This window comes from Thermobia domestica, chromosome 13 (genome assembly GCF_964235325.1).
Source record: "Thermobia domestica chromosome 13, izTheDome1.hap1.1, whole genome shotgun sequence".
NCBI lineage: Eukaryota > Metazoa > Arthropoda > Insecta > Zygentoma > Lepismatidae > Thermobia > Thermobia domestica.
Genome location: NC_137466.1, coordinates 140,631,623 through 140,703,711, shown reverse-complemented (window position 1 = coordinate 140,703,711; position 72,089 = coordinate 140,631,623). Strand labels below are relative to the sequence as shown.

The 72,089-nt window shown below is 35.6% G+C and overlaps 2 protein-coding genes across 2 annotated transcripts; both read left to right on the top strand.

Annotated features, from left to right (window-relative positions):
* The first annotated feature begins 16,417 nt into the window (after positions 1-16,417).
* On the top strand, positions 16,418-22,287 carry LOC145669303 (cytochrome P450 9e2-like). The gene is made up of 3 exons (XM_081737615.1): positions 16,418-16,783; positions 18,408-18,659; positions 21,243-22,287. The coding sequence occupies exons 1-3, from the start codon at positions 16,657-16,659 to the stop codon at positions 21,425-21,427; spliced, it is 564 nt and encodes a 187-aa protein (XP_081593741.1). The 5' UTR covers positions 16,418-16,656; the 3' UTR covers positions 21,428-22,287.
* A 4,784-nt stretch (positions 22,288-27,071) lies between these two features.
* Positions 27,072-63,600, top strand: LOC145668596 (cytochrome P450 6j1-like). Its single transcript, XM_081736618.1, has 5 exons — positions 27,072-27,143; positions 44,383-45,281; positions 48,835-49,056; positions 61,399-61,650; positions 63,219-63,600. Exons 2-5 carry the CDS (start codon positions 44,411-44,413, stop codon positions 63,401-63,403), a joined length of 1,530 nt encoding a protein of 509 aa, XP_081592744.1. The 5' UTR covers positions 27,072-27,143; positions 44,383-44,410; the 3' UTR covers positions 63,404-63,600.
* Positions 63,601-72,089: the final 8,489 nt, after the last annotated feature.

The window sequence follows — 72,089 nt, the reverse complement described above, 5'->3', positions numbered from 1 at the left end:
CAAAGGTGCACGTGCACCCCCTTCGTTGTAAATATACACTACCTAAATAGAGAATCTAGCAGTGAAAATACCAACACTTTCCGAAACTTTCTGCCATCATGTTTCCGTTTATAGCTTAAAAGAAAGCAGAGCTTTGCAAAAACAATAGTCGATTTTCAAAAGGTTGAAGGAAAATGATTCACCAAGCAAAGCAATACAGCATTTGTCAAGTAGTGAAGAAAACAGAAACCAGAAGGAGACATAACACTTGCAACCCCCTTTAAAATACTTTTCTCAGTTCTGTACATCAGTATGAAAGAACATTGTCACATGTCACTTTGAAGAGTTTCAGTGTGATTGGTTATTTTGGTAGTTACTGGTGCACCTCCTTCAGACAATCCTGGAAAAATGAAATGAAATCGTTAAGTTTTACGTCCCATGGTTATGTCGGTTAGGCTAAAGAAGACGGGGATTATGAGAAATGGATGAATTGGTGGAATGAAGAAAGGGGGAGGAAACGGGAGAACCCCTAGAAAACCCACGAGTACGATGTTTGTCCACCACAAAGTCCACACGGCACAAGCTGGGATCGAACCAGGGACTCCAAGCACCGGAGATGAACGCGTTACCACTGAGCCACCGCGGCCATGAAAAACCTGTCTTTCTTAGTTCTCTGCGAACAGTTTTTACACTGGTATCCCTCCCTAACTGTGTCTCCAGTGTATAGTGATTTTCGAAGCACTTAGACGGGGATTCCTCTTTACTATCATAGCTATGAACTGTTCTCTAGTGAGAAACCGGTCCCGGGTTAGATTCCTGGTGGGGCACTCAGTCGAAAAAGTGTAAAAGCTTTTTCAGGCCACTCATCCTGAATGAGTTTTTCCACATTTACGTATATCAGGCAAATGCCGGTGCCAAAAAAAAAAAAAAAAAAAAGGCATTTACGTAACTTAGATCCCAGGCCGCTTCCTTCCTTCTCCAATCCTTTTTCCCTCCTTTTCCCTCGATAGTATGCTCTCTGAGGGACGTCATCCCTTGACGGGCTAAATGACCATAGATGCCGAAATCCCAGAAACCTAGTGAGAAACTTTCTTTGGCGTCCTTTCCTGGGACGCATTTCGAACATACTGTCCCCCTTGCTGAAACGTTTGACTATATCGTACACTGTACTTTTCTTCTTTCGTAGCATTTTCTCAATTTGACGGCAGCTCTTGCCCTTTGCATGATGATAGACAATCAGCTAGTGGTGATCGAACGTGCTGTTCTTGCCTTTCCGTTCCTTTGAGCAGGCTGGAATTATTTTTTTCGATAACACTTGGATGTTGTTTTCGACAGTATTGGTAATCTTATACGCCTTCTCTTGCATTGTAAAGTACTATTATTGTAATTGTGTTTTCATCAATCGCTGTCCGAATAGATCTGTAATATCAAATTGTCCTTTCTTCTACCTTTTATTACTGTGCTAAAATGGAAGGACTTGTGCTTTTCGGTTGCCTAACGTATAGATCTTTATATTCCACGCTCCAAATCACTAATTGCATGAACACTAATGTATGGAATTTCTATGTATCTAAATAATTTTGAAAGTCACTGGATATAGGCTATATGTCATCAGTGGTGGCTCGTATTTTGAATTTTAAGTGGTGCACAATATATGATCTCGCCTTTTTCATTATTATTATTAATATTATTATAAATAAAAATAGTAGTAGAGCAGAGGCTATAGGTGATAATGGCGATTTATGACCCAAAGATTTACTAATGAGAAAAGGACAAAGTATTTCTCTTTGATAACATCATCATTGTCATATCATCTAGAGCAAGTCGAATTTTTTGGATTACCTCTCGTGCAGGTACCTGATACGGGGGTCCCAATAGGGATGCCTTAATTAAAATGTGCCTTTTTAAAAGAAAAACATGCACTATTCTAAAGATATTGACGTACAAACCATGAACCTTTATATTTCATTGCGTAGCAATATATTAAGAAAAAGAACTTCTATCTTTAAAACCATCAACTGTACTTCAATGAAACTTGGAAGAAATATATTTTGAAACGTGTAATAATGTTTGGAAACGTTTGTTGTATGTACCTCACACTGGGGCGTCCTTGCTAAGTGCACCCAGATTGCTAAGGAATAAATTTATATTTTTCAAAAATGTGATTTTCAAAGGATTAATACTGTCACTGACATTATTTTTAAATTGAAGGATACAAGACAAAACCTAAGTTGAGATTATTTTTTAGGATTTAAAGACCATAAAGAGCATCTAGTTTCATGCAAAAAAAAAAAAAAAGTATTTGGCTGATCAGCGAAATAAACGAAAACTTAGTGTATGTTATGGTAAAGTTTAATTTATCAACATTCATTTTTAATAATACATTTGAACTTTTTCGTGGCTAAATGGTTAGTATCACTACTTTTGGTGCAGGGGACCTTTATTCGATTCTCGGAGAGAGTTCATGTAGAAAACGTCGACAACAGTAATAAATAGATAAAATATTACGGACAACTGCAATAAACTTTCTCATTCCAATTTCTTAAACTAAATCACGTTATGCTGCAGTTATAACTGCAACATTTACTAATGAAATACGAAAAAAAGTTTCGGCGTATTCGAAGAAAACTTTTCCCCGAAAGTAAAGTTCTCCTTGTGAATATTTTTATAAAAAATAATTTACTCGACATTATAGGTTGTTAATAAAATATTTATTTATGAAATATGAAGAAAATCACTTGAGTCTTTTTGAAAAAAAGATGTTCGAAAAGGAACTCGTTCCCAAGAGTAAACTATGCCTTCTTAATTTCTTTATGAGAAATTACCTATCGTGTATTGAAAGGTTATTAATGGAACAATTATTTAAGAATATAATTAACTGAGTCATTTTTTGGGAAAATCACCCGAAAAAGAATCACCCTCAAGATTAAACTACCCTTTCTGGATCCTTACAGTAGAAATAAATACTGGCAGATTAACAGGCCATTAATTAAATTATTTACGAAATAAATAAATAAAATTATCTTAGTTGCTTCTGAGAAAATAGTCTAAAAAGAAACCCACTCCAAAGAGTAAAATGCCTCTTGTGGAATTTTTCAGAAGAAATACGTTATGAAACATTATGAGGTTATTAATTAAATATTTATTTATGAAATATGAATGAAATGTCACTAGTAAACTCAAGTTCATTTTGTGTATTTTTCAGAATAAATTATTAATGCCTACTCCTTGTGTATTTTTGTAGGGTAAATTATATATAAAACATTGTCATGTTATTAATAAAATATTTATGTCTGAAACACGAAGAAAATCGCTTTAGTCGTTTTTAAGAAAATCGTCTGGGAAAAGCTTACTATCCAAAAGCAAAGTACCCTTTGTGTCTTCTTTCACAATAAATGATTAATTTCATATTGTCAGGTTATTAATGAGACATGTATTTATGGAATATGAACAAAATCAGGAGAGTCGGTTTTGAGGAAATTGTTCTTAAAAATCATCCCTAAAAGGCAATTTTTGTCTGGATTTTTCCCACATAAATTACTTATACTATATATAGTATAGGAATGTTATTGAAATAATAATGTATGAAATATAAACAAAATCGTCAGATTCGTTTTCGAGAAAATCGCAATTTTCAATTTTCACGCTTAGTAAACTACCCTTAATTTTGAGGGAGGAAGAAAATTTGAAAAACGACCCTAGAGAATATTATAAAACTCCTGTATTTTCAATAATTTTATCGTTAAGATATTTTAAGTGTATTTCTTTAATATAATTTATATTTAATTTTGTTATTTTTCTACAAAATCCTTGGTGAGTAGAATATTGTGATCTTTATTTTTTGTTTGTGAGGTTGTTGGTTTTACGGAATAATGGAGTGTAATAATGGGAAGGGCACAATTTCCATTTTAAGAATGATAATTTTTTACCCTTTAAAGAGAATGCCACTGGCTTTGAAAATTAAAATTTGGTGCGAATACTTTGAACGGTACACTGTAAAAAATGAGGTGTTGTAACCAGGCCCGTGCTGGCCCACCGGGACACCGGGACGTGTCCCGGTGCGCCCTCCGAAATATCACAGTATAAATAAAGGTACAAGTTTTTAGTAATAAATTCTTACAGTTTTATTGGTAAAGGAACGGTGAAAGGTGCAGTGCGCCCTTTACATTAGGCGCCCTTCCGAGACCACATCGAAGATGAACGATTTTATTTACTCATCTGTATAGCACAGTTCTGTACAATAAATACACATAGTTACTGGTTGCGAAGAACCCGTGAAAGGTACCGTGCGCCCTTTACATAAGGCGCCCTACGAAACATCACATTATAGATAAGTGGTTTTAGTTATCCTGTATACGAGCTTTGTGTAATAAATTCAAATACTAACTGGTTGTACAGAACCTGTGAAGAATACAAGCGCCCATTAACATAAGATGCCCTGCGATCACATTATTGTTTTCTATTTTATTTTTCTGTATTTCAGTTTTGTATTATGAATTCATACAGTTGCTATTGGCAGAGAACAGGTAAAGAGTATAATCACAAAAATATTATAAAGTTATATATCTATGAAACGAAACAATGTGATACAGAAAGAATAGTTCGGATAGTGAAACATATGATGCATTTATGTAATACTACACTGACACTAGTATCCAATTTACGATTTTTACGGCATCGAAGCTTTCACAGTCTTAATATGCATCCATATATCCGAGCATATTGATTGTTCCTGTGTGTTTTAAAGCAGTGTTCGGATAATCAGTACCTTTTGTATTTCTGAAATATAGCTGTATTAATTTCCATAAAATGTGGTCTTCCTCTCACCAGGGCACGGCGCGTCCTCAGGTTGTGGATCGAGGAGAAGGCCTCTGAGATATAGAGGTTAGCTGTGAATATACTGAGTAAGCAGTCGCGGAAAGACAAGGGGTCATAATCCAGCTTGAGAATTTGGTATGAGGCTAACAACCTCACCCTGTAAAAAAAAGGATTGTTCAGATAAGTTCGCAGAATCCTCTGATCAGAACTGATAACTTGGCACGAACTCAGCAAAGTAAAATCGACATGAGATCTGGAACAAGAAATATAAGAAGTTCCTATAGGACAGGCGCGTTAAAATTTGTAAAAAATGAGTTTAGAAATAGAGGTTGGACCTATTGGGATATCAGGAAGTTGGATGAGAAGGAAATGGAGGAGTCAAGTCGGGAAATTTTACGTGCTTTTACGGGGAACAAATTAAAAATTACCAACTAGAAACAGGGCTTTCCGTTTACAATAGGCAATTACATAGGTTGAATTTGTTAATGATAGATTTTCTTTTACTTCTCTTAAGGGTCGGTGGTGTAATATTATTGTTTTAAATGCACATGCCCCAATAGAAAATAAGGATGGCGATTTTAAAAAAATACAGTTTTTACGAAAGAATAGAACGGGTATTTGATCATCTTTTGCAATATCATATGAAAATTCTGTTAGGCGGTTTCAATACGAAGGTAGGACGAGAGGGTATTTTCAAACCGATTATAGGAAATAAATGCTTGCATAAGGAAGATTGTGATAACGGCGTTAGATTCGTGAACTGTGTAATATCCAGAAACCTTATCGTGAAGATTCAAAATTCCAACATCGCGAAATTCATAAATATACTTGGACTTCATTAGATGGAAAAACACATATTCAAACTGATCATGTTTTAGTAGACAGAAAAGAACAGTCTAGCACAACTAATGTTCGGTCGTTCAGAGGAGTTGATTGTGATAGTAAGAGGGAGACTATCATTGAATAAAGGAAATATTCAATATCTGAAAACGGAGCGGTTTATTTTATTTTTTTTTAAAAATAGAGGAGAGTCAGGTGAGAGGGGAGCCAGATTGAAGTGTCGAATAGATTCTCGGTTTTAGAAGGTTCGGAGTGCACTAGTGTTCAAGATACTTGGTTGAAATGAGAGATAACATTAAAATTTCAGCAAAAGAAATATTGGGTCACGCAGAAATACGTAGGAACATGGTTCAACCAGGAATGTACTAAAGTAGCAGAGAAGAGAAAACAGAAGAAACAGCGTTGGCTACAAAATCCGAACGAAATAACTACATAAAATTTCATTGTAATCTGGCAGAAAACTTCTAAAACTTTTAGAACAAAGAAACGCGACTTTTGAAGTTATAATTAATTAACTTGAAGATAATAGTGAAAACAAAAACATTCGGGACATGTATAAATGCATCAACGAACTTAAGAAAGGCTATCAACTTCGTGCTTATATATTAAAGAAACCTAAAGGAGCAGTTCGCACTGATACAGATAGCATCTTAAATAGATGCTATCTGTATCAGTGCGAACCAAAAACTAATGGGTGTGGAGAAAGTGAAATGCATGCAGCATAACCGTATATTCCAGAACCTAACCTAGAAATCGCTATTTAAAAAAATTAAACACACATCTCCGGGTGTAGACGAAATTCTGGTTGACTTAATTTTAGCTGGAGGGGAAAAATTGTAGAGCAAGATATACAAACTCATTCTCATTACTTGGAACAAGGAAGAAATACCACAAGAGTGAAGAGAATCAATTATTGTTCCAGTTCAGAAGGAAAGCAGCAAAAAAGATTTAATAATTATCGAGGCATTTCTCTTCTGTCAACATCCAATAAAGCCTCTTAAACATTGTATTAGCAGGATTGACTCCATACGCAGATGAAATTTTGGAGATTATCAGCCCGGATTTAAGTAAAATCGATCAACTATCGAACATATATTTACCATTCGACTAATACTTGAAAAGAAATGAGAGAATACAACATCCTGACACATCAATTATTGACTTTAGAGTCTGGTAGGAGGGAAACATTGTACAACATGCTTACAGAATTTGCAATACCGAAAAAGGTAGATTAATTAAGATGTGTTTAAATGAATCCCAAAGTAAGGTTCAAGTAGGGAAATTCTTGTTCACGAGCTTTCACGTTGAGAATGACCTGAAACAAGGAGATGCGTTGTCGACATTATTATTTAACTTTGTTCTGGAGAACACTATAAGGAAAATCAAAGATAGCAATCAGGTTCTAGAGCTGAATTGTATTGCCAGGCTATGGCGTATGCAAATGATGTAAATTTAATAGGGAATGATAGAATAATAGAAAGAAATGCAGAAATCTTAATTAACGCTTGTTAGGATATAGGCTTGAAAGTTAATGCAGAGAAAACTAAATTAACGGAAGTTTGGCGGGATCGTAATTCTTCATTTTATGAATGCGTTAAAATACCAACTTATATTTTCTTGCAACAAAGTGGATACTTTCAAATATATAGGATCATTATTAACAGACCAAAACCATAATCACTAAAAAATTTGATGTCAACTGAAAGCGGAGATTTCGTGCTATTATTCAGTTAAAAATCTTTTGTTGTCGCTAATTCTGTTGAGGAGTTTGTAGCTCAAAATATAAAACGATAATCATGCCTGTTGTGCTGTATAGTTGCGAAACATGGTCACTGACTCTGAGGGAAAATCGCAGACTGAAAGTATTTGTAAACAAGATTCTTAAACCAATATTCGAACTCCAAAAGGAACGGGAATGGGGAAAGGCGGAAACTTCATAACGAGGAACTGCATAATTTTATACCGTTTACCAAACATTGTTAGAGTCATCAAGTTTAGGAGGCTCAAATGGTCAGGTTATTTAGTCAGAATGGAAGAAATTAGAAACGCTTTCGAAGTTGTAACTGGAAATCCAAATAGGAAAATGACCGTTAGGAAGACCGAGGCGCAGATGGGAGGACAATATTAAAATGATTCTCGCAGAGACTGAAATATAAAGTAGAAACTGGGTTCAGTTGGCTAAGGACAGAAATCAATGGAGAGCTTTCGTAAACGCGGCAATGAACCTCCTGCGTTCATTGGCGTGCTATATTAAGTTGTTGATACATTTAGCTTATTTTTATTTGACAGAAATATTATTACAGGAACTAAAATTTTTTTCTGTAGTAAAGAAGATTTCGACTCAAGGTTAGCTATTTACTAAAACAAATTTGGTGGTGATTTTGATATTAAATGGCACCCATACTTTCTTTCAAAGTCTTTCTCTCTCTCTCTCTCTCTCTCTCTCTCTCTCTCTATATATATATATATATATATATATATATATATATATATATATATATATATATATATATATATATATATATATATATATATATATTCCTGTTTGTATGGCGCCCTTTTAGTAGAGTTGTCCACCGCCCTCATTAGTATCCCAGCACGGCCCTGGTTGTAACAATACAAAATGACTATCACATTAGCGTGTTACTTGTGTGTTAATTCAGCACCAAGCACATCGCCTCCCAAGCATATCAGCAATAATTCGGTACTACCTGAGAGAGTTGAGTTGAGTTGAGTTTTAGTTTAACGTCCCTTTCAGCAGCGAGGCTATATGAGACGTGGACCTACTGATTAACGTGGAATCCGAACCTTTTGAGCTCCCGCCGGGAATCGAACCCGGGTCTCCCACGCCATAAGCGCGTACGCTAACCGCTTAGCCACGGAGGAGCTCACTACCTGAGAGAATTTGCATTGGTATTTATCGTTTAATATGAGCAAAGCTTTGCGAAATATATTTCGTACTTATGCCAAGTAACGAATAAGTTCTATGTATTCTGTAATCGGTCACAGTAATATTTTTGTAAACCTGTGAATCGTCTGACAACAGTTACATAGGCAAAAGTTCTGCCATCTTCTGTTCATATGTGCTAACAAGGAAGGGTCACGCAGTGGCTCCGCTGAGATTCGAACGAGACAATTGTGTTTGCATTTGAAATGTTATAACTAGATGAATCCCAAAGCTATACGTGCCACCGGGAGGAATATCGTGAGTTACAACATATTTTGTAATTTAAGAACTACAAAAAAATTACATGGCAGAATAATTTGAACCGAGTCATTTGTTCGGAAACGGTTGGGTAAGTGGAAAACTCGGCCAACACGTATCCCATCATTTTCAACGACAAACTTTTTGGGGTAAAAAAAACTTTGTCCCAGGGTCCCCCGCAGGGTCCCAGACGGGGTCCAACTCAAAATTTTTAAGTGGTAAGGGGGGTTAAGTGGCATATCATTTGAAAGCTGTTGTAAAATGAAAGAAAATGCAGCAGATTTCGACTCTCTACAACAACCCTGTGCAAAATGGCGACGGGTCAAAGTGTAAACAAAAACTTAATTGAAAAGTCCATGGTCACCCCTATAAATCGGAAATGGTGAGACAAATGTGAAAACAGAAAAGTATGTGTGGTATTATTTTCAAAGTATAACGATTTAAGTGAAAACGTCTTGTCCCAGTGTCCCCACATGGTCCCAGGTGGGGTCCAACTAAAAAATTTTAAATGGCAAGAGAGGTAGGACATCGTTTGAAAGCTCTTGTTAAGTGAAAGAAGATGGAACACGTCTCGACTTTCTACGACAACCCTGTCCAAAATTGCGGTGGGTCAAAATGTAAACAAATTGGAAAACAATCCAAGATGGCCGCTTAAAACCTATATCGAAAGGATAAGCATACCAAACTGCTGAAGCTAGGAAAACAAATTTGGCATTAATGTTGATTAGTAAGTGACTAAAATATGCAAAATGTTCAAAAACGCGACATCTTGAGTTCAAAATGCCGCACTATGTATCGAACGCATATCCGGCTCACACCACTGATGTTGGAGAAGTGAATGTTTATGGTTAATAGTACACAAAATATCAAAGAGTATAATCTGTAATCCAATATGGCTGCCAGCGTGAAAAATGAGTTTGTATATAAACATGTTATTTCTTGGAATACTGTGACCAAGCCAACAAAGTTTGACGCAGTTCGATGTACTGAAATGACTTACATATGTTTGGTACTACTTGCCAATCTTGCAAATGTTTCTTTTTTTTATATTTGGTATTGTTTGAAGTGTTGAGATCAAACCAACGAATGACATACAAATGTAACCATCACGAATACGTTACAATAGAGCCCCCAACTCACTGGTGCAGCAAGTTCTTTCTGTATGAACTACGTATGATAAAATTAGAAAAATACCCGAAGGTATTCAACTTTTTTTATTATTATTATTATTTTTTACTATGAGTAGGAAGTCATAGTTGTGTGTTCATCGCATATTCGTTATATTCAAGTAAATAATGCCGAGAGAACCGTGCATTAAGAAGAAACCATATATGTGTTGTTACCGAATGAAATAATAGTTGAAGTGATTCGAAATTCAATTGTTCTTTAGTCTTCTTAGTATTTCTAAATACATAATAGAGAAAAATAGAGATTTAGATTTGTACTGTTATGAATGGCATAGGTTTTAAGCGGCCATCTTGGATTCAAGGTGGCCATAGTTTTTCAATTAAGCGTTTATTTACATTTTGACCCACCACAATTTTGGACAGGGTTGTCGTAGAAAGTCAAGACTTGCTCCATCTACTTTCATTTAACAAGATCTTGCAAACGATGAGCTTCTTAACCTCTCTTGCCATTTGAAACTTTTTAGTTGGACCCCACCTGGGACCCTGTGGGTACCCTGGGACAAGACGTTTTCACTTAAATTGTTGTACTTTGAACATAATGCCAGACTCCCATCCTATTTTCAAGTCTCACCATTTCCGATTTATAGGGGTGACCATGGACTTTTCAATTAAGTTTTTGTTTACATTTTGACCCTCCGTCATTTTGCACAGGGTTGTTGTAGAGAGTCGAGACTTGCTGCATTTTCTTTCATTTTACAACAGCTTTCAAATGATGTGCCACTTAACCCCCCTTGCCGTTTGAAAATTTTGAGTAGGACCCCGTCTGGGACCCTGCGGGGGACCCTGGGACAAAGTTTTTTTTACCCGAAAAAGGTTGTCGTTGAAAATGATGGGATACGTGTTGGCCGAGTTTTCCACTTACCCAACCGTTTCCGAACAAATGACTCGGTTCAAATTATTCTGCCATGTAATTTTTTTGTAGTTCTTACATTACAAAATATGCTGTAACTCACGATATTCCTCCCGGTGGCACGTATAACTTTGGGATTCATCTAGTTATAACATTTCAAATGCAAACACAATTGTCTCGTTCGGATCTCAGCGGAGCCACTGCGTGACCCTTCCTTGTAAGACACAAGAATAACATATAAAGAAAATATATGGAAGCACTGCTATCTGTGTAACTGTTGTCAAATGACAATATTATTGTGATCGATTACAGAAAACATAGAATGTTATTAGTTACTTGCCATAAATGCGAAATATATTTCGCAAAGCTTTGCTCATACCAAACAATAAATAAATAAAAAAAAAAAAACAATGTTACTTAAATACTCACAGCCAGTAACGAGGTATTTCTAATATGCCCTGAACGCGATGTGCTTGGTGTTCAATTGACACACAAGTAACACGCTAAAGTGGTAGTCATATTGTATTGTTTCAACACCTCATTTTTTGCTGTGTATATTCTAGACAAGTGAACACATTTAAATCGGGACGAACGGACGGATGAACAGACGCACAGAAGTCGAAAAATCACTTTTAGGTATGTAGGCGTCACGAAACATATAAATCCGTTGAAATCTCGAATTCGATTTTTTTTCACGATCAGCATGCTTTTTTCTCTCCTACCGCCACTTGAAAGCGAATATGGTAATTTTCTATTAACACTTTACGGAAAATACTTTCCTTCGAAATAGTATACTTGAATAAAAATTTAATAAAAAAGAACAGTTTAATACAGAATATTTAGTAAAAATCATTATAACAACTTGAATAAAATAGTTTATCATTTACAAGCATTTCGTAAATTAAAGCCCGAAAGCGATTAAAAAATGAAAGCAAATTTAATACAGCAGATATCCTTTCTAGTTGTCCAGTGGCTAGGACACGCGCTTTCTGATTAGAGTCCCGGTAGGAGACAATTGAACACACTATGGTGCTTCGGATTCCGGGTTCCGGCTTAAAATGTAACTTTACACCTCATTTAGCCTCGGTACGGGAAAGGGACGCTAAACTCTAACCATTAAAATATAACAGATAGAAACAAAGCTCTTTTATGAATCACTGACTGAGGTGATTACGCGACATTTCTTTGATCTTGCGAGTTCGAACTCGCGATTGATGTGAATTCTAAGGTTTTGAAGCCGGTACGGTTTCAAGCATTTCCCATCGTTTTATCTGTTACGTGGCGCAGAACGAGTATTTTGGCTAATGAAAAATTTCCGAGATGCGTAAGTCTCAGATGAATCTTAGGGGTATGGATAACAATATTGCCGCTTCAATGATTTGACAATGAGGGTTTCCCTAGAACAATAAAAGTAGGCTCAGGATTAGAAAATCACATTTTCTTTGAAACTAAAATGAAATAATGCAATATATAGGGCCTATATGTGTAAATACTAATGTAAATTTTCAATCTATGTTAAATAATTAATTATAATGTGATACTGAATAGTATGATACGCAGTGTTTGAAGTGGGGCATGAAAAGCATAGAAGTGGTTCTTATCGGTTTCTTTTAAAGTACAATTATACACAATTCAAAACAAAAAAAGAAGAAGAAGAAGACCAACTTGAATTGAAAATGCCCATTTTGTAAAGTTTTAACTATTAACTTGATATGATGGAGTTTCCTTCCGTGATGTTTGGTAGGAAACTCACCTAAGCAACACGTGACTTCGTGAATTTGTGAACCAGTTAGGGATCATTATACCACTGTGTTTCGGCGCCTCCTTACAATCGATAAGGCGAAGAAATTGGGGTCATGAGTGCAACACAAGTTGACAGTGGGCAACAAGAATTACCATCCGGAAAAAGTGCACCGTTTTCTGAATGTAAGGAATAACCAAGAAAGTTTTCAGTTTGGGATTACCACTTCAGATGAAAAAATGAATCAACTATGACAATCATAAAAGACAATGATAATAATTGGACCATCATCAATATCCTGAATGGTATCCTACAGCAGTATTCCCAATCTTTTTTTTTTTTTTACTACATCTTTGCTGAGCATTCACAACAACGTGACAAGGGTACAGTACCGTGCCGTGGAGGGGAGCGAACAGGGCGCCGAACTAAGGGGGCGTAAAATTCGGGACAGGAAAAAGCAAAAACAGAGGAAAACTTACTTGCAATGTGTGTATGGGGGTGCCGTCGTATTCTGTCGCCCCGGGCACTGATTTTCCACGGCACGACACTGCACACGTATCTGATTTTTATTAATAAAACTAAGTATAAGACATGAAGTAGTGACTATATATAGTACTGAGAAGAACCGCAGGGTTGCATGTTTGAATCATTCACAGACATGTTAGAATACTTAGAATCACATGAAATAGTCTATAAACGAAACAGTTAATACTATGATTTTTTTTTATTTGCAGGTAACAGATGAAGTAATCACGGAGCAAAATGTATGTTTTGACAATATTATTCATCATCTTAGTATGTGTCTACAAACTTCTGACATGGCACAACGACTATTTTAAGAAACGTGGAATCCCATTTGTTCAACCCCTGCCTATTGTGGGCAATACCTTGGATGTCTTATTACAACGAATGAGTCCTGCAGAATTTCTTGCAAGCATGTATAATAAACTAAAAGGAAACAGTTTTGGAGGAATATTTTTGGGACCAAAGCCTGTCATCCTTGCTTGTGATCCTGATTTTGTTAAGCAAGTGATGTCCAACATGGATCATTTTATCGATAGAGCGTTTCAGCCAGATGAGGTTGCAGATCCACTTGCAGCAAAATTATTATTTTTCTTAAGAGGAGATGAATGTAAGTATGCAGCGTCTAAAATTAGGCCTTATTTTGGGATTAAATATGTGAAAAGAATGTTTCTGGACGTACACGGAAAAGCCCACACCTTAACGGAAGCATTAGAAAGTTACGCAATACGCTCAGAACCTGTTAATCTTAGATTTTGTGGATAAATTTTGCATAGATAACACGATATATGTATGTTCGGGTATTGATTTTAATAGTTTTATTAATCCTAACACCGAATTTGTGAAAACAGCTAGAACAATGGTGGAACCGTCTTTACAAAGACTGCTTCGGTTTGGTTTGGTCGCTGTAATGCCATATGTGACTCGGATTTTAAGATTGTCAATCATTGAGAAGAGTGTTCTTGACTTTGTCCGCAAAACTTCAACAGAGCTCTATCGTGAACGAAAGAAAAGTGGCGTTGTTCGAAATGACTTTGTCGACTTCGTACTTCACTTAAAAGAAAGTGAACCAGGAATCACAGACAAAAGTATATACGATCCCAAAACAGGTGAGATATTTTAAGAGAGGTGTACGCAAAGAAATGATTCAAGTGTATCTGTGACTATTTAAACCAAGGATGTTATAAAATAGAGGATCTGCCATACGTATCTTCATTATATGAACTCAATGAAGATAGAAAACAACCGAGTATTGTCTGTTCCGGTACTCGGTCGTCTCATTAGCTACTCTCGTTTCCGCCATGATTGTTGGCTCAAAACATTGGGATCTTAGTTTCACGGAGCGGACGGAGTAGGTGTGGCGAAACTGTGACGTATGGCTTCACGATTTTGTTGTATGAGCAGAGCCTCTATTTTATTACATCCTTGATTTAAACATCTTTTCCTCTAACAATATTGGTTTAACTACTAACAAAGTTACCGTAAAAGATGGAACTTGTTCTTAGCAAGCTGAATCGATTTTAAATAAGATATCTCTTACCGTTTTTGCTCTATAAAAATAAGTATTGAAACCGAATATAGTAGTAAATAATCACGAACATAGTAACCTAGAAAGTGACAAGTTAGGCAGTTTATCTTTTGATAATATCATTAATGACTTTGCCTTGGCAAAGGCAAGAAGGAAAATATTTTAATGTAGATAATGTTTGTTCATTGTTTGTATACCCAGTATATAACGAATCATGATAACATTATACCGTTAAATGAATATTAGGCATATGTATTAATATAATTAATCCCATAAAATATTTTTTGTTCTTGACATTACTGCTCTTGACAAATTTTGAAAAACACGACTTATTATTAAAGATACTGTTTCACACCAACTAAGTCAATGTAACAGGATACAAAGGTCTGCTGTCTCAATTAACAGTGTGGACTACAACGGTGATGTTCGTAAGTTATATGAATGGATTCTATTAACTGCAATTGATTTGTGTGCAGGTTATAACATAATCTCATATTTATAATACTATACACCTAGGTATAGTTATTAGTAGTTTGTATAATATATTGACACTTCTTATTATTTCATGTTATGGCAAGCTTCCAGAGACTAGATTATAAGTTCGTATCTTGTGTTTTTTAAAAAAAAATCAATGTGTTGTAAATGTTGTAGGATTATAAAATATTATAAATTGATGAATATGTAAGTTAATAAAATACGTATTTTATGTTGAAATGTATTTAGATACAGCATTTATTAAATTCATAAATTATCATATAACGTATATTGAAACACCAACAAACGATGATATTTTGTCGCTGAAAAAGAAGACTAGACATATAAAGGGCTTTATTACCTTCAATATCTTAGGGTTCTATTATCTTCAACATCTTAGAGCCCCATCAAATAATTTCCAGTACTTTATAAATTATATGTTATACACAAATTGTTAAATTATTTCTTATACACACAAAGTGTTAACATATATAATGAGAATTGTATTTATTTATTTTATTTTCCACAGGTTATGTCAGCGTTTCCCAACCGGTGTGCCGCGGCACACTGGTGTGCCGCGAATGGGCCGATGGTGTGCCGCGAAGAAATAGAAACAAAATTATTAATTCTATAGCAACCAAATTGCAAGACATAGGAAAAAATGTATATTTTTGTATTTCACATTACTATGAATTTCTACCATGGAAAAAATACTGTAATTGTAATATATTATTCTACATCTATTACTGTGTAGCTGACAGTATTTCGGCTCGTACACATTTCCACGGTTAGCTGCTATGTTACGCTTCAATTAAGAGTCATACTAACACCGAGAAATAGAAGCACTTGTATGGTACGCGTCAAATGAACGTTCGTAGAACATTCATTCGCACGTGAATGACAGAACAACACTGTTCAATAGCTGTGTTTTGACTTCGACGCATCGCAAGCTGTGTGATTGCAATAATATGCACCGGTTTTGGTTAAAACAGCAAAGTTAAAAGTACAAGACATTTGTTTGTTCGTTCGTTATTTAGTGATCTTCGTTCTTAGTGAAAGGTTGGATACAGTTTTCGAAAAAGAAAGCGTATTTTTAACAATCTGAGTCCTATATTTCATTGCAAATGATTTCTATTTTAAAATTAGAATAAAAAAATAAGCATAATGTATTAGCATAGGGGAAAACCAGTGATCGAGCTTTCATCTCTGTGAGAAGGAGATCAGTAATCACAGAAAAAAAATACCGTGGTATTTTATATTTGCAAATAATAATAATAATAATAATAATAATAATAATAATAATAATAATAATAATAATAATAATAATAATAATAATAATAATATCTATGAGTGTGCCGCGAGAATTCAACTTACACCCGTAGTGTGCCGCAAGTTGAAAAAGGTTGGGAAACGCTGGGTTATGTGAATGATGATTATCTTGCACTCATTGTTTTCTTTCTGATCGCAAGCACAGAAACTAACGCAAGAGGTGCCGCTTTCGCTCTCTATGAAATGCCGATGAATCCAGAGATCCAGAGCAAATTAAAACAAGAAATTGATGAAGTTTTAGATAAAAACGATGATAAATTGACGTACGATACGATACAGCAAATGGAGTACCTGGATAAAGTGATGGCAGGTAACTAAACGTTTTAAAATGGATTCTCCGAACATTGTATTTATTTATTTATTTGTTTTTACATCTTACTCTACTTTCAGAGACGGACCTAGAAGGTAAAAACTGGGGAGGCCAGCCAGAGTTAAGATTATGATAGGTATATCATGAGTTTACTATAAACTTTATATATATATATATATATATATATATATATATATATATATATATATATATATATATATATATATATGTGTGTGTGTGTGTGTGTGTGTGTGTGTGTAATAGCTTAAATTGTTTTTGTCACTCAAAAGACTCGGCTAGAGCCGCCACTGTCTACTTGCGTTTCTGATATAATTATTTGACAAATTTCACAAAACGAATCTCACGTAATTCATAAGTAGTGCTTGCGTGACTGCTACATTTAGGAGTATGAGTGCCACTGCTAAATATATGTACGGAACTGTTAGTAATATGTGTGTGTCACCGTTACGAAGAGGAAAACAACAATAGATACAATTTACTACTTAAGGCTGTTTTCTAACATAAATAGTACATCAATAAACAATGGACGCTTTACTTGTGTCTTCGAAAACCTGTTCATGCTGTGCACTTCACACTTGGCGGGATTCGGTATTGTAGCTGCCATTTCCAACGCGTGCTCCTTGCACAAGACTCAGTGCAGCACTGAGAAACCACTGCCAATTCTCGTCGCACGAATTAACACATTTACAACCAATGTAATATGCAAAGTATCGATTATTATTGACGACGAATGGCATATTTCATAAGTCATCAAAAAGATCGATTTTTCCGAGAAATACGCATCAGAATTTACCCTTAAGCGCGTTATTTTGTTCAGCTTAATAACATCTTTGAATCGATATGTATCTCATCCTTGGACAATACTGTTCTTATCAGAAATGAAAGTTTAAGTCTTAATCATAATTTTGGGCTATATATCATTCAATCATACTATATGCTGTCGTCTTGCTGGTGTCATATTGAAAAGAGGCTTGATGATGGTACACACCAGTGTCAGTTCCGTTTTAATAGGTGGCATCGTTATTTATACAGTATCAATTTTTAGGCTTTGAAACTATGTATAAGCCTTACCTGATTTTGTCGAAAACTAAACATGAGGATTTACACTTATCTATATCATTTTGCTCAGCTCAAATCGACTGGAGAATTTTGGATTCGTTAAGCACTAATAATATTGTAGTATTTCGACATTTTTTTTAACTATTCACTTCCTGTATCTTAAACAGTTTTATGTCATTTCGAAAACGTATTTAAAATGGAATCTTTCTCTCCTGCTTTCCTTAATGGACATTCCTGGTTATTCGTCGTATTCAATCTAAATTGTGTGGTCATACTGCTTCTAAACCCAATACGAGATTAGCACTAAAAATAAACTCAGTGGGACCTAGCAGCAATGAATCTAATATGCTGAATATACATCGTCCAAGAATCGTCTGGCTGGTCAGAACGTCTGCATACTTTATTGTTGTAAAGTTTTATTTTGGTTAGTAGAGCTTAGAATAATGGAAAATTTTGTGATAAGTTTCTTTTGTTATTAATGAATCTGTGTTGTAAAACATTTAAATGCAACATAATTGATGAACATATTACCCATTATTTTCAGAGAGTCTTCGAATGCATCCAGCATTTCCAGTAACAAATCGATATTGTGTAAAAGCCTATAATGTTCCTGGAACAAAGTTTGTAATAGAGAAAGGAACCCATGTGTATTTTCCTCTGTTGGGATTACATTATGATCCTCAATACTTCCCTGAACCATACCAATTTGATCCTGAGAGATTTACGGAAGAGAACAAGAAGAGAATACCAAGTTTTTCTTATATACCCTTTGGTGGAGGACCCAGAATGTGTATAGGTAAGAGCGTTGCAATTTATGACTAATTTTGTAATGCTACATATACTACATACAGTCAATCGTGGGTCTTCGTGTGACTCAAGTTTTTAATTATTCACTTTACTTATGTAGTATTTGGTATTAACCTAGGGGTAGCCGTATTGAAATTAAATTAAATGTTTAAATCGAGGAAATTTCAAACAAGAATCGTGACGAACACGTGTTTTTGTGTTAATTCACAAAATACAAATAATATTTAAAGTACTTATGGATGTAGGCGACCAACCTCTAGCCAAAACATTAATGTAGAACATTGCAAAATTACCTGTATTACCATCATACTGTACTATCTATACAACGAATACAATATACATATTTAGTAATGGTTTTCCTGAATATATTTATGTCTTCTAAATAATGGAGTGTTGTCTAAATTATACTGATCATTGCTTCTAGTTATTTCAGTCAATTCAATTTAGTTGACAACGAGGTCTTAATGTCATTGCGAACTAGAAACATAATCCAGGTGTATTATTATGTCCTAATATCTTATTTTGATGCTAATTGAGATATTTTTGATTTTAAATAAATCTAATGATTAAGAATTATTCTTCTTAAAGTGTTTTATATAAAGTTCAATCCATGAAGACTTCAATGATAATAATAGAAATGAGGAAAGTGTATAATTCTATTTTTTAAAATTTATATATGGATACAATCAGTTCTAAATTAATGTTTAATCCAAATACGTTTTAAGAATTGGGAATATATATATATATATATATATATATATATATATATATATATATATATATATATATATATATATATATATATATATATAGTTATCAAAACATTGGAAACATCTGTAGTTTGCAACATAAGATCTTTGATGGTAACACTGAGGATGCAGCGCCTGACGTTTATTATATTAGGTGATTATTTGTAGTACGTTAGAGGGTGAGTAACGATCCTGTATGTCAAAACGAGTAAATGGTAGTAATATAAAAAGGGAAACCTTTCAGAAAAAACCAATTATGGGTGCACGATCATTTGCACAAGTACATTTAGTATGGTCATTGTATTCAGTGTGTCGCAGGGAACAGTGTCCAAGGTGATGGCGACTTACAAGAACTCGTGGCATATCATTATTGGCGAAGAGCAGTGGTGGTCGGAACAGAACACTCACACCGAGCATTGAAGAGGATTCAAGAATCAGAGAGCGAGTGTGGCAAAAATGACCGTGGAAATCAATCACCACCTGGAACGTCCTGTAGACACCCGATGATTGAAAACTATTAATGTCGTTCGACGAATCCTTCTTTTAGTTTGTTTCCAATAACAGAGTTAAGGCTTGTATGTGGAAGTACAAAGAAGTTGTTCCGAACTGTCCCTTTCGCACCACGAAACATGGCTGCAACAGTGTGGTGCTATGGGCCGCTATTTTCTGATATTCCATAGGTCCTCTGACGTATTACTGCCATTATATGGACATTGCAGATTACCACATACATAACTCGAATGGGGACAAGTTGATTTCTTCAAACAACACAATTTTCCAATCCGATAATTCGTATGTCGGATATGATGGGGCATGGTTTCTTGAACATTGGGATGAAGTACAAGATGTTTCTGGAGCGCTCAATCTCTAAATCTCAACATTATTGAATACCTATGGTAAGTTCCTGAGGGTAGAATCCAGAGCAGATATCCTCTTCCATTCTCGTTGATGGAACTGAGTACTGCGCTGCACGAGGAACGGTTATAGACCTCAATTCCACGACATATAAGAGTTAATCTTCAAAATTTACATACTCATTGTGTCTTTGTTCATTTATCTATAATGATTTTATTCTTTGAAGATTAACTCATTATAGATGTGTAACGAAGTTGTTCCATGCATTTCTAAATGATTGATCGATTGAAATAAAATTATTGCTCATTGCTAGTACCGAACGGAATTATTGCTTAAACTGGGATCCAAACAACTACTGGTGTTTGTGCCCACTATAAATACTCACACCGAAAAACGAATCTGGGACTACATATACAGAGGATATACGCGGCTACAAACAACACCATGTGAGGGCATCTATTTATTCTAACCCCTATGCATATAAAGCGCAGGTATTTGACTGATGCTCGCAGAATAGCCGCTCGTAAAGTCATATGTACCTCCTTTTCAAGTAGACATTTTACTATAGTTCCCTTGTACAAATTGTGCAAATGTGGGGTTAATCCGATTATTCATTCTTGGGGCTGCATTTGTAAAGTTCAGCAATGCATTTTAGTATGTGTCAATTTGAATAATGGAATGAATACAAAGTAATAGGAAATAGTTTCATTTGTAGATATTAAATCGTCCGGATTTGAAGAATATATAACACATAAAGGGGCTTTAAAGTTAATCCAAAGTCGAAAACAACAGGCATTGAAAAAAATTAACACAACTATTTAAAAAAATTACTGCAATTTCATTTTCTACACGAATAACTATATTCGCTTGTATTTTTATTTTCTTTAATTTCAACAAAGTGTATCTTCAGTTGTATTGTCCTGATAACTAAGCTAATTTATTTTATGTAATTTTACTTTTCTTTTCAGCTACTAAATATGCGCTGATGGTTCTTAAAGTAATAATGATTCATATGTTGAACCATTATGAGCTGTATGCATGTGAGCAGACACCAGTCAATCCAAAACTTCATCCATACGTGATATTCCTCCATCCACGACAAGATTTGGTGATAAAGTTGAGAAAACGAGAACAGTGTCGCAACATCAGTTAGCAAAAATAAACAGTGAATTATAAAGTAATGGAATAAATGAAGCAATGAGTGAGGTACTCTTTGTGTGTGTCAGGGATATGAACTTACAGAGAAATATGTAAAATACGAACAATAAGTTCATTTTTGTAACAATGTAATAAGCGTTTGAAATTACGAAACATGACATATGTATATACGAACGTATGTTTTATGTATTTAAATTAAAAAATAATACGACACAATTTTCAGCTAAATTTTTACCGTTCTTCATTAAAACTTTATTCACGTTATGAACAGCGGTTAATTAATAACAAAAATAAGTGAAGGCGTTTTGAGTTCAGTCAGTTATAAACTTAAGGTTGATATTCACATGCATTAGCACAATATAGCTACAACGAGCTATATTATAAACTAGAGAAACTGGCTGTGAGATGGATATGGATATGGAAAAGAGGTGGGAATATGGAATAATGGCAGTGGCGGATCTAGCCTACTACGTTCCCCCGTCCCAGTTTTTTGAGTGACAAGAATAATTTAAGCTATTATTTGTACATTTTTAAAAGTTTATAGTAAACTCATGATATACATATCATAGTCTTTGTTCTAGCTGCCCCCTCAGGTTTTACCTTTTAGATCCGCCATTGAATAGTGGTATTTGTTCTGTTTTATGTTGTATTATTACAGTGTTATTCGAAATTATTTCTATGAAAACAGCACACGACACCATAACATGGAGAATTCCTTTTTATAACTGTGAAAGTAGAGCAGTGAGAATAAAAATCAATTGTGGACTTATCAAACATTTTTGCAGCCATGTTAACATTGTTGAATTTTAATTAATATACTTTATGTTAAATGTGCAACTATTGTCTAACTGCAATGCCGTGTGCTCATTTTAAAGCGATTATGAAATTTTTCACGTTCATGTCGAAACTTGGCTGCGTTAGGCACGAAAATAAAAATAGCTAAAAGAGGGATTTATTGACCACTTTGTTTTCCAGGAATCCCATAAATCCTTGTCACAGGTTCTGAAGAACTCAAAATTCCAACGAAGAAGACACTACGTCACACTACTATCAATCACCCAATAACGAAATGAAGCGAGTCCTTTGGAGCAATAACATTTATTTATTTATTTTATAGGTGAAATGTTGATGCAATGTGTTCAGTGGGATATGTGGGCTTAAGTAGAGTATTCGGGTTGTAAGGAATACGCTAAAGCTATGTTTCATATTAATAGTTGTAACGAAATTGTGATGCTTACTAAGTTCATTTCATTCATACGTGTCTTTTTGGGTGTTGAAACCTTCACAAAAAAATATAGCGAAACGAAATACTACTATTCCATATCCCTTACGTATTTTAAATAAGCATACTCTTTTATCTTCCTTCAATTTTTTGAAATTGTTTATTTGAGACGCCTAGTATCAAAATCCGCCACATCCATTTCGCATAGTTTCGAGTAATCTCGTAAAATGTGCAGTGAAGCTCCATATACACGTGTACAAAGTCCCATATTTGAACTAGTTTTTTAGTATGAAATAAACTTTTAATCAAAATTCTGTTTCCATGGAATTCCTTTAGATCAAACATATAACAAGCGATATATAATTCAATTTCGTTTAAAAAAATGGATTTGGCAGCTTTTAATACAAGGTGCCTTATTTCCCAAGAATTTGTAAAACTTCAGTTTCTTATGCAAAGTATATAAAAAAAAACTATTAAATGTTTTTGAAACATAGTCGCTTACTTTGAGGAAAGAACGCAGACTACGCGTATTTGAAAATAAAATCATAAAGTAATATTCGAACTCAAGAGGGACGGGAATAGGGAATGGCGGAAGCTTTATAATGCATGATTTATATTGTTTATAATTATGTTGGGGTCTTTAAGTGTAGTATGCTCAGGTGAGCAAATCAAATAGTTAGAATGGAGAAAAGTAGGAATGTTTTTCGAAATTTCAACTGGAAATCCAATGGGGAAAGTACTATTAGGAAGATACGGATGAAGATAGAGGAACAAAATGAAGATTGATCTGACAGAAATAAGAATATAAAGTATAAACTGGATTCAGTTGGATAAGGACAGAAATCAATTGTGAATATTTGTAAATGCGACATTGAACCGTTCGGGTTCTATTCGCCATAACGTTAGTTAGGTACAGACCATCAAAAAGTAGATATTTCACATAAAAAGTTACACAGTTATTTGTGAAAACAAATAGTATTCCATAACCCCTTCCTCCATACCAAGGTTCTCCAAACTACGGAGAGCCAAAGGGTTCCAAACAGTGATGGACCAGGTTTGATTGTGCTCGTGGACCAGTGTTGGTCACTACTAACGAGGAAACCAATTCAAATGTGACGCGAAATTCTGGACGAGTTTATGCGCAAACGAAGTGTTTTTGTGTGCAATTAAACCCACTAGAGCAGAGTTTCTGAACCTATTGTACGCATATCACTGGTGGTACTCGAACCGCTGTTGGTGGTACGTACGACTTATGGCGCTAATGCTTTGGTGGTACGCCAGCGTAAAAGGTTGAAAACCCCTGCACTAGAGAGAAAAACCCTCGATCTCAGCAATCCGGAGACATAGAGGAATAAGGAGACGGCTGGTGTTCCAATATTTTGTGAATTTTTGAAAATGTAGGTATAGCACAAGTAAAAGAAACTTAAAAATGAAGAATTCTTTCATTCACTAAACTTTAGTTATACATTGCCTTAGACATGAAGGCTACAAAACCGAAGAGTCCATACAAATTCTAGAGGAAGAATGTTTTGGAGAGGGAAGGCAAAAATAACGGAGTTCCATTGTTGCTTGAAATAGGCGCATAAAGTGTCTATGTATAGGTTTCTGGGTACGCTGAATCGAATAAAAGCATCATCAGGTCAAAGAAGATGAGAAATGTAAAAATGATGGCCGTCCGATCTTTCGAAACATTTATAATTTGTACAATTATTAACCGATCGGAACGAAAAGTGGGCCAAAGTGATTGTGCAAAAATTGAGCGATCGGATCGCCCTTGATGATATAGAAATACTGTTGGATTTCTATTTCATAATTAATTTACATTCCTTAATATATAATCAATTGCAATCTCCTGTCTTCCGCAATATGATTCTGTACACATGGCGAAAGTCAGGCTACAATATTAACGCAACTAGTGATTCCTTTCTTAGCATCAATGAAGTGTGCTTTTCTGAGGTCAGCCCGTGACAGCATTAACTGCCAGAGTGGAGACTGTGTGAACGAACAATGTCTCATATGTGCTTCTTGCCGTAAAGCATTGTGTGCCTGACATTTCTTGAACAGAGAGTGCTTCCATTGATCTAGCTTCATATCGTTTCACAATGTATGTTCTTACATACAACGGCATGAGGAACTACTTTACTTTGTGACGTCCATGTTGTTTACATGCACCATTTTTATGTAATATACAGTATATCAGGCGTATAGGGTTTCATTTTTTAAGTTTGTTTATTAATTTATACTTTGCGTTTTAATATATATCACACAACTACACACTGCCGTGTTTACGTTAGCAATAATATATGTTTATGTTTCATATTATTTGATTCGTTTTTCTATTGCGCTTTGGCACAGAATATGCCTTGATATTTTTGTTCACAAAATAACGTCTCTGTTCCTTTGGTAATATATTTAATACATTTTCACATTACATTTTCTCATTTTCTAAGAACTAAAGACATGATATATTAGCAAGTAATATGATACAATTTTGTTCTTCGCATCAATGGTGTTTGTTCTTTCTCATAGCCCCTTCCTTTTCCGGCCCCGGATAAAAGCTACACCAATCACCTGAACATTCAACACCACTTTTATTAGCTCTGGTGCATCTTTCTTACCTTTTAAAAGCAATTTTCAAACATTTTCACTCTAAACAAAGCCGACAATTCACAAAATATCAGAGCACTAGCTTTCCCCTTACCCCTCTATATCTCCGCAACGGTTGAAATCGAGGGTTTTCCTCTCTAATGAAATTCAATATTTACAAAAACACTTCGATTGCGCATAAACTCATCCAAAATTTCGTGTCACACGTGAATCGGTTTCCTTGTAAGTAAATTATGTAAAATAAAAATACTAGTACCGTTTTAGAGTAACTGACAAACATAATGAAATTAAATATTTTAATTGTAATAAAAGATATTAGACTTATTGTAAAAACTTACAATAAGTGACATAGGCCTACACGGATAATCCATATAATGAAATTAAACATTATAATGATGATTAATGATTTATATAGCTGTAACTTTTCACTGACAATTGTTTGCAGTCGTGAATCAAGTTTACTAGTGGATATTATCATCAGTAACTTCCAATGCTCATAAGTTATCTTGAATCTGTAAATATATTTTTTTTGTATATTTAATTTTAGAGATTTTTTCCACATAGATAAGTAGTTCCGAAAGTGGAAATAATACCACGAGCAAATTTGCGCAACTGATCAAACTGCATTAAAATGTAGGCATTAAAATACTTGTTTTTAATGATGTCGTTTACAAATGCACCAAGATCTGAAAAATAAACAAGAAAGCAAGAAAAATCTTTGTTTAAAAAATATAGAAGAAAAACAAATGGTATACTAAAAAGTAAAAAAGTGATGTTTGGAAGATTTTTTTAGAAAACTCTATGCGTAACTTAAAAGAAAATCATGAATAGTGATTTCATAAACAATCAATTTAAATGAAAATTGAAATTTTAAAAAAGAAAAAGATGGATAAAATGTTTAAAATAGGGATAGTCTATTCTGGAATTTTTACTTTCCTAAATTCGAAATTGGAAATTTTCTAAATTCCATAATTTTTCTGAATCCTGAAATTTTCGATTCCGGAAAATTTTGGCCATTCCTAGTTTAAAAACTAATTTTGTTAAGACAGAAAAAGATACTTTTTTTAGTCTGATTTGTTTTATTTTCTTTGTCAATTTTTTCCAAAGAAAGCACTTGTTAAAAAATATTTTAAACTTTATTCTTTTGTCCTTCCTATATTTTGCACCTGTACGGGTTTGTGGGGGCCGCAGTAGCTCAGTGGTAGAGTATTCACCTCTGGCGCATGGGGTCCCTGGTTCGATCCCAGCTCGTGCCAAGTGAACTTTGTGGTGGACAAACAGTGTGTAAGTAGGTTCTCTCATTTTCTCCCACTTTCTTCATTCCACTATTTCATTCATTTCTCACCATCATCGTCTCCTTTAGCCTAGCCGGCATAACCGTGTGACGTAAAGCTCAAAGATTTCATTTATTATTTTTAAAGATCATTTTGTAGGCGTTGTTTATTTGCATGTTATCATACCGAACATGATACACGTGAGCGCTATACGCAAAATGGAACCCTTACTTCGGTTTAAACTTTGCTAATTTTCTATCGGAAGAAAGGTAGGAAGATATAAATATAATCACATATATATGTAGCATCTTAAAGGTTGATGATCTACCTATTACATAATGGCTCTGGGCAAAGCTTTACTACAGCACTTCCACGTGTAGAAAGCATTCTCGTACAACGAACTCACCAAAATACGAATAACAGAAGAAGAGAAAAAATTGACCTTGAAGTGCGTTGGACACAAAAATACACAACTCTATAAATTAATTGAAGGAAATACTATTAAAGCAGAGTTTAGTAAAGTGATACAGCTCTGTGAATAAAGTTGTGGTTAACTTTTCTGTAGGACAGTGAATTGATTTAGAATCTCTTCTTATCTCTTCTTTGCGGTAAGTTCAATGGATAAGTTCCATAAGTTTAGTTTGTGATTCCGTTTCTTTTCTTCTTTTGCGTACCAATATCTAACATGATAAATATAAGACTGTGACATACTGTAAGCTAATGTGAAGTTACGATACCCAATGATGCTTGAAGCGAAGAATACATTTCAGAAACACGGGTCTGCAAAACACGTGCTTAAACAATTATCATTCACGGCGCAACATTACGTAGAACAGAACAATATGATGAATTGTTAAGTATTAAGTCAAGTTTACCGTGTTCTTTTTCCAAAGAGGGAGTGCGTGCGCTCAGTAGTAGAACGCTTACCTCTGATGCATGAGGTCCCTGGTTCGACCCCGCCAAAAGGTAAGTTTGTGGTGGACAACATCGTGTCCGTGGGTTTTCTCGGATTACTTCTGTTTCCTCCCATATTCTCATTCCACCAACTCTTCCATCATCATTCATTTGCCTTAATTATCGTCTTCTTTAACTTAAAAAAGGGCATAATTGTGAGACGTTAAACTGAAAGATTTCAATTCATTTTAAATTTTCAAACCAGAAATGGCAGAAATCAACCACTTTCGGTTTAAACGTATATCGCTAAAATAAAAACGGTAATTGATGTTGAAAAGTAATTCTACATCCTATTTATGCTTCTCAAAAATATGTTCCATCTCCACTGTAATCTCTTTACTAAATCTGAAAGTCGTAGAATTCTTTTAACACACCGCTCTCATACGCCACACTGGTCCAATTTGAATTCACATGTAGGCCTATTGGTATTAATTAGTGGTTCCCAACCTTTGCTGAGTGATGACACACTTTACTGAACATAATATGACACATTCTTACTTGATTTTTATTATAATGATATAAATTATAGTAATGTGATACTATAAGTTTCTATGTAGTAGTGACTGTGATTGATTGGTTGAGGTTTAATAAGTCAGCATCGGGACTAATATTTGCCATTGCTGCTACCGCTGAAGGACTTGACAGCTACAGTCTACCTCAAAAATTAATTTTAACTACTTATTAAACCAGCGTTTCCCAACCGGTGTGCCGTGAATGGGCCGCTGGTGTGCCGAGAGGAATCAAAACAAAATTATTAATTTTATAGTAATCAAATTGTAAAACGTAGGGAAAAATGTATATTTGTATTTCACATTACTATGAACCTCTACTATGAATTTTTAGTTTCATATCGGGTTACTGTTCTGTATTTCTAATGTTGAAAAAAAAGATTTGTTATAATTGTTATGACTATTATTGCTTCTTTATTGTTGCAGTCTATTTCGTAACTTGGAAATTTAAAATATCATTCAATCCTTTCGACAAATTACCCACATTTGTGTTTTAAAAGTAAAAGAGATTTGTTTGTTTGTTCGTTATTTAGTAATCTTCCTTCTTAGTAAAAGGTTGGATACAGTTTTTAAAAAGAAAATGTATTTTTATAAATCTGAGTCCTATATTTCACTGCAATTGTTTTCTATTTTTAAATTAGAATGAAAAATAAGCATAATGATTTACCAAGGGGTCAAAAACAGTGATAGAACTTTTTTCTCTGTGAGAAGATCAATAATCACAGAAAAAGTACCACTGTGTTTTATATTTACAAATAATATATATAAGTGTGCCGCGAAAATCGAAGTAACACCCGTAGTGTGCCGCAAGTTGAAAAAGCTTGGGAAACGCTTTATTAAACGCTTCATGATTTTTAAATTCTAAAATTTTGTGACACATCCTATGAGACTGCGTGACACATTAGTGTTACGCGGCAAATCGGTTGGGAATCACTGTTGTAAACTACTACATCCAACTAAAGTCGGAGTAGAGCATGTAGGAAGGTTTTTGCGTTTGAACAATCGAGTCAGACGGATTAATTCGTCCTAACTATCAGAGATAGCAGATAAACGCTCGTTCTACTGAGGAGGTACGCGTTTCAATGTTAATTCCTTTCGTATAAGGTCTGTTTTCTAAATGTTCTGTCAGTAAGTCACAGGAATTTAAAAATAAGAGGCATGTGCAAGTAAATACTTTCTATTAGCGAACGTTAATTGACAAAATATTATGCCATAGAAACTAAAATCCTTCATGTGGTGTACATGTGACATTGGTTGTTGTTATGATTAAATTTAGAAAAGATTTTTTTTTAATCTCAAATCTAACATACCGTTTGAAAGTGAGTGAGATTGGTAACAAAGCACAACTACTGCCTGGCATTAGTTACATAAGTAGGCCATTAATTTTTAAAAAATCAGATATAGAAAAAGGGGGGAAAATAGTAATAGAGTAAGTCTTAACTGAATTTTAGCGGACTGAAATTCTTCCACATTATCTTTAATTTCATCTAGTTCTTCAAAACTATTACAGTAACTTGTTTGAGCAATAATATTTCGTATGGCATCTCCTAAGCCATTCTCAGTTGAATCCAAGTGATCCCCAGTCGTCTCACGAATAAATAAATAAATAAATAAATAAATAAAGTTATTAAATGAATAAATAAAGTTAATAAAGTAACTTATTATTAAAATAAATAAATCAACTTTACATAATAATATTAATAATAATAATAAGAAGAAGAAGAAGTAAAAGATGAAAAATATCCAGCATTACAAACATGGGGCACCACGGAACTCCAAAATAAAAATAAAAGTTCAAGTATTCAGTTAAATATTGGGAATCTACGTCACCACAATATAGTCAATGGTTCTTAAGCACTTCTACCGACGTACCACCACGTTTGACATACGGAATATTGATGTACGTAGAAAAAGTTATTTTGAAAAGCCATCATACTTCGTCCTAGGAATATTACAATAAATATATCATATTGGACCATAATCAAATTATCTGGTACATGGGGTCTCTGGTTCGATCCCCAGGCAATTAAGATTTTGGTGGACAACATTCTCAGGATACTCCCTCGTTTCCTCCCACACTCTCATTCCACCGATCCTTTCATCTTCATTCTCTTGCCTTAATCATTCGTCTCCTTTAAACTTTACTGTGGGACCTTAAACTGAAATATTTCATTTTCAAAATCAAATTATTATTATTATTATTATTATTATTATTATTATTATTATTATTATTATTATTATTATTATTATTATTATTATTATTATTATTATCACAGTGGTCGCGATGGCTCAGTGCTAGATCGTTTCCCTTGCGTGGAATCCGTGGGAAGAGCTATGGGGAGCATCGCCCGCCAACTTTTTGACAAAAAAAAAAAAAAAAAAAAATGGAACTTCACACTCGCCTAGAAAGTATTCCATAGGTCCGAGACCGACCAAATACTCTGGCCCCCAGTAGATAATTCCTAACACCACCCATGGTGGAATCCCCGGTTTGATCCCACATCGTGCTAAATGGGCTTCGTGGTGAACAAACACGTGTGCGTGGGGCAAGTGACTTTAAACAGGAATCTACGTTAACAGGAATTTTAACAATTGAGAGAAAATTTTAAAAATCTTAGATATTATAAATTCTTTTGGCTTACCATACATTTTATTTTACAATATTGTTTTATGCTTTTCAAAATCCTTTTAATTATTTTATGATAACTTACCCTAATCATAGGCCTATGAAACAACGGCGCAAATCTATCTTTAACATTGGAGGGACGGGACGAGTAAGTTCGTTCCCATACTTTTTTTTTAAGCGATGTTCAAAATATTTATGAAGTTGTAAAACAATGCTGAGGAGGATCAATTGAGCAGAGTTGTCTTCAACATTGGGAGGCGGACAAATTTGAGCTTTATTCTGGGGGAGGAGGCTCACATTACAGTAGATGAATCTGATTTCTGAGGTGAACCTATTGCATATTATATAACAGGCGAAGTAGATGAAGTGGCACTGGGACAGAAATAATCTTTCTCCTCCGAAAACACATTTCAAATCTGATTATTGGGGGGAACAGTACCCCCAGTTCCAAGATTGAGGGGGACATGTCCCTCGCAACGCCCCGGGATTTGCGCCAGTGATATTAAACATTACTGAATGCAATGCTAATTATATATAATTTCTATACCCCTACCCTGCATTACACACCACACTGTAGATGTCACCAAAACTTGGATATGTGTGATATTCTAACGTCCTTAGTTCGCAAAATCTATATATATAAAAGAGAACGCACAAAATCCTTTGTCCGCTCATCACGCTAATACGGCTGAACCGATTTCTTTCATTTTTGGGGGGTTGTTAGGATTTGGACCCTAGATGGTTTTTATCATATCACTTTAATTTTCAATTACCAGTGTCTTGAGATAATTGACCAATCAGGTGTCAATACGTACAAAAAATCCTTTGTCCGCTCATCACGCTAATACGGCTGAACCGATTTCTTTCATTTTTGGGGGGTTGTTAGGATGTGGACCCTAGATGGTTTTTATCATATCACTTTAATTTTCAATTACCAGTGTCTTGAGATAATTGACCATTCAGGTGTCCATACGTACAAATCCTTTGTTATTAGTTCATCATAGGTATAAAAATAAACGTATTTATATGCAACCCGCATGACCCTGTGACTCGGCGGGTTAACATAACTGACAGGCGCTATAAATCACTTGAAAGCGAAAAAGTAAAAATTATCTAAGTAACAAAGTTTATTGCGTTCCGGGATGACCGCAGCGAAGCGGGGCGGGTTGGGGTGACCGCAGCGAAGCGGGGCGGGTTAACATAAATGACAGGCGATATAATGTTAACATTAGTGCAATCTTCTATGGTTTTTATCATATCACTTGAAAGCGAAAAAGTAAAAATTATCTAAGTAACAAAGTTTATTGCGTTCCGGGGTGACCGCAGCGAAGCGGGGTGAACGCTGCTAGTTGAATAATAAATGTAATATTGTAAGTTTTTATTTAACATTAAATTTGAAATATGTAATAACCTGTAAGTTTTATTTGAAAGACACACTTCATATTTGGTTGGCAATACTGTTAACCTTGTTTCGCCAAGTGTTAAAGAGCTTCATCCGAACTTCCATCATGTTGCACAAGGATGAAACTACAAACATCCGAAGGTCTAACCTGTGCTCCATATGCTGTGAGTGGATAAGAATTACTTGAGATGTTTCTCTGTATCGATGCGCCGTCTCATCCAAAGGCGGATCTAGCCCAGGGCCTATGCCCCCCCCCCACCTTTTTGTGTTACACAAATAATTTAAGCTATTATTTATAGATTTTTGGAAGTTTATAAAAAAACTCATGATATAATTTTTGTAGTATGGGTACCGGCTTCCCGCCAGCTTTTAACTTCTAGATACGCCAATGCTCTCATCTAAGGTGGTTCAAACGCTGGAAATTTTTGACCAAGTCTGATCAAATAAAGAACAATAGAGTTGGCGTATTCTTAGGCTTCTACTAAAATTGTCTGTATACTTTGTTAGTAAAGCCGATCAAACATTTTGGAAATCTTTGATTATACCTAAGCAAAGGATTAACATAATAAAAAGTTTATTTGGAAATGTAACTAGAGCTAGTCCCCTCAGTTACTATTCTTTATACATCTATTAATTGACCAAGCGTTGGGAATTGTTGATTATAACAGATCAAACGATTGATATAATAAACCAGCGCCGCGGGACACTGGTGTGCCGCGAGGAAACCGAAACAAATTATTAATTCTATAGGAACCAAATTACAAAACATAACGGAAAATGTATATTTGTATTTCACATTACTATGAACCTCTACTATAAATCTACAATTTTAAGTTTCATACTGTGTTACTTTTCTGTACATTTTTAATGTTGAAAAACGTATTTATCATTGTCATTAACATTATTGCTCCTTTATTGTTGCAGACTATTTCGTAACTTGAAATTTTAACATATCATTCAATAAATTCAACAAAGCAAACATGCATACAAATTACCTACATTTGTGTTTTAAAAGTATAGATTTGTTTATTTATTCGTTATTTAGTGATCTTCCGTTTTAGTTAAAGCTTAGATAGTTTTCGAAAGAGAAAGTGGATTTTTAAAACCTGAGTCCTATTTTTAAAACCTGAGAATTCAAGTTACACCTGTAGTGTGCCGCAAGTTGAAAAAGGTTCGGAAACGCTGTAATAAACAGTTGGATCGGAGGTGTAAGTAGAGCTAGTCCCCTCAATTTCTATCTTTTATACATCTGTTAATTAATCAAATGTTGGGAATTGTTGATCAAACCGATTAAACGCAGATCAAACGATTAGCATCGAGAAGTTTTGAACCTGGCATAAATGAGAGCAATCGTGTAGTTATACCATTTACTAAAAATACCATATATTTACGTAGAGTCAGCGACAAAAGTTCTTTCCGTTTGGTACAATTTATTTTAGGAATAACGGTTGTATGGCTGGACCGTATAGAAAATGTCATTCTTTTTAATTTACTGGCAACTCTACTCAGATTGTTCGTTCATTCAGAAGTTACTTACGAAACTAATTTCATCAAACGGAAAGAACTTTTGTCACTGATTGTACGAGCAGATCAAATGTTAGACACTGTTCAAACGATTGATGTAATAAAGTGAGGAATCGAAGGTGCAGGAGATACTTGCTCCCTTTCCCTCTTTTCTCCTTTACTTTGTTATTAAAGTTGATCAAACGTTGGAATTGTTGATCAAACCTGACCAAACAAAGCTTTGATTTTGTTCGACTTTTGGTTTAGCATTCCCCTCAGCTTCGAGGCTCAATGAAACGTGGACCTACAGCTTAACCTCGGGTTCGAAACACATGATCTCCCACGGAGAATTGAAGCAGGGTCTCCAATGTCAAAGGTACCGCGTTAGCGTACGCTAATCGCTTAGCTAGGACGGACCTCTCAAACGAAGATCAAACGATTATCATCGAGAAATTTCGAATCCGTCGTAAAGGGGAAGTTACTATGCAGTTTGCCACTTTTTAAAAATAGCTTATGTTAGTAAAGCCGAACACGCGTTTAAATTTGTAGATAATCCATCATCACAGGATGACCAAACGATTGACATAATAGTCTAAAGTATCGAATCAGAGATGTAATGGGCGCTAGCCATCCGTTTTCTATGTTTTAAAAGTGTTAGTAAACCTAAAGTTAATCAAACGTTAGAAATTGTTGATCAAATGCGGATCAAATGATTAGCATTGAGAAATTTTGAATCAAGTGAAAATGGGGACTAGAGTACAGGTATAATTAGCTCCTACTAAAAATAGCTTATATTTATATTAGTAAAGCCAATCAAACCATATCGAAACGCTTGACACGTAAATAATTTTAAATTTAGAGTGAGAGGGCTAACTGCTCGCAGGTAGATTTTGTTATTAGTCTGCCCCCACGATAACTCTTGAACGGCTGCGAGCATTAAAAATTCTGTTTCTTGCAATAAATAGCTAGAACAATTATTTCGGCCAAGCTAGTTAACGAACGAAATCCGTTAATATCGTAACGGATAACGGCGAAAACCTTTATGTTATTCCACATGATAACTTTTGAACGATAGCGAATTTTTGAATTTTGTTTAGTATGTAATAAATAGCTTTAACGATTATTTCGGTCGAGTTCATTAACGGAGTCAATCCGTTAACACCTTAACGGGTAATAACGGCGATTTACCTCTCCGCATGATGACACTTGAAAGTTAAGTATTTGTAATCCTTTTTGCCATAGATAGAGCGATTATCTGTGCCGAGTTCGTTAATGGAGTCAATTCGATAACGTCTTAACGGGTAACGGAGACTTACATCTGTCCGTTAGTCCACTCGATAGTTATTTAACGAAAGTGAATTTGTGAATGATTTTCTTTCGAAAGATAGTAATAAAAGTTACACATATTACCAGGGGTAAAAGTGGACCTGAAAAGGTAGGGGGGCATGTAACCCCACGCCGTCTCCCGTGCCTATCTTTGCTCATTGTTTTTTAGGAAGTGGAGGGACGCTTTTTAGGAAGTGGAGGAGATATTTCTGGAAGTAGGGGATCGACGTCTTCCCGCGTTTCCCCCTCTTTTGTCTGTTAGATGGCAGCCGTGTCATCCTTTAATACAAAATACAATGTATAGACGTTGCGACTACTGCACTTGGAGGCTTCGCATCATTCTGATTTATCCAAGGATGAAGCTATTGAACAGTTCTGAAATTATACTAATTGCTGTATGTATTATCATGTAGCAAACATGTGGTATAAATCTTATTCCACTCACACGTACCTTTCTAGGTGACCCAAATTTCATAATTCACTAGTTTAATATCCCTACTCACAAAGGCATACTTAAATACATTCAATTCTAATAAATTGTTCCGATTATTTAATGTTTATTCAATTTTATTTTTCATCATCCGCTGGTACTTGACCTTAAGACATATTTTATGTTTTTAAATTGATCCATAGAATCTCCATAAATTTTTCATACTATAAAGCTTGCATTAATAACGGATCCTTGACCTTACGTTATTTCTTTCCAAGGTAAAACAATCATATTTATTTCCTCCGTCTTCATTGTACGTACTTTGTCCCATTGTTTCTATTGTTTAAATTAACTCTAATACATTATTTGCGTGTGTGTGTTGATAATACAGGTTTAACATTTTCACCCAGCTACTGTTAATATAATAAAAATGGTTTTACATTAAACAAATAATTTAGGGTCTATATCAGTTTACTTTCGCTTTTTGTTGGCTGCACAGGAAAAGATTCGCACTTTAAAGCACCAAGAGTAAGTTCGATTCCATTTAACGTATATCAGTGATAATTGTTTTAAATAAAAAATACTATCTTCACGTAAGTATAAAGAATGTGTTTGCATTTTTTTTAAGGACAAGAGTTAGGGGTAGCTATGATTTTTATTGCATTGCTTTGCAGAAAAGCAATAAAACGATGTTTTTTTTTTTGTGACAAAATGGTTCCCGCTTGGAATGTTGAAGACCTGGGTTCTGTTGCTGATCTCTCTCTATTAAAACAGGGAGTGGCAGAAAATAAACCACTTCCAGTTTTAACATTGATGGAATATAAACGGTAATAAATAGAGAGAAAGCTTTTTTTTTTTTTTTTTTTTGCAATAGATTAAACGTCTCAGAAATACATTTCATTACTATCCTTAAGAATCTACTGGAACCGGAAATGGTAGAAATCAACTATGACTTACGATTTCAACTTTGATCTACATAGAGCATAAACGCTAGGAGATAGCGAGAAGTGGTTTTATGGAATCGTTTTTACCGTTCTCAGAATAGATACCTTCTCTCATAACTCCCTATTCATACTTGAGGTGGTAGAAATAAACTACTTTCGTTTTAACATTGATTGATATGGAATGGAATCGATAACCGATAGCGAGGAGTGACTTTCTGTAATCAATTAACCGTCCCAAGAATATAATCTATGTCTACTGTAATCTCTGAATTAATATCAGAAGTGGCACAAAGTAAAACCACTTCCGGTTTTAACGTTAATTGCAATAGATTAGAAGTGATAGAGATAGAGAGTTGAGTTGAGTTGATTTTGAGTTTTACGTCCCGTTCAGCAGCGAGGCTATATGAGACGTGGACCTACTGATTAACGTGGAATCCGAACCACATGAGCTCCCGCCGGAAATCGAACCCGGGCCTCCCACGCCAAAGGATAGAGATAGAGAGAAACGGTTTCCTGCGATTGATTAAACCTTTTAATAATACCTTTGTTTTCCATCCATAAATCTCTATTAAAACCGAATATGGTAGAAATGCAGCACGATTTCCTTTTTGAATATCGATCCACATAGAGCAAAAATGCTAAGAGGTAACGAGAAGCGATTTTATGAAATCAATTTACCGTGTAAGAATAGGTATTATCTCCTCTATTCAACCCCTCTTCCAAACAGGAAGTAGTAGAGATCAATAACTTTCTCTTTTTAACATCAAGTGCTATAGCGTGAAAATAGTAGCAGAAAGCAAGACGCGGTTGTCTGTAATCAATTAAGTTTTCTAAGAATGTGTTTTATGTTCACTCTAACCTCTCTGTTAAAACCAGAAGCGTCAGAAATCAACCACTTTCGATTTTAACTTTGATCGTTATAGAGCGAAAATCGAAACGGATAACGAAAAGTGGTTTTCTGCTATCGATTTAGCGTCCCAGAAGTATAATCAATGTTCATTCTAATCTCTTAATTAGAACCTAAAGTGATTGCTTTTCTGTCACTTTCAATTTTAAAGTTGATTGCAATAGAGCAAAAATGGTAATAGATAGAGAGATTCGATTTTCTGCAATCGGTTAAGTATCCAAAGAATGCATTACATCTCCGTCCTTAACTCTCTGCTAAAACCGGAAACAATATTGAAAACGAGTCTCTATTTCAATATCGTTTTACATGGCGCAAACCTGACAGAAAATCGCGAGAGAGCTCCCTCGTGGCTAAGCAATTAGCGTACGCGCCTTTGGTGTGGGAGACCCGGGTTCGATTCCCGGCGGGAGCTCATGTGGTTCAGATTCTACATTAGCCAGTAGGTCCACGTCTTATATAAACTCGCTGCTGAAAGAGAAGCCAAACTAAAATGAATTCAACTCAAAATCGCGAGAAACGTCTTTCTGGGATCGATTCGATTTAGCGTTCGAAGAATAGATACAATCTTCTCTCTTATTCAAACCAGAAGTGGCCAAAATTAAGTACTTCCCTTTTCAAAGTTGATCGCTTTAGATGAGAAAACGTAATTTAAAAAATGAGAGGCAATTTTCTGTAATCAATCAAGCGTCCTAAAAGTACATTCTATCTGTACTTTAATCTCTCTACTGAAAGCGCAAGTGGCATAAATTCAACCTGTTGCGGTTTTAACGTTGTTTGATATGCAGTAGAAAAGGTAACAGATAGAGAGAAGCTGATGTTTCCTGTAATCGATTAAGCGTCTCAACAATCTTTTCATTTCCATTCTTAAGTCTCTACTAAAATAGGAAATGATAGAAATTCAATATCACTTCCTGTTTCAATATTGTCATCTATAGCAAAAATCTTACGAGATAGCAAGAATAAGTTTCATGGAATCGATTTAACGTTCTAAGAATGTTCTGTCTTCTCTCTTAACCTGTTCTTCAAATCGGAAGTGGTAGAAACGATCCACTTCCGGTTTTAACGTTTATTGTTATAGATTCAAAATGGTAACAGATAGCAAGAAGCGACTTTCTGTAATCAATTAACCGTTCCACGATTATATTCAGTTTCCACTCTAATCTCTCTACACAACCTGTAGTGGTATAAATCTACTACCACTTCCGGTTTAAGTAATAATTGAGATAACATCACCCCATACAAACCAAACTCTTTCAGATTCTTACACGTCACACTGCTACTTGTTATGTTTGCAAAAAAATAATTTTCTCGATTTTCTCGGAAACTACGCATAAGACTTTACAGTGACTCGTCTATTTCATTTTGTTCAGCTGAATGAATTCTATCGACATTTATAGACCTACTGTATTCTTTTATCTTTGTGCGCTTTCCCCCTCAAACACTAATAGTATGATAGAAATTACTTTTGATTTATAATATTAAAAGAATACACATAATCGTTAATTCCCTTTGTATAAAAATTCAAAAATCTGACTAAAGTGAAAATAATAACTTACGATAGAGTATCGGCAGTGTATCAGATATATTACCTTGTGTAAATGTACTTGAATAATGAAGGTAAATGGTGTATTGTCGAAACTGTAACGCAAGCTTTTAATGAGATTTTTACTTTGGTCTCATTTTTTTCTTTTCACTTAAAGCTATAGATTATTTTTAAAAAATTAGAATGAGCTACGTCATATTTACACTTGAGTTCCTTTTTATAATTAAATAGCATTAAGATTGATCAATGTAAATTAGCGGAATGTAATATATTGAGAAATGTACGATATCATCTTTTCTGTCTCGTATTTTCTGTGTAAAGATGATCAAAGTATTTCAATTAAGAAATTTAATTCCACGTAGTGAGTAAATGACAAAACAAAATGTTCTTTACGTCTAATTTACTGTCAGGTGGCACAGTAGATCAATACTCATTTGCTCGGCAGACGCCGTTCCGTTCATACCGTTGTCTAAGTAGGTGTGAGAGTAGTGAGTGTGTTTCCTCTCTTCAACTCACCGTGCATCATCAAGTGGAGTATTTTCTATTATCAAATACTTAATTCTATTTACTCCTGTTCTTATATACTGTAGTCTAGTGTAAAATATAGTTTTTTTTTCCTTCTAAGCGTAACATGTCCGTTATTCGAGTGAATACTTTACGTTTGTCATTAACAGACGTAGTGAATAAGCTTAATACATTAGTCCTGCACGAATGGATTCGCAATACTTTTCATCTGCTTCCTGATCACGTTGTTATAAAATAGTATTGAATTTGATAATAATCTTAAGTCAAACAGTTCTAAAACTAACTCTATGGCCTATGGAACCCGGAGGTTCAATGCCGCGTTCCCAAAAGCTCTCCACAGACTTTTATCCTTAGCTAACTGCATCCAGTTTCTACTTTGTATTCCAATCTCTGCGCGATCCATCTTAATATTGTCCTCCCATCTCCGCCTAGGTCTTCCTAATGGTCGTTTTCCGATTGGTCTTCCAGTCAAGACTTTGAAAGCGTTTCTACTTTCTTCCATTCTAGCTACATGACCCGCCCATCTAAGCCTCCTAAACTTGACGACCCTAACAATGTTGGGTAGACTGTATAAATTATGTAGTTCCTCGTTATGAAGTTTCCGCCATTCCCCATTCCCGTTCCTCTTGGGTCAGAATATTCGTCTCAGGATCTTATTCTCAAATACTTTCAGTCTATGTTCTTCCCTCAGAGTAAGTGACCATGTTTCGCAGCTACACAGAACAACAGGCATGATTATCGATTTGTATATTTTAAGTTTCAAATTCCTCGACAGAATTCGCGACGACAAGAGATTTTGAACCGAATAGTAACACGAATTCCCTGCTTTTAGTCGACATTTAATTTCTTCGTGAATATGATTTTCCTCTGTTAATATTGGTCTTAGATATTTGAAACTATCCGCTTTATTATTTAACTTTCAAACAGTTATATCTTAAGTTAATATCGCAAGTACTTTGTGAACAAATCCTGTTTCGAGTGAATTGAAAGGTCACCTATTCAGATGATCTTGGTACGTATAACATTTTAATAGATTCCACAAGTTCCAACATTATGATTGTTCGTTTACATTTGGTACCCACCGAATTAGAAGATCAACATACTTCCCGTGTCCTACCCCAGTACGGTGATGTCAATTCAATCACCGATGAAATGTATTCTACTGGACACATGTATGAAGTAAGAACTGATAGAAAGATAATATGTATGTGTATTAAGCACCCTATACCTTCTTATGTGACTATCTGCGGTTTACGTTTGTGGTTAACGTATGGAGGTCAAGTTAAAACCTGTGTCATTTGTCACTCACTGGTTTGTTTTCTGATGGAATGTGCGAAGCGCCGTATCCCTTCTTCCATAACAGCTTCATTATCCTGTGCCCCGACATTCATGCCCGGTACTTTGAACAAAGTGGATACTTTAGCGGACGTTCATTCGTTTACCAGCTTTCCAGTATTAAATTAGAAACGTCCTCCGACTTTACAGGAGAACCTCCCACTTCCAGCTGCGACTTCTGGCACTACATTTCCCAGGGCATTCAATGTAGATGAACCTAATTATCAGCACGATGTTCCCGCTAGTTATACAGTTGCACCTGCCGCCAGTTCCTCCGCTACTGCCTCCCAGAGGATCCTTACTTCCACTCCAACATTGCAGAGTGACTTGTTTTCCACAACAGAGTTTTCCTGTTCCAGCATCTCCAGAATCGCAGGGGGACATGTTATCTGCATTCGCGGTAAGTACTCCACCATTAGCGATCATTGATGAGTACCACCAGAAAGTCAGTGTTTCTCTCGATATGGATTCTCCATCTACAGAAGCATCCCATTTTCCCTCTATACCCGAGACGAGTCGTCGTAAATGTAGACCTCAGTCTTCACATCGTGATAAATCCAAGTGAATTTATAAACTTCAGAAAACTAAGAGTGCTTCTCTAATAAACAACAAGTGTGTATCTGGTTTCACGACGTCACGAGCAGGTCCCTATCACAGTCAAACAAGTGTCAAGGTGAATGATATTGCTGTTCCTCCACACAAATAATCATATCATCACCCTCTTTAGGATAGGAATATGTATGAGAGTTGTCACCCGTCTTTGTTTTTTCAAGTGTATTGCGCTATTTCCTTGGGTAGTGTTTATTTGGCGTCTTTATCTTTCTGTGGTCATTAACTGTGTATGCAACGCGTATAGCTACTATTAATGTCAATGGTATTTCTAGACTTACCAAGCGAAAAGCACTATCCAATTACGCCAACAGATCATATCTGGATATAATTTTCCTTCCAGAATGCAATATTGATAATTTCTCTTTTATCTTTAATCACTTGTGGGAAGTCAATCCTTCCGAAACTGGTTCTGGAACAGCTACTTTATATCGTAAAAGTATCCTATTAACCGACATTTTTAAATTTCCGTCAGGTCGCATTATTACAGCCAATTATGAAATGTACACTTTTGTAACTTATATTCGTCGTCCGGAAATAATAATCGTTCTGAGCGAACCTTCTTCTATCTCACCAATGTTCCAACGGAGTTACATTCTGGTGCCCGATATTTGATCTGTGTCGGAGATTACAACCCAACGTTAGACTTTATAGACTCAAGTTTAGATTACAACACTTCTCTGTATTGCGCAAATTGGTTCAAGATTTTAACTTAGTTGACCTTTGGCGCCATTATAAGAGTAATGCCTCACGGAAAACGTTCTTTCGGCGCTATGGATCCTCTCGCTTGGATCGAATCTATGTCAGATCCACTTTATATAATTTTGCGCGCTCTATAGGTGTTCTCCCTGTATGCTTTTGTGATCACTGTGCTGTAGTTTGAACCATTGATTTGCCCATCCAGAAGAACTTAAAGTCATCCTTTGTTTGGTTATTCAATAATAACCGTTTGTCTGACAAGGATCTTTAGTTGCTCATTACCAATTGATAAAACTATTTAATGCGCTTTAAAACTCAAAAGAAAAGTTTATTTTCCTGGTGTTTATCTCACATTAAACCGTATTCTTAGTCTACCTGTATGTAACACAGCAAAGTCAGTTTTTATATTTTCAAGGAAGAATATAATTGTTAATCTAATTTATTATGTGCCTACTACAAAGAACTCGCCTAAGTGGTTGACGTACTACATCGTATTAACGAAATTAAGGCACTTCTACTTACTTTGCACCGTAGAAAAAGTCAAGGTTTTTTTCATGAAAGGCAAGACAACGGTGCTTCAACACGAAGTTGAATCTTCACATACAGTTAACCGTGAAAGGCGAAGAGGTAAACAAAACATTATTTGCAAGATCACCTTTCTTAACGGTGAAGTTCACAAGAAAGATCGTGTACTCTCAGCTCTGTCACTGCATACCAGCACCTATATTCCAAAGTTCCGGTATGAAAGAGGAATGGGAACGGGGGCTATGATTCTCGAAATTCCTTAAGGTTACAGACAAGAAATTTAGTTTAGGCATCTCATTTTTAGTAATTAAATCCAAGTTTTGCCGTTTTCTTTTTGAATTTGCCTAGAAGGAGGGAAAAGAAGTGGAAAAGAAAGGGGTGGACAATTCACTAAAATTCAGACTTTCTTAGGTGTAGAGAAATTATATTTGATATTTAAACTTTTCATTTAAAATAATAAAAAGGTCCGTGTTTAAGCGTTTTTTTTAAATATTTGATGTTGATAAGAAGAAAAAATGATGAATGTGGTTCACTAAGGTGCCCATACAAAATGTTCGAATTTTATATGGGACTTTAGTTCAGACAAATTTGAAATCTTCAAAAGAAAGAGCGCAAAATATTGGAGACAGTAACATTGTGGAGATGTTTTCTATTAAGATGTTTTAAGGGACTGTCGCGTTTATGACACTACCTGCTAGTATTGCAGCTTACATACGGACAGAATTATTGGAATAGAATTATTTCCTATCTTGTATGAAAACTCTCCAAGTTTTTGTGCTAACTTCCACAAATGTTCGATGTGCTGTAAGTTCCATTACCACGAACGTTCAACTTTCACTCTTAGCATCACGACTACTGTTTCTCTCTTTACATAGATGCTCTGTTCCCTTTAACTTTGCACACCCTCTGCAAATTCCAATAGCGGACAAGTTCTGACATGAGTGTAAAAGTGGCTTTTGACTATAGTAAATGTGTTTCTCCCATGGGATGTGAAAAAACGAAGTGTGATGTCACTGCCAATTTCCTGTCTTCGTGCTAACTACACTGTAAAAAATTTCATAGGTAAATTTACAAAAATCGGTGGCAATCTGTTTGCCACTCCTCTATGTAAATCAATTTACACCTATAAAGTAAAATTACTAATATGAAATGGTGTAAAATTATATTTTTATCAATAAAACTATCATACTTTCTTATAAATTTACTGTTAATTTGTAAAATAACCCAGCAAAGTTTGTAATTTAATCTAAGGAAGTGTAAATCAACTTACAAAATAAAGGGTAAATGATTTTACATTGATGTTTGGCAATTTAATTACATTTTTTTTTCAGTGTATGGTGCCTAGTAAAGTCAAATTCGGTATAGAGAACTTTGTTGAGTTACCATGGGAATATATGTGATTTCATACATGTGTTCATTACTTTGCATTCTGGTGCACAAAAAGTTACAGAAACCGTAACAATTAGTTTTAACCAGTTTGCATTTGGTCTCTGAGTATGCAACATTTTTTTTTCTGTTTTCAAGGATAGTGAACTTTCTTTTGAACTACTTCTTGACCCTTTTAATCTTCATTTACACTATTTTTTACGGATTCATATGATGTTTAAATAATATTAGGAAATGTGATCTAATTCTGGCGATGAACTTTCAGTGTTTTTTAGATACATATTCTGCTACAATAATCTTTATCATATCTTATAACGATAGGCTTGTAGTAATATTTGTAGTAATACAATGATGATTTCAGGCAGGGAGAGAATTTCAACAAACACGGGGAAGTACTACGAAAGTACTGAGAATCCACTTGAGAATCATAAAAGCTATAGGCCCCGGAAGATTTCGTAAGTCTGGGGGAGATTTCCTGCCGAAATCATCATTGTGTTGCTATCCTATTTATCTCCAGATAGCGCAGCGCAGTATGAGGCATTTTTACTTCATAGACAGTCAGATTAACTAGAATTACGAGAAACATAAATTGAATAATCATTAGTGTTTTTTCTCTCTTTTCAGGTAAGAAATCAAGTAATTTCGGAAGAAAATGTATGTTTTAACAATTCTATTCGCCATCCTGGTGTGTCTCTACAAACTTCTAACATGGAACAATGACTATTTTAAGAAACGTGGGATCCCATTCGTACAACCGTTGCCTGTTCTTGGTAATGCATTGGATATCTTGTTACAACGAATGAGTCCTGCAGAATTTTTTGCAAGCATGTATAATAAACTAAAAGGAAACAGTTTTGGAGGAATATTTTTGGGACCAAAGCCTGTCATCCTTGCTTGTGATCCTGACTTTGTTAAGCAAGTGATGTCCAACATGGATCATTTTATCGATAGAGCGTTTCAGCCAGATAAAGTTGCAGATCCACTTGCAGCAAAATTATTATTTTTCTTAAGAGGAGATGAATATAAGTATGCAGCACCTAAAATTCGGCCTTACTTTAGTATTAAACATGTGAAAAGAATGTTTCTGGACGTACACGGAAAAGCCCACACTTTAACGCAAGCACTAGAAAGTTACGCAATACGCTCAGAACCTGTTAATATCTTAGATTTTGTGGATAAATTTTGCATAGATAACACGATATATGTATGTTCGGGTGTTGATTTTAATAGTTTTATTGATCCTAACACCGAGATTGTGGAAACAGCTAGAACAATGGTGGAACCGTCTTTACAAAGACTGCTTCGGTTTGGTTTGGTTGCTGTAATGCCATATATGACTCGGATTTTAAGGTTGTCAATCATTGAGAAGAGTGTTCTCGACTTTGTTCGTAAAACTTCAACAGAGCTTTTTCAGGAAAGAAAGAAAGCTGGCATTGTTCGAAATGACTTTTCCGACTATATATTTCAGATGAAGGAAATTGAACCAGGCATTACAGATGAATCTCTCTACGATCCTAAAACAGGTGAGAAAATTTAACTAGAGGCGTATGCAACAGGATAATCATTTATTATTATTATTATTATTATTATTATTATTATTATTATTATTATTATTATTATTATTATTATTATTATTGGTTGATTGTAGTTTAGTATTTCTTTCAGCACCAAGGCTACATCAGACAAGGATCTACAGTTTAAAGGCTATTCCAGCAGGAATCGAACTTGAGATCCCATGCGAGAAAGGCTCGCGTTTTAGTCACTAGATTAGTGGGAAGAGCTATTATTATTATTATTATTATTATTATTATTATTATTATTATTAGTAGTAGTAGTAGTAGTAGTAGTAGTAGTAGTAGTAGTCGTCGTAGTAGTAGTAGTAGTAGTAGTAGTAGTAGTAGTAGTATGTCTTCCCATTCTGCCTAAAGGCCCTCCAGCACTTGCTAGAAAATATTTTAAAAGATATTATCTTTAATCAGACCGGGAGTTCCCGTTCTGCATAATCTTTCAAGTCAGGGAAATTCTGAGCAGGAAGGGATCTTTTTAAGTAATTGTAACAGAGTTTGTAAGAAGAATAGTTGTAGTTCATCTCGAACGTGCTAAGACTCCCAGTACGTAAAAGCTATAACAGTTCACATCTTCAAGATATATATTTGGCCATATATTAAACAAAGAATGCAAAGGATGCGTAAGACGGTCCTGTAAAAAGAGCGTTTGTGTTATACATCACATTTCGTTTATTGAATTGATTGACTCAGTTGCAAGAAAGCAATTTGAGATTGTAATTGAAACGAATACGAAACAGACTTATTTCGGTCTAATATCATGTCATTTCAGAACAAAATTTTATTTGGGTTTCCAGTAGTTTATCTCCGGCATACTAAGGCTTGCAGTACTTAAAAGAGTGCCACAGTTCGCATCCTCAAGAAACGTTTGGCTATAAGGGGTAATTTGGATAAGGGCGTATCGACCTATTTCCGGTAAAATGAGATTTACATATTTTCTGCAAGTTTGAGCATGTCCGTATATGTCTAGGTGGTGTTAAGATAATATATCTGCTCCGTAGCGAACGCCTCTCTCAAAAAATGGTGTGTTAATTCGTTGGTTAATTGGATAAGGGCGTTTGTTTTTCTGCTCTCCTGAAAAATTGAAGAATTGTTAGTTACGCCCTTATCCAAATTTACTGCAAGAGGATACATAAGGTGTCCCTTAGAAAAAGAACCTTTGTTTTATACATCACAACTCCTTTTTCGGCATCATCTGATCAGGTGATTTGTTTTCTATATGATTCTATATTACATGCAATATGTCATGTATACGTACATTGTTAATGTAAATATTAGTTGTGATGTAAGAATAACTCTCTTTCTTAAGAGCCGCCTTATGCACCTTCTTGTATTGTTTGCTTAATATACGACCAAACATGTCTTCAGGATGTAAACTGAGGCACTTTTTAAATACTGCGAGCCTGCATGCTGGAAATCCGATCGATTTTTGTTGTGAAATTACTCGGTATTAGACCGAAGTAAGTTTGTTTTGTGTTCGTTTCAGTTACAATGTCAAACGGGTTTCTTACAGCTGAGTCAACCAATTTTCCACTTTTCTGCAGGTATTTTTTTTTTTTTTTAAATTATGTTAATCTTTACTAAAACAGATGGGAATAACACTGCTAATAACATAATTATATGTTAGTCATTTTTCCGAGAATAACAAATAGAATAACGTCTAAAATTTATGATGAAACTTGACGATATTGTTATTCATCTTACAGAATCTGTTAGAATTACTTAACAGATTATTACAAATGCAGGACAAAATCCAAGAGGACAAATTCCAAGAAAAATTCTGACAAAACGGACAAAATACAGGGGACAGAACCATAGGCAAAGCATACTAAAAGGATTATTATTTTTTTTTAGCCAATCTGCCCTTTTATGACAACATTTTACATTTTATTGGGTTTTCAGTATTTAAAAAAAGAAAACTTATTTTAGTAAATAGAGTAAATACTGATAACATTTTAGAAGATATGATAATTGAAGAAAAAATAATCATATAGGGTATGCACTGGTACATCCAATATATACTACTATGATCTTGTCCCTTGGATTTTGTCCGCCATATCAGAATTCGTCTTGGATTTTGACTGCTTGGATTTTGTCCCTGCCCTCGTTATTACAATCATTAATTGCATAAAACAGAACAGAAACATTTTGGTGCTGCGTTTCCTTTAAAAAGTCCCTCCCCGCATAAAATTCATTGTCTTCAAAGATTAGACAGTGAGTTTGAGCTTATTTACTCGATCAGAAAAGCTCTTTCTTTGCAGCTATATAGACCCGTTTGGCAAACAACATCCAGCCGGAGCCTCCTTCCCTCTTATTACCCGAACCTTGTCGTGGCGAGATGGCTTAAACCCTGAAGGATGACCAATCGGATCTATATAGCTGCAAAGAAAGAGCTATTCGGATCGAGTAAATGAGCTCTAATTAGCACCTCGACTAGGTTTCACCTAATTAGTAACTCAAAATCTATTGAACGTTTTTGTAGTATGTCTTTCAAACAACTCGTCTAGAGAGCAGTTGATCAATATAACGAACGTACTGATCTGACAACGTATATAGGTGAAATCGAGGAAAATATAGAAATTGAAATATACCAAATGTGAAACATCTAGCCATAACAATGAGTCACATTAGTTGTGATACCAAATGACTTGCTGTTAACTAGATATTATGGATATGCTTTTCTCAACTTTATAGATCCATTGATATAGGATATTTATAGTGAAATAATATATTTTTTTGTTTTGTAACCTTGATATAGAATATAATTGGGTAGTGCATATTACATTCTTAATCTACTAGTCATGAGAAGCATTTATTATAGGTCAATAGTCATGAGAAGTACTCTGATATATAGGACATATAGGTCAATAGTCATGAGAAGCACTTTGGTATATAGGACATATAGGTCAATAGTCATGAGAAGAACTTTGATATATAGGACATATAGGTCAATAGTCATGAGAAGCACTTTGATATATGGGACATATAGGTCAATAGTCATGAGAAGCACTTTGATATATAGGACATATAGGTCAGGCTGTTGTATATATTTTTAGCTCTAAAGAGGCGGGGTCACTTCCGGGCAAGGAATCGAAACTTGCTTTGGAGCTTGCTCGACAGATCTTTTCAAGAAATATATAGGTTGTGTTCAGATCCAAAGTGCGACTTTGGAATCATCCAGGTTAGTCAAAATGGTGTTTGAATTGGGTGTGACCTGAGTATACATACACAAATCTTACATTAGTTTTGATCTTTTCATTCAAGATACAAGATAATAAACGCAACCTTTTCTCTAATATTATAAGCAAAGAATCATGGCAGAGATTTTCTTCATTCAGTTTAACATAGAGAAACAAATATTACAGATTATACAACTTAAACACATAAGTCACTAGTACTTGCTTCCATATCAGAGTTTACAAGGCATAATAATAACTTATATAACAGTAATTTTATTATAATGAAAAATTTAATTATTCATTTATTTATCTATTTATTTTACTTTTCACAGGTTATGTGAAAGACGAATTCCTAGCACTCTTTGTTTTCTTTCTGATCGCAAGCACAGAAACTAATGCTAGAGGCGCTGCATTTGCTCTCTATGAAATGGCGGTGAATCCAGAGGTCCAGAGCAAATTAAAACAAGAAATTGATGAAGTTTTAGACAAAAACGACAATAAATTGTCTTATGACGTGATTCAAGAAATGGAGTATCTGGATAGAGTGATGTCAGGTATTTAAACTCTGCAAAATTGAGGCTCCTAACGTTTGTTAATTTTTACACTCCACCCTATTTACTTTTCTTCTATGTTCGTATAAATAGAAATTTTATATTTTTTTTTACAAAATGTATCTTAATTTATTACAAACATTTTAGTATTAATTTTCTCCTAAATCTTATATAGTTGTATGACTTGTTGAATAAGTACGAGATAAGTTCGGGAAGTAACCTCCGATTGGTCACTGTGCGTGATGTAATGGGGCAGCGCTACCATCTTTGCACAGATGAGAGTCGTACGTAGATCAGTCTGCATGCAAACGTAGTGAAGGTTGTCTGATCGTTAGTTGCAGTTTTCTAGCGTCTTAAAATGTACACAGCAATAGAAAACCCAGCCAAGTGCGAAATGCGAGCTATTATACGTTTTCTTACGGCAATACAATATTCGGCAGCATCTATCCATCAGGAACTTTGTGCCGTGTATGGACGAAGTATGATGAAAGAAGTTCTTCGTGAATGGGTTCGTTCACTCAAAAGTGGACGAACGAAGATTCATGACGAAGAGAGGAGTGGCAGGCCATCAGTGGTTACTGGTGAACTTATTCAGAAAATTGATGAAAAAGTTCGTGAAAATCGACGTTTCACTATCTCGGAGCTTTCCGATGAATTTCCACAAATCTCCAAGATTATGTTATACGACGTAATGGCACAGAAATTGGGCTATAGAAGTACTGTAGCTTAAGGCACAGGCGACAGATTTTTATGCTGACCGAATTTCTATACATAAGCTAGTGCAAAGATATGATAAATGCTTGGTGTTTATGGAAAGTATGTTGAAAATAGAGCAAAGAAGTGGTTTTCAGATGTATATAATAAATTCCACTTATTTACTTTGGTGTTTCTTTTTTTAAGCAATCGGAGGTTACCTTCCAGATGGCCCTCGTATTTAAAATGATTCTCTGCTCTGGTTAATTCAAATTTATGAAATGAAGTTAAACGAGTTCTTTAGTTTAAACGGGATGAATAATTAATGGCCATTAAACTTTCATCAATCAATCTTTGATTAACAAAAGTTAATGATTATAAATAAAATTTGTAGAATGAAAATGTGAGAGTAATGGGATAAAAAAAAAACTTACGGACACGATGTTAACCACGAGTAGCATGCCTGCAAAACTATCGCCTACACTGTCGATATTCTTGTTTATTTGTCACCATTGTTTCTTTATCAACATCAAGTTACCTGACAACTTCTTCCCCTCTTACTGAGAAGGCTAAAAGTAAACTGTAACGTCAGACTGCATTTAGTTGCAAATGACTTCTTTATTGGAGGTTTTTCTAGTATCATTCCGAGGACTTGGAATCCTCTTTCAGCCGATGTCCCACAGACAAAGTATAAACTATTATAAATATAACTAATTGTCAATTACTCGCTTCGCTGGGTTAAAACAAGGAATATTAGTAATATGTTCCGTTAGTCAGTCACTTTTTACTATTCTGAAGCGCTCTCTGATATCGATTATGTTTCGTTCAGTTTTATATATCTCTCCTTTCCCTTCCCCAAGTTGCTGGGCTGAATTTGGATTTAAACGACACCGAAAGTGTTACTGTTACTCTCTGCGACCTCCAAAACTATGGATTTGACACTAATATCGGCCATTTTCGATCATATATATATATATATATATATATATATATATATATCCCTCTTCTCCATAAGTTGCAGGGCTAAATTTGGAGTTAAACGGCATCGGAAAAAAATCACTGTCCATATCAGGGACAGCGAAAACTATGGATTCGGCACTAGATAATATTGGTCATTTTCGATCATTTTTATATATCTCCCCCCTCCTCCTCCCGTAAGTTGCACCGCCAACAAAATGAAATAATAAAAAAACATTCCAGACGGGAACTTCATAGATGCTGATAATTTCATTGAGATTAGGTCGGGTGGTTCAAGAGTTAATAAGTCAGAAACATGGTCACTTTCATTTTTATTTATTTCGATAGAGCGCCATTTCCCCTCACTTGAATGATGCTTGGAGTCATATCACCGCCTTATGTTTCAAAGTATATGACGTTTTACTTTTTAATTGCTTCTTAGTACATTTCTTCTCTACAGTTTAATTAATACCTTATTCTCGTTAAAAAGTGGATTATTTCTGGTATGTAGTTTATTGGATCTTTATTTACGTTACTATATATCACCGATATTTTCACGAACTGGCGAATATCTCATTTCCTATTGTAAGGGGTCACTGGTTCGTTTTACCTTAAAAGTTAATCTTCATAATAATTTACACGCCTTGTATCACTTTCTTAACTGTCGTTTAATATTTGATCACTTGTAAGTGTACATAATCGACTTTTCTACATATACAATAAAAATATTTGTTCCTTCATACATTCACTTCCTTACTCGTTAATATGTCTTCGTATATGTATATTATTTACGACGTTGCTATAGAAACATCAACACACACTTAATTTTGTTACTGATTACCTAAATAATAATTCGAAATCTCAATATATCTTTCTTTTCCTTATACATCATATTGCTCACATAATTCGCCTCTGATTCCTTTCATTAAATAGGCAGAGATTGCTAATAAAACAAAATGAAACATACAACGTTATCGTTGTACTATGCATCGTGGACCTGCAAATGTGCAAAACCTTGATTTCGAGAAAAATTGCGTTAAAACTCGTGAACTTTATGCTACTTGCGAACGACTGAAAAAAATATTCGAGGCAAACTTAATGGCAGCTTCACACGTTGTCAGAACAATTTACAAATTGTTCCAACTTAAATAGCGCACAAAACTGATCCAATCAAATTTGCACATTCACCGGTTGGTGATGCATAGGAAATCAAATATTCGTTAGTTCGTAAAAACATAACGATATATTTTCCAGAAATATTTAGTTTTCTTATAATGTATTTAAATACCGTAAGACGGGTTTACTTTGCATATCAGAGGTTATTTTTCACAAAATATGAAAAGAGTTTCACAGTCCTCTGTCGGCAAAACCATGAACAGTAAAGGAGAAGTTTCAACTACAACCACAAGATAGAACATTTAACTGTATTTAGTTTGTTGGTTGTTAATATCAGCTATAATTACCGGGAAGGTAGATTGTTGTAGAGGTATGGAAAGCAGTCACTGTAAAGGCCTTCAAAATTTGAAAAATATTACGTACAAGAATTTCGTCAAAATTAAGTCAGTTTCGTGGAATATTACTGTGTATAATGGGACTTTAATGCAATAGTTGAAATTGAAATGTGGAACGTTTTAAACTCATTAAAAAAAAGAAGTAAAACTGGAAGAACGCGGTTTCAGCCTCTTCTTGGGGTTACTTTGCTCCGGTCCAAAATACCGCATAGATAGGAATTTATTATTACTAGAACCTCCTGCATTCTAAATTTAGGTAAACTTTCTACTTAGATAGATGCCGGAATGAATTTCTTGTCGGAAAATAAATTATGAACAGTGGCGGATCCAGAAAAGTAGTTTGAGATCGGCTTCCCTACGAAGACATCGTTTTTTTTTTTTTTTTCAAGAAATCACTAGAGTTTTGGGGGCCTTGCAGCTTATACACATAGGAATGATTAACATTAGATTAAAAAAAAAATCATGCAATTTGGGAGGGCTTGAGCATGAAGGTCCAAAACCCTATAAATCTTTCACTGATACGGTTAGGATGATATTCTTGGACATAAGGAATAATCAAGGCAAATCAGTTCACCTGATATTTTTTCTGTTCCTGAGTTGGCATTTTTGTGGGACGTATGGTAAGCTATTAGAATGTGGTTCCTGTGGAGTACCAGAAAATACATAATTTTCTTTACAAATATCGATAATTGAAACTAAGTACTGATACTGGTACCATAATTTTAATATCAATATTTGTGCATGAAGTTTTGTGTAGAAAGTAAAATGTATAAATACTGAAGGGAAAACATTGCACAGAAACGTTATGTTCGTATGTTGAACATACTTTTTTGTATGTTGTGAGGTTATTTTACGCCAAAGTTAATATTTCAATAACTATCGTCATACTTAATGTTTACTAATGAACTTGCACTAATGTTGTGGGGGCGCGGTGGCCCAGTGGTATAGTCGTGTTGTAGCAGCGGTGGCGAGCAGACCTGCGGAATGCGCTGTTGCTTGTTTATACGGCATACCTTCATACTTCAAGTTAGAATTCTTCTGATCGTCTAAATGGTAGTGAAACGAGTTAATACTTTGCGTGTAAACTTTAGTAATGTGCCTACTCGCCCAGTTACTTATAGAATACATGAATTCATATTTGACAATTTCAAGTTAAGCAATGACCAAGTTGTGAGTATTGAATTAGACAATTACCGACGTTGTGTGTTCGTTAAGTTAATATCCCAGCTTTTGTGTGAACAGATAATTCGAGATAATAGTACTGGATTACGATATACTGATGAAAATGGAGTGTATGAAGTGAGTGTGGAAGTTGCAGATAAGCCTGTTACTTTAGTTAAATTATCTTTAGTGCCAAGTGAATTGGACGATGAAGAAATACTAAAAGTGTTGACACCATATGGTAGTGTCAAAAATATCAAGGACGAGTTTTATGATAGTAGTCATCGATACCGAGTGCGTACTGGACGGAAACTGGTGTACATACAGTTAGATAAGGCAATTCCATCGTCTATTGAAATCCAAGGTCAACGATACTTAGTATCATATTTTGGTCAGGAACGTACCTGTTTTGCTTGTAATAGCCCTCAACATCGATATGACCAATGTGATAGACGTAATGTAAACTCAAAACCTGTAGTGCAATCTTCAACCGAAGTTAACCTAGTCCGGACACTTAATTCTGTTACGAGTGTACAACCTGTTGTTTCATTATCTTCGTCTTTTAGTGACAAGGATTTTCCCCCATTAACTAGTGACAGTGATAAAGTTGTGTCACCTTCTTGTGCGGAGATAGTGAATGCTGACACTGATAATGTTCCATCGGTAGCTTCGGCTACTTCTGAATGCAGATCTAACCCAGTACTTGAGCATACTTCGGATAACCAGCCACCTGTCGAGGTTTCTTTGCCTCCCGCAATAGGTTCTGTTTCATCTCCAGTTATAATTAGTGTCTCCGACTCGATACCTCCAGCGGTTTCTATTGCTGACGCTGCTGACTGTGTTTCTGACGATATACGTAAGTGATGTTGCAGATGTTCCTATTACTATTGACAGTGGTCCATCTGAGAGTGAGAAATCCATTTCATCTTATAATCATACCTTCGTTTTAGCCTCAGTTCCCTCGCAAAGTAGTTCTAAAGAGCGATCCTCTCAAGATAAGAAGAGACGGAAAACAGTGAAAGACGGTAAAGTTTCTTCATCTGCTAGAAAACCTGATAAACCAGCTAGTGATGCTTTGTACAGGATAACTAGTGCTAATGTTTCCAAACAATTGCAGCTTGTTGCAACAACTTCGGTAGAAGACAGTGCCTCTGGATCTGTAGAGTCTCCACTTTCTGGTGTCACTGTCACCTAGTGATTCTTGTGTGTGTGACATGATATGTTCCTAGTGTGTTTCCGAGTCAGTCCTCCCACTTCGTATCTACGTCATCTCATCATGTACTACCAAGTCTGTCTCCCTCCCTACCTTTTCATGGCAATTGTTCTTACCATTGCTAGTATTAATCTAAATGGAATATCTTTACCCACACAGTATCATGCTCTGTCTGATTTTTTGTTGAAATCTGAAATTGAGGTGGCTTTTCTGCAAGAGGTAGGTCCGGAAGTGGTGAATGTACATGATTCATATCACGTTTATAACAATTCAACGTATAATCGTCTTGGTACTGCGATTTTGGTTAAAGATGGGTTACCGTTTACGAATGTACAATGTTACCCCAGTGGTAGAATTATACGAGGTGATTTGTTTGGTATGACTATGATCAATGTGTATTCCCCATCTGGAAGTCATAATCGTGGTGCGCGCAACACATTTTTTGCGACTGATGTTGCGACATCGTTTAGTTGTGCCTCAGACAATGTCATTTTGGGGGGTGATATGAATTGCGTATTGAATGGACCCAGGGTTTAATTATTGTGCTTCTCTTGATGAACTCATCTCTCATTATCCCTTGTATGATGCGTGGCAACTAAGGAACAGTGATCTGTTGGGGTACACCCTGATTCGCCAGAATAGTGCGTCGAGAATCGATAGATTCTATTTGACGGAATCTCTTAAATCTCAGCTTTTTGATATATACCGTTATCCTGTTTGTTAAGATTTTATGTGATAAAATTGTGCGTGGACGTGGTTACTATCATATGAATGAAACACTATTAACAGATGAGGGATTTCTTACATTGTTTCAGAGTAAATGGGACTATTGGAGGCAGCAAGCAAAACGGTATCCAAATATCCTCGTATGGTGGACTACCTATTTTAAACCTAACCTAATACGCTTCTGTAAATGGTACTCTGGTGAACGCTCTCGTGATCGCCTGAAATTGTATAATTTTTATTACGGATGTTTATTAGAGGCTCAACGAGATGCTCTTTCCGACAGAACATTGTTGCCCCTTGTTAAAAAATATAAAGCAAAACTCTTAGATTTTCATAGGATTCAAGTTCAAGGTGTAAAAATTAGGAGTAAGGCTCTTATGTTTGATGTTACTGAACAGTGTTCTCTTACTCACCTTTTGCAAGAAAACCGGCGTGGCAAGCGCCGCCTGATCAAGACGGTTCTTACTCCGGATGGAGATCCCTGCAAGAATGTTTTTGCAATTCAAAAGGTATTTTATGATCATTATTTAAAACTTTTTGGTGAATCACGAGGACTGGATGTTGACAATTTTATTTTTGAAGTTATTCCTAACGTCATAACAGATGATGATAATATGTCTTTGACGGCGCCCTTTACATATGAAGAAGTAAAGTTGGCAACATTTGCTGCAAAGCCAGAAAAATCGCCCGGACAAGATGGAATATCGGGTATATTGTATCAAAAACTTTGGCCCGTCATAGGTCAGACACTTACTGATGTAGTCAATGCTTGGTTTTTTGCTTCCGAACATATCTGTCGACCCAATCCTGCTGTCACTATTTTCATACCCAAAGTGCCTCAACCAACAATGGTTGAACATTTTAGACCTATTTCCCTTTTAAATACTGATGTTAAAATTATTAGTCGTTGTTTGGCTTCTAGATTAGCTCCATATATGAATAAGTTGCTGGGTGATTTGCAATATGCTGCAGTTAAGGGTAAGACTATATATAAGATTTTAATGAATGTTAGAGATTGTATTACAATATGTCAAGATTGTGAGATTACCGCAGCTATTGTTAATTTAGATTTTCAGAATGCATTTGATAACATTGAGCATTCCTATTTGTGGAGAGTTTTGACTGGTTTTGGTTTTAATGCTCGTATTATACAATGGTTTAAATTCTTCTATAAAGACGCTGCGACTAAATTAAATATTAATGGTCATCTTACCCTTCCCATCAAAGTAGTTCGTAGTATTCGACAAGGAGATCCTATAAGCTTACAATTATTTACCTTGGCTATTGCACCCTTCTTGTATGATGTAAACCGCAAGATTCAGGGTTTTGATGTTATTGCACGTCCTCTACGTGTGTGTGGATATGCTGATGATGTCAATGTTTTCCTGCATTCTGTTCATGATTATAACCTTTTAATGCAAAGTGTTGCTAATTATCAACAAGTGTCTGGAGCTCTCTTGAATAGAAAAAAATCAACCGGTCTTATAATATATAATTCTGAGGAGTTTAGTAAAATTCAGGACATTAGATTTCAATCGAGGATTAAAATACTAGGAATATCCTTTATGAGTAATCTTGTTGAAACAGTAAAATATAATTATGACCTTGTCATTAATAAAATCAGGCATTTAAGTCTCTTGCATAAATGTAGGTCGCTATGTTTATTGTCTCGTGCTCGACTTCTCAACGTTTATATATTGAGTAAACTGTGGTATGTTGCTAACGTCTTTGCCCTGCCTTCTACAGCAGGCAAAAAACTACAAAGTGTTTGTGGTTGGTTTTTGTGGAACAATTGTGTGTTTCGTGTTCGCTATAATGACATCTGTTTATCGGTAGCGAACAGAGGCATTAACATGACTCACGTGCAGTTCAAGGCTGAGAGTTTGTTTATAAGACGTAACTTGACTGCCTTAGTTGAAGATGTACCCTCTCCCACTAGACACTTGCTGCGATATTTATTGGATACGATCGATCCAACACTGCCGTTGGCGATCGCTTCCCTCCCCTCCAGTTGCTCTTACTTAACTAATGTCTTGTGTGCCTATCAATGTCATCGAACTCCCGATGTTTTGACTTTAACAAGTAAACAATGGTACATGCACCACCTACAACAGTTATCACCATGCAAATTAATAGAAAGAGAACCAGAATACAATTGGCATATAATATTTCGTAATATACACTCAAAATATTTAACAGCAGAAAATAAATCCTTTTGGTACATAGTAGTGAATGACATTGTAGATACGAAAGTAAAACGAAATAAATGTGGGTTTAGTGCTGATATAATATGTTCTTTATGCGGTGCTGCTGATTCCTTGAGTCATAGATTAACAACTTGTGTGAACAGCAAACAAATCTGGTACCAATTGCAGCGATTTTTGGGTCTTATTATGCGCCAACCTCGTCGCTCAATCGAGGTCAATCTCCTGTTACGACCGGAATATTCTCTGTATCCCAAAACGAAACACAATGCTGTTACCTGGCTTATAGCGCAAACAATTACGTATGTACTATCAGTGAAAACTGCAGGTAATTCTTCGTTTTATATTGAATATCTTCAAACTAATTATGACAAAATGAGCTCCATTATGAAAACTTGTACTTTTGCTCGTTTTCTCGACAATACCATACATGCGTAATTAAATTGTACTCATTTGTTATTCCAATGAGTTTTTAGTCATTTGTAAAACTTGTGTATATGCTACATATGTTCTTTAAAAAAAAGCTCAAAATGTACAACTTGTATCTATGCTCCATAAGCAGTTTTTTTTTAGTTTTTTTTTTCTTTCCTTGAGTTACATTGTGCATTATTAGCTGTATATATTTATATTATTCTGCAGTTGTGTTAATGATCGTATGTATCGAACTCTATTAGTTAATAAAAAAGTTGTTAAAAAAAGTGGTAGAGCGTTCACCTCCGGTGCTTGGGGTTCATGGTTCGATCCCAGCTCGCGACGTGTGAAATTTGTGGTAAATAAACACCGTGCTCTTGGGTTTTCTCGGGGTTCTCCCGTTTCCTCCCATTTTCTTCATTCCACCATTTCACTCATCTCTCATCATCACCGTCTCCTTTAGCTTAACCGGCATAATCGTGAGACGTAAAAGTTCAAGATTTCATTTTTCATTTTTGCACTAATGTTTTCCTTATATACATATGTAGCTGTTATATGTTTAAAATATAGAGTCCTAAATCATTACGTTTGTAAGTTACATGCGATTTTCTTTAAAATACCCTAAATGTTGTACAAAGTAACCCCGTCTTACGGTATATACGTAAACTACTACCGGTACTACGTTCTTGTAATAAAAGGATATATGAAAATGAAATTAGATTAAGATTATTAACAACTAAGATTTGTTTTAAATCAGCAATAAAAAAATACTGCACAAGGCATTCTGGGGTGAAGAATACATTCATTAATATTCATACTAAGAATTGATTTAATTGTTTCATTGAATATCACTCATTGCCGCTCTCAGAATGCGTTATTTCAGAAGACAATATTAAATTTTGGTTATGTACAGTGAAAACATAATAGTTGTACAAGGCTTGAACCAACTCTGTGCTAAGTACTGCATATCTTTACTGTAACACTGAAAATACTTGTTATGTTTCTACTCACAATTAAACTGTAATTCATAACTGCCATCAGGCGGAGACAGTTATGAGTGATTTTTCTTTACGAATTCAAACTGGAACATTCTGCACTAGCAAACCGTAAAGAACATTGTCAGTACATTTGGGCCAGGAAGGGCGAATGAATGCACCATTTGTCGTTAATGTCAAATTGTCATTTGTCAAATTTTGTTCCAGTTACACAGAATTGCAAAATGAGCTCCGAAAGCATCGATCATCATTATGTTCCGATGTGTTTTTCAGAAACATCGTGGAAGTAGACGATCGGGAAAATGTCGGTGCCATTGAAGACACTTTACCACTGTCGTTCGGCTGCTTGGGCTCCACAAGAGTTGACACAAACAAGAAACGTAGCATTGAGGTTGCAGTTTTCTGAGTATAAGTAATAACTGAAAAAGTTTCCTTCGTCGGATTATCACTTCAGATGCTATGAGAATAATAAGCGGTCAGGACGATGGTTGGATCATGGTCAACTTCCAAAATTTCATGAACCTCTCGCCACCCTGTGGAGGCATCTCTGAGTGATTTTTCTTTACAAATTCAAACTGGGACATTCTGCACAGCGAGCCGCAAAGAACATTATCAGTGCATTTGAGCCAGGAATTCTGAATGAATGACCATTTGTCGTTGGTTTGTCAAATTACGTTCCAGTGACACAGTATTGCAAAAAGATCTCCGTGGGAACTGATCATCATCATGTTTCTATGATCTCTTCCGAAACACTGTGGAAATAGACCATCGGAAAGATGTCCGTATCATTGCAGATGAGTTAGACATACACCATACCGGCAGGTATCTGCAGTCAGTAAGGTTAAAATGTTTGACTTTTCGGTTCCACAAGAGTTGACACCGCCAAGAACAAACGCTGTCTAGAGGGTGCAGTTTTCTGAATGTAAGGAATAACTGGAAAAGTTTCCTGCATCGTACCATCACTTGAAATGCTATAACAATAATAAGCAGTCAGGACAATGGTTGGATCGTGCGTGATCAACTTGAAAACAGTTTCATGAACTACCTCGCAACTCTGTCGAGGTATGATTCCTGATAGTATGGCGATCTATGATGGAGCGTTTTTTCTCAGGTGAGGTGAAACCATCAAAGCAGATCGTTAGAATGCTCCGTGAAATGTACTCATTCATCGTATTCTTCTGTCATTTCTTTCTTCGATTACCATCTTATTTGGTATCGCAATCACTTCTTGGGATGGAAGATCTTCCCTGATGATTGGAGGATGTAACATGCAGTTGGGAAGTTCTTCGCATCGCTGATTTCGAACTTATTTCGTCACGGAATCCAATTATTGGCTGAGCGATGGCAAATGACACAGCGAGCATTTCAGTCGTCTCGTAGTAACTTAATATAACTATCAACTCACTTGAGCTAGGTTTCGACTAATACTGTACTTCACTGATAGAGGAATCTCGACTATGACACTAACGTTAACCTCCAGTTACTTAAGGGTCTCTTTTTACATTCATATATCTTTCACTGTCTTATTTGTTGCTGGCTATACGAACTAACGTCTTCACTTTCCCTTCCTGCTGTTATATCATTATTTTCTATGAGCTTTGTTTTGAAATCAAGAAAATATATGTTTTTATTATCACTATTAGTTTTTCTTTAAGTTTATCGTTTATTGTTTTTATTAGTTACTATCTTCATAAAAAATATTCATCTAAATCAGGATTTCTAAACCTATTTAATATCACGACACCTTTTATCATACTTACTATCCATATCCATACTTACTTATCCACTTGCCAGTAACCCCTAAAAATAATTTTTCGCTTTGTGTGTACTATTAACCCTTATATGAGGGGTATAGTATCAAAACGTACCATATCCATTTTTTCACTTTTTGAGAAAATAAGAAAAACATGTACAGTAACTCTGTTATAACAAGTGACTTTTATTTTGATCTTTAACAATGAAATCTGTTACTTTCATTGTTGTCTACAAAAATGTTCGCACGCACAAAATCGAACACTGAGCAATAATAAAGCTTTTTAGACAATATACGCAGGATATGGTAGTGGAAGTGAAAAATGGATATGGTAGGTTTTGATACTAGACCCCTCATATGGGAATAGAAGTAACAATTTGATAGTAAATGTAGTAGTACAGACGCCTGAAACTTACAGAATAGTTCAAGAATTAAGAAATTCATACAAATGGACAGCAAACGAGGCTAGAAACTCAATAGGATTTAGCAGGAATAAGTTCTGACTCCATTTATAATATCTTTTATATAAAGGTTGTACGGGTGGGTACGTCGTCCCGTATATACTAACGTCATGAAGTATAAGTTTTGATCCGGGAACTTAACATTTGAAACTTAGTGACAATTTTACTTTTATTTGAGGAACAAAATGAATCTTAGTTATAGATATAACATAGATATGCTATGTGATTAATTATATTTTTTTACCTATTATTATTTTCAGAGAGTCTCCGGATGCATCCAGCATTTCCAATTACAAATCGTTGTTGTGTAAAAGACTATAATGTACCTGGAACAAAGTTTGTAATAGAGAAGGGAACTCATGTATATTTTCCTCTGTTGGGATTACATTATGATCCTCAATACTATCCAGAACCGTACAAATTTGATCCTGACAGGTTTACAGAAGAAAATAAGAAGACGAGACCAAGCTTATCTTATATACCCTTCGGTGGAGGCCCAAGAAAATGTACAGGTAAGAACATTAAAATGTTGTGCCATCTCTTAAAAAGCACATTTCTTACATAAATCGTAGGCCTTTGCTTAACCATACTTCCTTCTAACTTCTTTAACCTTTATTTGATTTTAACGTTAAAGTGAGTTTAAAGAAGCCCTTTCAACCAATAAATGGCAGCACGCTTTCCCTAGTTTTTCAATGTAGAAATTAATCAAAAAGTTGTTGCCGTTTTAGAGCAGTGATAAGTGCAGAGGAATATAGTGGACGATACGTACCTTTAGGTTTCGAAGTAATCTTCATAAGATCTTTTGCCAATGTTCCTACAGCTGCACAATGCCCTGGTGGTAAAACTCGACAGTCGTGGATGCAAACAAGCCTGTGAATGCGTTCCGCAAGTCTCCCTCATTTGCCAAGGATCTCCTTCAGAGGTGGTTGTCGAGGGAATGAAAGAAGAGGTAATTTGTTGGTGCAAGGTCTGGTGAGTATGGTGCATGGCACAGTATTTCTCAGCCAAGTTTCTGGCGGGTCTCCCAGGTCCTCTTTGCCACATGTAGTTTGGCATTATCGTGCAGGAACAGCACGCCCTTATGATTCATTAATGTCGGCTTCTTTTGCCGCAATGCACGGTGTACCCTCCGCAACAGAGTTCAGCAGTAATGATCTAACAATTTGGAAAGAGCTCGTAATGCACCACATCCCAACAATTCAGCCGTACTGAGTGCAAAGGTGGTCTTTAAGTGAGAGGAACAGGGTCATGTGGCGACAACCAGTGTCTAGTACGTTTCAGAGCGTCATAGAAAACCCATTTTTTGTCAGCAGTGAGCAAGCGATCAAAGATGGGTGTGTTCAGAGGCAGAGGAAGCAAGAGGCAAATAGGCCGTCAGTCGATGTTCATTGTTGGCTGTCGAAAATGTGTGGGGAACCCACTTGCTTAACTTGAATGACTTCCGTATTCCATGCAGGTGCAGTCTGAACGTTTCACTGGTAACATGAAACATTTCTGCAAGTTCATCACACGTTAGACGACTATTTTCCTTGATAGCTGCTTTCAGAGTCTCATCATCCAACACATGTGGTCGTCCACTGCGAGCTTCATCCGAAATCCTTACATCTCCTGAACAGAATTTCTGGAACCACTCCCCCAAATGCCTGACATATGCGGGGACTTGAAGCGTCAGCTGGCAGGCTCACTTTACTCATATAACGAACAAGCTGCTTCGATACCAAAAATTCTCTTTGATACTTAATGAGCTATGACTGCTATGTGTGTGTGTGTTACATGCCTGTATTACTGAAATTCGATGATCAGATTAACTTCCGATCTCTTGGCAAACACGTGAGTCATTTCGTTTCCTCTGTATGTGCGCGTGATAGTGGGAGTCAAAACCAGCACGAACTTTCTTGGTTACCTTGTATAACAAAAAATATGTTTTGAAAACATGTATGTGATTAACTTTATTTCCTCATCATTACATACTGGTATATTTATGTGTATTTTCATATTTCTTTTAGTTTCAACAAAGTGCACCTTGTATTGTCTTAATAACTAAGCTAATTGATTTTATGTCATTTGCTCTTATTTCCAGCTGTCAAATATGCGCTGATGGTTCTTAAAGTAATAATGATTCATGTGTTGAACCACTATGAGCTGTACGCATGTGAGCAGACACCAGTTAACCCAAAGCTTCATCCATACGTGATATTCCTCCATCCACGACAAGATTTGGTGATAAAACTGAGAAAACGAGAAGAGTGTCGCAATATCAGTTAACGAAAATTACCAGTGAACTCTTAATTAATGGAATAAATAAAGCAAAGGGTCAGGCAATATTTGTATGTGGCATAATGTGAACTTACAAAGAATTTGTGCAATATGTTCAATTTTATAACAGTATCATATGCATTTAAAATTCTAGATGGTGGCATATTTACGTTTGTACGTTTTATGTGTAATATTTATTTAAAAAATACAACATAATTTGTATCTAAATTCTCATCTGTGTCTTAACTGAAGCCTCATTCAGGTTATGGACAGCGGTTAATTAATCCAAAATAGGTGTGGAAGTTCTGAGTTAATATCAGTTATTACTAAAGATGAATATGCGCATGTATTTGGGCAATCGTAGTACTATCAAGCTATGTCGGGTGGACAGCTTACCTTGAAATGTCCTTGTAACCTTTAAACTAATAGATAAAAGTCACTGAAGTATTGAACGATGCGGATATCAAAAGAAGACCGTGTTTGACGTACTCTGCAATACCATCAAATTAACACTATTAACGTTCCAACACAAAGTCACTTAAAAAAAAAGATGGCTGTACATCAGATTATTATAAGTCAAATTTACATGATAAAGAAAACATAACAATACCAATAAAAACGGTGCAGCAAAAGGAACATCAATATTTTGAGACCTCTATACTGGACAACAAATTTTAACTTTTTTCATGCTTCGGAAAAGAAAATTACATTTTCTTATACAAATGATAATGCTTAATACAAAAATGACCATAAGAATGCCGAATTGGTTCGAGTTTAAGTGTAATCGACAGAATGTGTTATATGCAGAAGGCTCTTTCATCCTTATGGTGGCAATTTTCAGTCGTCACCAGAGGCGCTAGTTTCGCGTCAGCGGCGTGACGCATGCAGTACGGAGTAGCCAGACACTTGTGTACAAGCCGTGCAGAGGAGAGACGTGTGTGATTAGAATGTCGCCGAAAATCGACTCTTTTTGAGAGGGCTACATCGTAGCACTTTCTGATATAGGCTACAGCTATAGCCGAATAAGAACACAGTGCAAGAAGAAAGGTTTCACAGTGTCTGATAAGGGAATTAATGCAGCCATCCATCGCAATGCAAACCCAGAGCAAACCATTGCCATGCGTCGTCGAAAGGGGCAAAAGAAGCAACCGGCTCCACAACTTAGTCAAGACGTCATTGCCAAGGTCCGCTGGTTTGTGACCCAGGAGAATCCACCCACCCAACGTGACATAGCGAGGCGTGTTGGATGGTCAACTGCAACTGTACACCGAATCATACGCGACAATTTGGGACTCAGAAGTGCACACAAGCGGCCGGTCTACGTTCTGAAGCCAACGCACATCGCAGAACGGCGGGTGGCATGCAAATGGCTGTATGAAGGTTGCCTGGCATGTAACAAATGGCGTTATGTGATCACCTTAGATGAAGCATGGGTCTATTTGATAGGATCCCAGCAGGTGCGTGCAATTTACTACCGCCGCAGTGATGGAACCGATCATGCAAAGTGGGTTCGCTCCTACAAAGAGAGCTTTCCAAAGGGATTTATGGTAGTGACGGGTTTCTGTGCAAAAGGAAAGCTTCCGATACACCGGGTGTCATCAAATGTCAAGGTGAATGCAGCGTATTATATCGAGCATGTACTGGACCCCATCTATCGCCAACATGCCAAGACTTTGTATGACAATGACACTGACAGAGTGTTCATCCACCAGGACAAGGCCAGCAGCCATACTGCCAAACGAACGGTGGCCTACATCACACGTATGGAACAGGAGACAGGTGTAAAAGCTATCCCATTTCGAGACATCCCCGTCAAATCACCAGATGCATCCCCTATGGACTTCTGTGCTTTCGGCCTCCTCAAACGGAACACCCATAAGCGTCGTCCGACCACACTTGGTGGCCTTTGGAAAGTGTGCAAGGAGGAGTGGGCGAAATTCGATCAGGCAGTGCTCAATAGTGGTTCCTTTAGTGGAAACTGCGATGTCGTGCAATCGTTCAAAAACGGGGCTCTCACATCGAACATGATCGCTAATAGAAACGGGGTTTTACGCCCTAGGGTTTGTACTTCACTACCATAAGGGTGAAACAGCCTTCTATAGAGTAGACACTTTTAGATTCTTGAATTTTCTATTTGGCCTTTCACTTAAGTAGCTATTGCTTCAGGTTTGTTTGTCCGAGTATCGTAGTTCATATGTCATTCTCTTCAGAATAAACCAAGCTTGCAAGTGGCACTATGTGCATGTGTACATGATGTATAAGAGGTAGGAAATTTAAGGTAAAATTGGGAATTTCCCGTCCAAAAATCTTTTTCAAATGTAGCACCCCCTGGTACGGCCCCGGCTAAAGGTACCCAAATATAATATACCTTTAAAACTACTGTACTTTATACGTAATACATGTGCCAAGTGTCATTGTAATATCTACAAGAGTTGTGAGAGAAAATATATTTCTCAGTTCTGCTTGACAGTACCAAATTTCATACAGGGAAAAGTGAGATATAAAATAAAAATAATCCAAACAGTACTATTTATTTGAATATCATGGCTTGTACGGCATTCTTTTCAGAATAAAGCAAGCTTTCAAATGGTAACATGAGAATGTATGTATGTGTGTTTGTGTGATGTACGAGAAAAGGGAAACTTGGGGTAAAATTGGGAATTTTCCGTCCACTTCTTTTTTTCTTTAAATGTAGTGCCCCCTGGTGCGGCCCCAGCTACAGGTGCCAAAATACAATATACCTTGAAACTACTGTAGTTCATACGCAATGCGTGTGTAAAGTTTCATTGCAATATCTACAATAATTATGAGGGAAAAGTATTTCTCAATCATGCTTGACAATACCAAATTTTATATAGGGAAAAGTGAGATATTAAATAAAAATATATAAAAGTGATGTTCCCACGTAAGAAGAGGAAAATCCGTTTTGTTATAACTTAGACCCTCTGCATATGAGACAAAAAATTACTTGACATATAGCTTATAGGTGTGATGATTATGTGTGTGCTTACCACAGCATTTGTTCCAGAGAATATAAAAGCGTCAAGAAGAAATTAAAACTACATAAAATAAAAGTAATAAAACATAACTAACATGGATATTACAAATGGTGTCTCTTGTATTGTGGTTCTGGGTCATATCTAGCGATTGTCCAACAATAAGCGGTAATCGCAGACTTGCTCCAGTTGGCCTGATATCGTTTCTCCATCATAGATATAACTTAGTATAAATTTTCCAATTTCATGAATGAGTGCTTCACAATTTTCTGGGAAGAAATCTATGTGGAAGTTCAACATATGCGTGCTTAGTGATATATTAGACTCCATTGCTTGGTAGAAGATATTAGATGCTCCACTACTTCCTTATAGTTCTGAGACCGCTCGTTTCCTAAAACATTCGTCACCACTTTTCAGAAAGAATCTCATGCAATTCTCTCGTTATTTTCTAACACTGCATCAAATTCAGGATCATTGAGGAGTTAGCGAATTTGACGGCCAATAAGGATTCCCTACCAGATTTTAGTTTCAGCAATTTGTGAAAGTTTACGCAAAATATATTTGAAGAATAGTTTTGATGAGTCTATGAATAGCTGCCATTCATCGGGATTATCTTCTATACTAAGTTTACTCATAAGACCAGTTACATTGTTACAACATACTGCCACTTTCCATTGAAAATAGTGTTCAAGAAGATTCTGATGTGTTCAAAACACGGACACTGTTAGATCTTCAGAATAAGTTCCCCACTGTTTGAGTCTGGATTCCAGTAGTTCTGCGCTACTTTTTGACAGCCCTAGGAACTTAATTCAGTTTGAATATCATATAGTGAATAGATAATGAAATGGTTTTGTGAAGTCAGGATCGGTGGAAAGCGATGAATCTGCAGTAGCATTTGACACCCTAGGTCGACTTTGTTCGTCTTTTGCTCTTCATCGGATGAAACACTGGAGTAAGGTCGGGAGATTGTGGAACTTTTAGTACTTCAGAATGTAGCACAATGACGAACATCTCAAGGAATTTTTGGATAAGTAGTAGTGCGATTTTTTCTTTTTTGGATAGATCTTTAATTGGAGAAACTAAGCAAAAAAGCAGTATGATCTGTCGTCTCTCTCCATATCATTGGAACTGTAAATGTCATGCATGGCCTTTTTCCGTGTACCCAGCCTCGCAAGTTTGCAGAACAGGTATTACAAGAAATATGTGGTACGCACTTCGTGTCCATATCTCCCACTTTACAGCCAAAGTACAAGTCATAGACTTTCTTTATGATAGGCATGAAATTCCACTTTTCGTTTCACTTCTTTAAAAACAATTTGCTCTGCACTGTAAACACATTTACGACACATGTTGCTGCTCAGCACAATCATAGAACGATAAATAATAATAATAATAATAATAATAATAATAATAATAATAATAATAATAATAATAATAATAATAATAATAATAATTATAATAATAATAGCACACACTCACCCAATATCTCACATGACCACGTCCGGGATGGCAAATTGTAACTACAAAAGAACCTTACCCAACACGTCTTCTCTGGCAAACTCTTCAATACAAACTAAACCGTGATGTGGTTGATGTTTCTTTGTCAGCGATGAAGTGCGAGCAATAAGGATGGCCAAAGACACACGCAGCAATTTATTTTGGGAGGGTCCTAAGTTTTTCGGAGAGTCCAAATACAATTTGAGGCTAAATTATATTAAACTTTGTAAAATTGCACCTGAAATTAGACTAAATTTACCCAAAAAAGTCGGAATATCGAGGGGTCAAGACCCGCAGGACCCACCTCCTGCGTATGTCCCTGGGAATAGCAATGAAACTAACTGTTAAGCAATGGAAGTTTATTGAAATAAGCAGATAGCTCATGTTACCAAGAACCCTTAATTTGCCCACCGGAGCACATCCAAGGATAACGTATTCCTTTGAAACCCGAACCAATCTTCAAAAACTAATTTCATATTCGTTATTAGCACTCTAAAATTAGTAAGAATTGGTTACTTTTATCTCCAAAGCATTTTCACTGTTGACCAGTGTTACATGGATAGAGGTAATGCACATACAAATATCTTAGTTTCGATTTGGTTTTGAGTTTAGCGACCCTTTCAGCAGTGAGGGTATATATAATATGGATCTACAGACTAACGTGAAATCACGAACTACATGAGCTCCTGTCGGGAATCGAATCCGGGTCTTCCACTCCAAAAGCACGTACGCTATCCACTTGGCCACGAGGGAGCTTATCTTAGCTTCGAGTGCTAGGAGTATGATGTGACACGTATTTCGAATGGGTACAAACGAAGTTAGAAGGAACTGAAAATTTTTTTGCAAAGAAAAAAAAAATGCTTAGATAAGTATAAAATACAGTCACGTAAATGGTATTCAGAAGTTGTAAATATCATAATGATGTTTACAGCAAAATGGCTTAAGACTTTTTTTAACTATTAGTTTAAATGTTAGAAGGGTATTTCATGATAAATGATATATTAGAGCCAACTATGGAAAGGAAATTAGTTAAAAATAAACATGTACACTAGGAAGAGTATTTTGTGAGGAAATTCTATAGTTATTGAATAACAGAAAACGATCTAGCTAGGTATTGGCTTCGGCTATCTTATTTTTAAAAAATGAAATGAAATATTTCAGATTTATGTCTCCCGGTATAGTGCAGTCTGTTAGTCCTTCAATAGTGCATATTCGGATACCAGCATGAAATTTTGCAGAATATATATATAACTTGATCTTCGTCAAAAACCGTCGATACATAACTCGTACACCCCTTCTGAGTAGAGGGGGAAATAGCCTTAAGTGCGCAAAGACTCCATATTAAAGCATACCTTTCGGACGACGTAACTAAACATCTACTTATGATGTAAGGATGATTGTGACTAATTTTTTGTGTGGAGAAACTAGCTACTGTCTGGTATACATTTTATCCCCTCGAATGGCCCAAAAGGTGAGGGGGGAAAGGATTTGGAATTTTCAAAATTTCGCCTTTTCCGAAGTAAGGAAAAGGAGAAAGTTCCCAAAGAGGTTTACAGGTCTAGTTAGGGGCTCAAATTCTAGTGAAATAACCAATATTGCAATTATCTTAGCACTCCCGCCAGTTTAGGAAGGGGTGGCAACATTTGTCTCAACGCCATGTTCGTCAACGCCACAATCGAGAAAAATAGTTTTTGAAGTTGCTTCCTTTGTTGACGTTGAAGCTTTCACAGAATTTTATGGAATGTAACTTATTTCCTAATATAAATGTATTTACAATGTACTGTTCTCTATTTATACGTTGTAATTAAAATTATTGATAAAAAAGAATAGCATTTTTACCGTTACAAAGTTAAGAAAACTGATTTATTGTAACTAAAAATAATGAAAGAAAATAGTCTTGCTTTCCTATCTCCGCTTCAGAGATTTGAAATGTTTTTAGATTCACTAGCATTTGTTTCAGAGAATTACTTATCTTCCGGCATGCACTATTTTTTTAACTTGTCATATTACGCCGATATTTTATCTCGAAATATGTTTGGATATTTAAAATATCTGAAAACAAACGAAAAACAAAATTAACTAATCACATTACAGACTGGAAAAAGGTTATTTTTGCTATTTCCATGAGAGTATTAATAATCTAAAATAATACTTTAGCCTCCCCCCCAAAAAAAAATACACTGATGGTAACATTTACTGTTATCACTGCTGCCTGTAGAAAATATCAAACATTAAACCGAACTATTCAAGTATATGCGTTTATTTAGCGCATTGTCCATGGCAATCAAACACTGGATTACAAGGACGTTTGTTTCTCTCGCACATACAGTTTCTTTCACACATTGCTTTGCAGTGACAGCAGATCAGTTCAGAACAGGCTTTCGAAACCTCTAGGATCGTTATTCAGAGTGGTTCATATCTACTAGAGGAACTCATTTTCCATCCAAAGAAAGTAAATGGTGGAATTTCCATTTCGAGTTGAAGATACATTCAAAATCATGGTCTACAGAATCGCACGCTTCACATATAGTTTTAAAGCATTTGCTGTTGGTGGGATATTTTCGATTGATGTTTCTTTTCGTGAACAAAATTCTGCGGCATTCATTTATACTTTTGAGGGTGCTGTAGTGTCATAAATAAGGATCGTAAACCATACGATCATTTGGAAATCTTCATCTTGTATTTCCAAAGAATTTGACAAGTTATTGAAGATTTGGATGATATCTGGCATTTTTAACCAAACATTCGAAGCCCTGTTCTTCCCAATTCCATAAAATTCTGGCACAGTATCACGCCCTGCAAATACATGGAATAATGGCAATGCATTGCAGATATCATCTGAAAGATTTTCCAAGAAAATAATCAGTAAGAAAATTTTCTTGTTGCCACTGACAAATTCAAAACAGAGATAGTGCTAACCTTGTGGCTTTAACTGCAAAAGAACAGCGGCAGTAAATAACTACTACATCGGAGTTGACTGTAACAAGGACGATATTCTTGTGACCTAACTGAACAGTTTTTCACATGCAAAGCATCGTACTACAGTGCTATCAGCCTCTTTATGATTGCATGAGGTAACACTTTCAGTGTTGAATGTTCTAGCGGAGCAAGCAACTCGATCTTCATCACTTTGTTCTGTTTCATATGTGAAAATTGGTTTGGCAAGAAGATGAAGAAGTTGCGTTTTGTTGTCATCACTGAGGAGAAATTTATTGCACATCTTTGGAAAAGGAGTTGTAGGCTTCACAATCATTTTCTGCTAACTACCTCTTTTTGATCTGGTGTCTGGTCTTTCAAGTAGATGAAAATAAAGTCAAGTCTTTGAAAATTCTAAAGTCGATATTTTACTGCTCGAAGTAAAACCTTATCTTTGAATTCTTCAAATGTCCTCAATGAAGCAGGATGTAACCAATGTACAAAGGCTGTTCAGTCTTTAACAGAAGCTATATAATCTGTCAGGCAATCACGATTACTTTCAACAAATCCAGATTTGATGTAATTCAAAATGTCAGATTTATTGGTCAGTTTATAAAGCGTTCCAAACTCACTAATTAACGGTGGGTAGAACTGCTTTCCATGTGCAAATAGCAATATCACCATCCCGTCCTTGAGTAGCTACATACAGTTTGCAAAATATATTTGCATTTTTTCGTAAGTCCTTCACTTGAAGCGCTTTCACTGATTTGGTTGTTCCACTTTTCACTTTAAACAATACTAAATTGCATCTTTTTATTGCTGAATACACAGATAATTTACCTTCAATAAGTCTTTCCTTTACATACATATCATAAGAAGTAACAGCTTTTACTTTGGTCTCCCGAACTGACTTCTCTGCTTCTTCTGAACATCTAATTTTGTTCACAGCTGTAGAGAGCACATTTTCTTCAAAAGAGCTGCGTGCTGTTTATATGAATTAACAAAATCACTTACATGCTTCTGGAACTTTTCTTCAAAGGATTTTGTGTTCTCTCTGTGTGTGTCATCTAGTTCGTTTGAAATTTCATCTTGTGGATACAAGAATTAAAATTGTTTTAGTGTGTGGTTTACAGTTGTTCCAACAACCATCCATTTCAAAGTGCAGATAGAGATTCAAGAATATTTACTGCACCTGGTACTCCCTTTATTTCTTTGTTATTTTGGTCAGGTAGTTGGTCATCAGATAGTGCAGAAAATTTTCTGCTTGTTTCTTGACTTAAATTCTG

What these genes read in the sequence shown, in the direction of transcription:
- LOC145669303 (XM_081737615.1), top strand. Translation starts at nt 16,657, where the DNA reads ATGCCGATGAATCCAGAGATCCAGAGCAAATTAAAACAAGAAATTGAT. An exon ending in CCTGGATAAAGTGATGGCAG is followed by an intron (nt 16,784 to 18,407) that starts GTAACTAAACGT and finishes CATTATTTTCAG; the next exon opens with AGAGTCTTCGAATGCATCCA. An exon ending in AGGACCCAGAATGTGTATAG is followed by an intron (nt 18,660 to 21,242) that starts GTAAGAGCGTTG and finishes TTTTCTTTTCAG; the next exon opens with CTACTAAATATGCGCTGATG.
- LOC145668596 (XM_081736618.1), top strand. Translation starts at nt 44,411, where the DNA reads ATGTATGTTTTAACAATTCTATTCGCCATCCTGGTGTGTCTCTACAAA. An exon ending in TCTCTACGATCCTAAAACAG is followed by an intron (nt 45,282 to 48,834) that starts GTGAGAAAATTT and finishes TACTTTTCACAG; the next exon opens with GTTATGTGAAAGACGAATTC. An exon ending in TCTGGATAGAGTGATGTCAG is followed by an intron (nt 49,057 to 61,398) that starts GTATTTAAACTC and finishes TATTATTTTCAG; the next exon opens with AGAGTCTCCGGATGCATCCA.